The following is a 72089-nucleotide window of genomic DNA, read 5'->3' on the forward strand; positions in this document are numbered from 1 at the left end:
ATTCAGGCAGGATTCATGAGTTACGCATTCTGCCTCATTCTCTCCAGCTCCCCTCATGTACCACCAGCACCAGGAGCAAGCCAGGAGTGATTAATTACTGGTCTGGAAGATATAAATATGCCTTTCAGCCAGAGATGCTCTGAACGGGCCTTCAGGCCAGGCCCTTCACATCACAGTGGGGCGCTTTTCATTTCACCGCCCGTAAACTAATTCAAACAAGACCTCACCGCAGCAGGCCTGGACCAGAGTGCTCCTGAGAGAGAGAGAGAAAGAGAGGCTCTCATTTGGCTGCCATTCCTCCTAGATTCCTCACCCCCTCTATCATGTACACTGTAGGCTGATAGGGAATCTGTTCTGCAGTGTTGTGTGATAACTTCACCATTAAGAACCCAGGTTCAAAGACTTTTCTTCTTCTAACTAACAGTACCCAACAGTGAGCTAGAACACAGCCTTCTGAGTCAAGGGGCACACAGAACATATAACAGGCAACTACAAGCCAGAACCTTGGCTCGGTTTCCACTGCGTGTGTGTGCCTTTGTGTGTAACATGCTGATCCCATCATGCCTGCTGCCTCTCACACAAAGCAGGCCATGAAGAGCCAGCCGAGTTCTCCTCCACAGAGAGTGTTTGTGGTCAGGGCATGAGTGCTGCATGCCCACCCCAAAAACCGCAGGGCCTCCCAGATTGTTTGTAATGCCTTTACACACATATCAGTTTCATCTATGGGCACTGAACTAAAGATAGATGGCTGGCGTCCAACTCCATATGATGCTGGGGGGGGGGCTGGGGGGGCTCAAAAGGGACGGCCCGGTATCCAAGTGAACCACTAGAGACCTCTTCAGGGTCTAAGAATAACAGAGAATGTCTCCAGAAACCAGCGACAACCATGGCGTTTAGATGTCTAGCAGCCAAAACACCAAGCCTAGAAAATGTCACTGCTGAAAGGAAAACAGAAACAGGATCATGAGTTGAACATTTAACATCTTACATCTATGCAGAAGCAAAAAAAAGGAAAAAAAAACAGTTAAAAAGAGAAAGAGAGAAGGTCTGTTTCAAAAAGTGAAGAAATGCCAACGTAATTTCATGGCAAGGAGACAAACAATGGCTCTATGAGGTTTCTTTAACAACAGCAATGCATCACTCCTCCAATTATCCAGATTACATGCTCAATTAAGCCTTTAATATGCAGCGTAAGTGCCAAATATCCCTGAGCCACCCATCCGCACACAGACATATAATTAGCAACCAAAGCATTTCTACTAAAGGCATAAAACAGTATAGCTGTTTATGGAAAAGCATCTTAGCGTTTGGTGTTTCAGGAGCATAACGATTCTCCAAATCCACGATTCTGTTCAAACCTTGATTTTTGAGCCATGGGTTGATTCATACCAAATTTTATATAGTTAGTAGTGGACAGTATGGGCAAAAATTATGTCAGAATAATTAAGATTACTGATGATTTTGGCATATATCACAGCATAGTGTATTCATATGTGTGTGTGTATATATATATATATATATATATATATATATATTTTCACAAATAAAACCATTTCACATGCTTCAGTAAACTTTTTTGTAGATCAACAATGACATAATATTCTGGATGTCCCTTCACTTTTAAAAAGAACCATATTTAAGAACTGAAGTAAATCCAAAATATTTTTATTAGGTGAACAGTACCGACAGAAATGAACAATATATAGGTGAATATTGCTTTCTAACCCTAACGAGATTAAGGCGAGTGTATGTAGAGTCCACAGCGGCTTCCTCTAAGCACAGCAAAAATGAGACGAAGCTGAAATCAGCTTCTTATACACCAGCTTCTTGTTTGAATTTTCCCGTTCCACCTTATATGGTGCTGCAGTTACATTCACACTGTAAGTGCTGCACTAGGGATGCATCGAAACCGATACTGGTTTGGGTATCGGTCCAGTACCGTGCTCATGTATCGATACCAACATCCTATACCCGCCGTGACAAAAGCTGAGTGTACACTGCCACGCTAGTAAACAAACATGGTGTAGGAGGCTCTGTTTACACAGCGGATTGTTACCAACTCCATGACAGCTGGACACAGAGTCACTGGTCCTTTTGAACATTCTGCCTTGGTATATTTTAAGCACACACTCAAACGATGTGAGTCACCAAAGAACAAGATTTCTAAAATTGCTCAGTGTATGCCTGACTTTAGAGGACATTCAACTACAGATAAACAAGCCAAACAAAATATTCCCAACAAGACGTAAAACTCAAAACATGAGCTCATCAGACGTGATTGCTGTGGTCACTATGCTACAGAGACTGTTGCTGAAAGAGACAAATGGAGGATCAAAACTATGACTTGCTTACTTACAGCTGTACAGAAGCGCTTTTCTGCCCTCTCTTGTCCATTGCAGCGCTACTCGATCCAAGGTATGTAGCATTGCTAGTTAATGCACTTCATTAAAAATGTGCTAGATTTTGAATCATTGAACTGTTAAGGTACACTGCACTCACACTAACAACTACTAAGTGGGTTACTCAGTATGGTATCAGACTCAGTATCTGCGAGTACTAAAAATATGTACTCGTACCTGTATTCGGTGTGACGGGCCCTGTGCCATTACAGGTGGAGCTGTAGTGGGTGGGGCTGAAGGCCTCATCAAGCACACTACTTACACCTGTGTGGTGTGCTTGTGGCGGGAGCTTCTCTTTTGTTTGCTGCTTCTGTGTGGCAGTTTGGTTTTTGGGCAGGTTTTCTTTTGTTCTTTTGGGCATCATGCTTCAGTTTATCTGTTTATTTTGGCCCTACAGTTTTGTCCTTGAGATTTTTGCACCAGATCCTTAAGTTTATTTCTTATTAAAATCATTTTTTTCATTTATTCACTGTGTGCTTCCCTTTTATTTGTCATGATGTTGAGCCAGTCATGACATCGGTGTAAAAAAAACTGGTATTGACGCATCACTATGCTGCACCTTTTAAGCTGGAACAGGACAATTTGAAAAAGCTGGAGAACAGGAAGCCAAATACAGAAAAAAGTCAACTTTTCTTACCAAAGGTTGGATGTTGTTTTACGTCTGAAAGTCATTTGTCTCTTATTCGGGTCTCTTACACTCGAGCTTTAATCTACGACAGTCAAATACTAGTAAATTTAGTAAACATTACAAGCCCTTCACACTATCAGTTTTTGCGGATTGTAGGCCGAGACCACGGTGTTCCCTAACGCAGCTGGCTAAGGTGGGAGCGCTGCTCCAGGATAGCTGGCTAGTCTCCATGCTAGGCTAATGACTAAGCCCATTAGCCGAGCTAGTAGTTACTCCCCATTTTCCCCTTTGACTCACTAACTCATTACAATGTGATGTCTGCTCCTTCAACAATAAACTGGACTAACTTACCTCAGGATGCAACTCATTTACATGGGAGATGAGGGAATCAGCAGGTTTTACACCGTTTGTGCATCGCGTTATCTGCATTTATGTGCCTACTGGTAAAACAATAACAACAAAACCTTAAACCTTAAAAAGAATTTCCACCTGTATATCATCGCTCTACTAGTTACAGTCTTAACTGTAAAATTAAAAATGAGTTTTGTTACACTTGTAACGTAAGGAAACCTCAGCGACGGCAGCAGGTTGGGGGTATGGGCCGTATCAAGAAACAAGACCATGGACGTCTGTATCACAAATTCCGACCTGGTTTGAGAATCGTTTTACCCCTAATATAAGGTTATTTTATGGATGCCTAAATCATATTGTTATTGGCAGATATTTGCCTAACCCTCTACTGCACGGTGCTGCTATATGGCAACAATTACATTATCTAACTTTTACTAAAAAGCAGTAAAATAAAATCAGGCTCTTTTACTTTAAAAGAACAAATACCTTATGACACCACATGACCAGGAATTCTTATTATGACGTTGTTATTACCATACATTGCAAATAACAACTGAAAATGTATTAATTTCCAGGATTCGTAAATACTGGGTCGTACATTTTACTAAGTATAAGTTGGATTTATTTGGTCTTGTTTTCAATAAAATGATGTTTTTAGAGAAAAACTAGTTTTTATGTTTTTTGGGTTTTTTTTAGATTTTATGTTGCTGTGCTACAATCGCACACTGTTGCCATAATACCCCACTTTAAGAAATATTGATTTTTTTTTTCAGATCTAGACGTTCACATATCAGCAGCATCAGTATTGGTATCAAAAAAGTATTTACATGAGAAATACTGAATATCAGCATCAGTCCATGTATCCCTACTATTAACATATATTGTTATTATTATCATGACAACTGTAATAATTATTAGATTGTTATTTTTAGACGATCCTAAAGGTTAATGTAGTATTCCTAATGCGTGATGAGCCGACTGTGACATTAGAGATTTCTCTGTTTAGTTCCGAAATGCTCAGGAAGTATACAATGGTCCACTGTGGAATCCACTTTAAAAGAATGAAGAATCAAAAATTATGATACGCTCTGGCGTATTTCGGACATTGCATCACTTCTTGCAAGCCAAAGTTGTGGCGGCATCTCAAACACTACATAGTGATAGTGGCATCCTCTGCACTGCATACCAAACCTGATCACAGAGATTCCTTCTTCTGTGGAAAAAAAAAAAAAACCTTCATAAGCCACAAAAACTCCCTCTCTTCATTTAACTGTCCACCCCCTCCTTGCTCCATCATTGAGCATTCCCAAGGAGCCAGACGAGCGAGTAGGAATCTGGGCAGAGAAATGGCCGCCGGGTTCCCCTCCTACCTATTCTCCTCACTCGGCTCCGGATTTTTATTAATTTTATTTAATTATCCCGAGAAGCTCTTTTTACACTACGCCACTGCTGCCGGTGGCCCACTCCCACAGTGTGAGCTGTGTAATTTAATAAAACCCCATTTAAGAGGGAATTTGATTAAAAAATTAAGCTGCCATGATCACCCCCCCTCCACCCCTGCCCCCCCTCCAAGTCAGGACGGGATCCAATATTTCACATTATGAACATGTCGAGCAGAAATTATCACCGCAGGACAAATTAATACTTCCTATAGAAATCCTATGATGACATGAGTTGGTCTCTACGGAGAAGGATGTATAGTGAAGTTGTGAAAGAGGAAGTGTGAAGTGCATCCTCTCTTTCATCCTAGGTGTTCTGTTCTCCCCCCCACCCCAGCACTTCTACTGCCTTCCCATCTTACACCCAACACTCAAATTTCTATTCATAATTCACCATTTTCCACTTCCTCTTCTACCGTCGAACGACTGACTGGGTGCAAATCAAACAACTCTGATGGAAGTCGCTTTGCCTTCCACGTATTTAGCGCGCATGACGACACTGGCCTGCAATTTCGCATGGAGGTGTGCGAGGAAGATCCGAGCCCATGCTGCCTGCCTGCCGCTTGACTTTCGCTTTTGAAAATGGCCCCCATCGCCTAATTGTTTACACACAGAATAATGGCTCTTTGAAATGGCATCCTGTGTCTGTTATCCTGCCAGGACAAGCGTACCCGTGCACAAAACCCCGCTGATACAGAAAATCTGCAAGCTATCAATTCATATCGTGCATGAGAGACAGATAGAGGCAAAGAGCAAAAGGAGCAGCAAAGCTAAATGCAATATGTACGCTGAAGCTTAAATGCCTTTTCTGGCATCATAGTTTTGCAGGAGAAACATAATCCACACAATTAATGCCTGAAAATTATAGCCTGGATCTAGTGGTGGTTTTGAAGCATAAGTTATTGATTTGGAAATGAAAACCTGTACTCTTCAAGGTTAAATCCAGTCCACCCTCATTACGGCTTTGTCCTTGAGAGGCCCCGCATTAGGGGCCGTGGCGAGGAGCAGAGAGGGGCTGCTTTAATGAAGGTGAATTTAATGGGATTTAATGTAGCTAGGGGCAATGGAGCAGCAGAGATAGGGTTTTAACAAAGAGCCGGGGAGCAAGGGTACAGCCCGGAGAGCAGCCATTTTCCATTCTTTTTATTTATTTCACCATTCAGCCAGACGGGATGAAAGCATACCATGTCTTAGTTGTAAGTGGGTCCCGCGAGTCAGCACTTACACTCTGCGCCGGAGTCGGGCTGGAAAAAGACCCTGGCTTTTCCACCCCTGCCATCCACACCGTCTCTTGTACAGTCCAATATAACATGATATGATTTAGAGAAAGAATAAAAATCCATTCCACACACATAACCTTTCAACTTGTGCTGAGAACAATGCAAGGCAAAAGCTGCACTGCTGAAAAAAGCTGGCAAGATGGTTCAAAAGAAAATGTTTAACCAAAAAATGTCTTTATATGCTACACTAATAAGAATTGTATGCCTAATGAAGCACCGTGTAGTATTCAGTACTGTCTCAGCTCAGAAACAGCACAAGCACAGAAGTTTCCTTCAAGTTCAATCCCAGTTATCTTTTTCTGATGCAACATAACTGCGCAGTGTAGTAGCCAACTTCTCTCCGCAACATACTCCCTCTCTCTTTGAAGCGAAAGTGAATGACTTCCTCTTATTATACAGTATCTCTGCTATCTGACCACGGGGTGTGCTGGTGCCTCGAGCTCCCTCCCACAAAAAGAAGCCGAGGATGAGCGGCAATTCAAGGAGTTGTCGACTCTCAGACTTGCCTCCATCATTAATTGTGAGTAGCTTACACGAGAGGTGTAGGCCATTGGCTGAGCAGTAAGAAGAGCTGGTGCTGCGAGGTCACGTCTCTCTTCCAGCTGTGCCCTCGGCTTCTCGCGCACTTGATGCAAACAATGTGTGCTTTCTGCAAATAACATTAAACAGCCCGCTCCTACAGTAATGCCCCATAAATATGCCTAAATCTCGAAGAGCAAAAATAATTACTTTCATACCTTTTTCCGAACCCGTTGCACAGAATCATTTCTCTTCTCCCCCACCCGATGCCTGCCCCTTGCTCTTCGACTTTTCTTTTCTTCTCTTGCCTTTCTCTTTCCCCCACAAATCATCCCTTCTCTGTGTGCATGGAGTTAGGCGGCTGCAGAAGCACAAACAGCACATTAATTAGAACTGTCAATGCAGCGATGTAGCTCATAGTTATGGGTTACCTATAAAGGTTTCATAATAATCATAGCAGGCCTAAGACTTGCCCATTATAGAGCACCACTTTTTTTCTTTTTTTACCAGGCCTGAAAATGAATCACAGCTCATCTCCAACTTACTCCGCTCGTCTTACCCTGGAGGAAAGCACCTGAGAGGAGATTTCATTTTTTTTTCCCTGTTTCCGCTTATGCTGAATTATACCTCTCTGCATTTTAAGCAGCAAAACACGCTGTTGATGCATCGCTTTACGTGCATTTTATGAATCTCCGTGGGATTTTACCAAAGGAAAGAAAAAACAATGCCGCAACCGAGAGGTCAAACTCAGGGTACATAATTAAAGACATACATCTCGCATAGCGGCGCATATGTGAGTGGCCTAATTAATGTAGAACCATGCTCCTCGAACTCACTGATCTTCTGCCAAGTTCACCATGTGTGGATGCGGAGCTGCAGCTGAGGGCAATGGATAATGAAGGAGGGGGCAAAGGAATCCATGCACCTTCACCTCTGCCTTAAGAGATTTGGACAGCAATAGGGGAAGTCTGCACGACAGGGAAAACCTACGAGTCAAAGGTCAACCAACCACTCAGAATAGTCCGAGAAGGCCGAGCTAAAGAGAACCAAACAGCAACCATCTCTGAAAAACTAGGTAACCCTAGAAAACAGCTCTGTTCTTTACAGGTATGGATTAGAGCAATACTGTAAAGAGGCCAAGCAGATAAGCTGCTTCAGTGTATTTTAAAAGAGCTTAGAATTCATTCTGCGATCTTAAGGCCCTTTTAAACTGTCAGCCTGTTTGAAAACACCGCTTCTATGTAGTATGTTCCACAGCTGACCATCATAGGCAGTTTTGATCAGTGGTGGACAGTAGTGAAGTAAATGTAATTCGTTACTGTATTTAAGCACTTTTTTCGTGTATCTGTACTTTATTAAAGTTTTTCCATTTTTGGTGACTTTTTACTTTCACTCCACTACATTTCAAAGTCAAATATCTCACTTTTTACTCCACTACATTATGCAAAATCTGTCGTTCCTTTTGGTTTATGTGTGCATAAAAAAAGTAACGTCAAAACAAAAGAAGCATGAAGGAAACACACCAATCAGGGCACAGCGCGGACTTTGTTTTGAGCTTGATTTGAGCTGTTGGACACACCGACCCACTGCAAGCATACAGTTCAATGACAGCATAAAAGTTTGGGAGTGTCTATTCCAACATCTTTTTTCTGAATTTACACAAACACTTTCATTTTATAATAAACTCGTTTGGTTAGTTTATGTTTATGAACAGAGACCTAGAAATGCAGCATAGTAAAGGAAAACTCATTTGTGAACCTGAGTTTAAAGCAAGTTTAAAGCAAGTTGCAAATAAATCTTAAACTGAAACTTTGCTTGTTCGCAAAAAGTGATTTCAGAGCCACTCAGTTCTACCAAATGGAAACTGTTTGCCTTCAGTGTTTTGTGTTTTTGATCATTTTAATAGACATCAGCGTCACTAATTAATGACATTCTATTAAAATATTGGTGTATAAAGAGTGACACTAGAATATTTTCACCTAAAATGAGTTGATAAAGCAACAGTCTTGTTACAAAAATGATAATAGGACATTGGAGCCATAATTAATCTTTTAGTACTTTTACTTTTGATACCTTTACATTTAAAGGCAAATACTTTTGTACTTTTACTCAAGTGGAGGTCTAAAGGGAGGAACTTCTACTTTCACTGCAGTAATATTTTACCTTTGGTATCTCTACTTTAACTCAAGTACATGGTTTATGTACTTCGCCCACTCTGGTTTTGATAGAGGCACACATCATCTTCAATTAAAACAACAGACACTGAATTAAACTCTGAGCATGTAATTTTAACAAACTGCATGAATAATGGGAAGAAAATTTTGCCAACATTTTCCCCACAAAACGGAACTTCTGAACTCATGTCTCCCTCGTCCCAGATCTGAGAAACTCCATGAGCAAAACTTTTTTTTTAAAAGGTAAAAGTCAAAATTAATTGCAGAAGGAATTAGGAAACCTTGTCAAATTTGGTAAATATTTCGTAATTACTAATCGGCCGTGATCTCAATAAAACAAGCCGCACTGTTCGCACATCTGGGTTTTCAATTTAATCCTTGACTTTCATTGGAGCTGTCTGTAATCCCTCAAACATGACTAATGGGAAACATTAAGTACAAGTTTGGGGACAAGTGGTTTTAATTAAAAGCTGCTTTGCAGAGGGCCTTGAATCGAAAGGAGTTTATCATTTCTACGGAGGAGACTGCATGTGTTTTTCCTTTTATTAGCAGTTATGGATATACTCTGCCCTCAAAAAAAGGTGTTACACATTTTCTCCAGGAACTTAAAAGCCGAACACGAGCATCTGAAGCACATTTCTCTTCAACAACTCCTTTTAAGTGTTTGAAAGCGGGTAAACAGGGAAAGGAAGACGAGGGGTTGGGGTAAGAGCAACGGTGCACAAGGAATTAAAGATGGACCGCTTGAGTTCAAATGCCCATATTTAGAATGTAGAGCTTCCTGTGGGCACAGGGAAAGAAATGGTTTAAGCAGGCTGACTGGCATATAAAAGCGTCCTGTGAGGACTGCAGAAAGCCATATTTTACCACTTCCTACAGAGGAAATAGTCGGGGAACTCCGCTGGAATCTTCATGGGAAACGTTTGTGACCCCGTGCTGACAGCAGTCTGTTCCTCCCTCATGTAGTGAACTGAAGTTTATAAGAGTTAATGAACAGTACTGGCATACCAAATCTTTAGCATGAGTCTGTGACACTGTGACCCTTCAACTTAAAAGGAAAAGTTACACTTTACATATGGGTGTAATCAAATAATCCCTTCACATTCCAGGCTGAAGACTGTGCTCCTAAAGATCACATAGGCCTGAGAGAGCATGTGGTTGTAACTTTCAATTCCATTCAAGTTGTTCAAGGTTATTTCTTTTCTCTAGTGATGCCAAAAGGTTGACTCAGTGGGATTGACTTAGTGAGCAGATATAGACATTACTTCAAAAATTACATACATTTTTATACTTTTCACTATGTGTTGTTTGAGTTGTTAAATTGTTTTACATGTACATAGTGAGCATCTTAACCTCCTATTGACCAGGGTATATTTTGGCTCGTCCATCTGAATTTAAATGACCAAATCATAAGGCAAATTATTCAGTAACTGCATGAAATAAATGTACATTTTTGTAAAAGCTCCCCTCAAATTAACAGAACATATGTTTTATGATCAAACACATATTGCTATATGCTTACAATTTACTCCTGAAAGCCAAAAATCTTAGACACTCTTTGTATTATTTTATAAAAATAATTTTTACAGAGCAGATCACTGAAGAGACGCCATCTGTTTATAGTTTATAGCCCAGATTTGTGGAAAAATGGGTCGACTTTCAAAAAATTGTGAGTTCAGCTTCTTTTATTATAAGGGTTTAAAATTACATCACCCATCTATTTGACTGGAAAGAAGACAGTTACAGCTCTCATATGACCCCCACCTTTTGAATGTAGCTTATGAAATATGAAAGTTATGAAGAATATGACAAAGAGTGTTTTGGAGTCACCGGTGGTCTCAAGGAGTTGAAGAAGTTAAATAAATCTACCAGTCTGTTCTTAGTTCTAGTACTTCAGTGGTACTTTAAATATTAATATCTCTTCAATTTCAGGTCCTAAATCTGTATATGCAGAACACATTATAACTACATTACAATTTTATATTACTTAAGAAAAAACAAATAATTGGAATCATTATGATTGTTTTCTTTTTAGTTAGGTGTTATGCGATTTACAGCATTTTTACTATTAGATACACGCTTCTGTGCAAAAGTCAGAGGCCACCTCTATTTAATTTCCAAACAAACAGGCATTATGTACAAGTTAGTTGTTAATTTTTCAGAAGATATTTCTGAGCAGACTAGATTTAAGGATGGATTTATCATCCACTTGCTTAAGGAGGGAGAAAGTCAAAGGAAAATAAGTGAAAAAAGATTCCAAAATTGGAGGTTTTTTTTTTTTTAATAGAGAAAATGGGACTCCTAACAACCATGTAAGATCTTATAGACCACCAAAACTGTCGTTTAAAGTTTTCATGTTTGAGGACAAAATCAAGGTATTTCTTTATATCTAAATAAACAATCCACAGGTGTTTCTGTCCATCCCTCCTATGTGAGAAGTCAACTCAACACTGTGGGCCTGACAGGCCCCACCAGAGTTCAGACCTCAGCATCATTAAATGTGTTTTTGATTGCTCAGACTGTGAGAATCAGAAGCTCTAAGGCTGAACTTTGGAGGTGTGGAAAAAAATCCCTGCAGATTTCTTTCAAAGCTGAAAGCAAGTCTGCCAAAAAGAATAGAAGCTGTAACAAAGGCAAACAAAGAACCCATTAAATACTGGAAATATATATATATATATATTTAGTTGTTGAAGCTACTGTGTAATTTTCTGTGAAAACATATGTTTCCTGTTTTTTCCCCAGACACTGAAAAATGAATAACTTCTACTTAATGGCCTTGTTTGACCATAAATTAAATAAATAAATAAGGAGTGGTCTCTATCTTCTGCACAGTACTGCAGTTAATTCATGTTCAGATTTCTTTGTTGAAATTTAAGAGAGAGATTGTCATCATGCCGGTATCTCAGCAAGGTTTATATCTAGTTAACTCATTTTTATGGCCTTTGCCGCTCAAGGACAGTAAAGCAAGCGTAAACGTGAGGGTATTCATCAAACCGCTGCAAATTTCAGCTCCTCATAACTACCAGGCTTACACTACTACTTTGTCCATCTGTAATGCCAGTTTCCTTGATGACCACGCAGCATGGAGGACAGTTCGGAGTTCTCCCAGCATGCTCCTCTCCATGTGGGGATGTATGTTAAACCCATTGGTCTGAGCCAGTTTTGGGGGGCGATTTTCGAACCACCTCCCGGACTTGGCGGTGTCTGTGACAGGCCCCTCTCCTGGTGAGCCCGCTTCCATGATGAATGGCTACCTTTCCATTCTTTATTGCCCCACTAAATCATACGCCTGCCATGCTTTTATAACCAATCTTTGCTGCTTTTTTTTTCTTAATCCGCCGCCTCTTTTGGAATAAAACTACAAAGACTGTACTTTGCATTTTTTTTTTCTGATCGAGAACATGGAGGTCTCAGAGGAGGCCTTCTGTACGGAGTTATCAGACAACAGAATGCTTATCAATACAGACAAGATCCCCCCTCCACTAACATTTTAACTGCTTGCTCACGGTCATACAAAGAGCGCACTGTGGTTTGAAGACTAGGGCACTGTCCATAAGGCTACATGACACCTACATAAGCTTGTCATATCAACTGACAGAACCCTACATAAATGTTCATATATACTTATTCCAGTAGGCATAATTCGTTATAAAGGTGACATTAGCCAGTTTTGATCAAAGTTAGCTAAAGAAGTGTTTATGACAGATGACACCTACTGTAATAAGCATTTATAACTATTTATGTAGGGTTATGTCAGCTGTCAAGACAAGCTTATGTAGGTGTACTGTTTGATAATTAGTATATTTGCTAGATTGTGTTGTAAAAAATAGTAATAATACAGGATGTTATGTATATGTTATGTTACATTAGTCATGCTACAGGTTGTTATGTACAGTAATGTTATGTAGGGTTATGTCAGCTGTCAAGACAAGCTTATGTAGGTGTCATGTAGCCTCATGAACAGCACCCTACAGTAAAGTGTTACCAAACAAACACTGTAAATAAACCCTTCCTTGATCCTGTAGAAAGTTGCAGCCTGTGTACTTTCTGATAATTAGTATATTTGCTAGATTGTGTTGTAAGAAAAAATAGTAATGTTACAGGATCTTTGTCCTTGAATGCCACAAAAGCAATTCCTGTCCCGCCGCCCCGGGCCCTCTATTTTTATGCTCAGATTTATCCATTAGGGTACTACAGGAGTAATGATACAGTACATTATTTCAGTTATTGCTTTTCATGAAAATGCATTTTGTGGAGACTACATAAAGTGTACAGCATGGAGGTAATACAGTAGATGATACAGTACTTTCACCCCTCATATCCCTTCAATATAATGATACTATCTAGCACCTTATTACCTGTAACTATAGCGAGCCTTGCTGCAGGTGAAATAAGCAGTGCGCCTCTCCTCCATCTCCTGTGATTCATTTCATGCAGGCTCTCCTTCAGATTCTCATCCCCACACCGTCTCCCTCACAGAGCCGACCATCTGCCCAGTAAACCTGAAAGAAAGGACAGTTTTGAAGAAGAAATGAAAATAAGAAGAGAGATCATATCAGCATTTGAGCAATATTAAGAAAAAGAAAGCTGATTGAAATCATCAGATCTGAAGAAGACCAAAGAAAGTTCCAGTAATGGCAATATAATTTGTATTTGGCTTTTTCTGTGGCACAGCTTAAACCACACATCACCCTTTTCATCTGCCTTCACCCTGGACATTGGGAGCACTCTCCGGAGTTGTGTGCACGCTCACCCTACGTGTGAGTGCCCGGAACATTAGAGAGCGTGGGCCATCCAAGCAAATAATTCAGTTCAAACGCTAATTTCATTTGACTTCCCCTGACGAGGAAATTAGAAATGCACCGCTAAAAGTCTCAGGCCCGAACTTGCTAAGACGTGCCAGTGACATTATTTATTTATGTTTGGTTAATAGCCCAACGAGCATTACGGGCAAACGTGTGACGGCACTGAACGGTGGCCAAGACCGACTCTGCTGCGCTCCACACTTGGCCTTTTCAAACTGCCAAAGCCCTGGCTCTGAAATACGGCCGTCCATTCCTCATCAATCAGCCCATGCAGACAGACAGGTAGAGCTGCCTCCAGTGCACCTGTAAAGAGTAAATTTAGCCTCACTGACAGAAAGACTTTCACCTCATAGATGGCTATTCTCACCCACTCAGCTTTGAGCCAGGTGTTTCAGTCATTTGAACCCGGCCACTGTAGGACTAGTACAGAGTGCTGACTTTTCAAACATTTGTGTCCGTCAGTTTGCACGTTTTATAGAGTCCTTGTGAGGAAAGGTATGCAGATGTTGTCCGATTTGCTGTCCAGATGAAGGTCCATAAAAGTGGAAGAGAGGCACTCGCCTATACGCTGTACTTTGTCTCCTCCTAGTGGTCTTTTACAAAAACTAATCACCTGGGATATCTGAAGCAGAATAAAAGAAACCCAGTCTGTTCTTTGTTCTTTTGAATCGTTCTCTACAGCCCTAAAATACCTGAAAGCACAAAATCAGTCAACTGCATCACAAAGATAACATCCACCAATGACAAATAGTATTTAGAATATATACAGTTGAACTCTTTTCCCTAAAAATATTTTAATATCAGAATGGTACATATTTTAAAAGCTTTTTTCCAACCTGAGCCAGGTATAATTTGATGAGAGACTATGGAAAACTGCTCACGCTGTGCTGTGACGGACAGGTTTTTATGAGCCATCAATCACCTAAAGCGGAGCCCGCGTGCAAGCGTGTGCCGGGGGAGGTCTGACCCGCGGCCTAGCGTGACATTCAGGGAGGGAGTGCCGCTCACCCAGCAAAGCCCATTACTGCAAAGCATGATGGATATTGCTCCAAAAAAGCTGATATGTAGCCCGGTATATAATTTGTTATAATTTGTAAAAATGATATGGTCACCCTGTTTTCTTTCTACCTTCTATCCTTCTTTCCCTATTACATTTTCTCTTATATATATATATATATATATATATATATATATATATATATATATATATATATATGGCAATTAGCCTATACAGTATACTATTCTGATTACAGATACGAATGCATGTCTAACAGTATAATGGGAACAACTTATAAAGTAGGCCCACTTACACAGCATGTGAAAAGTAGCCTTGTTTGTTCTCCATAAGGACAGATATCTTAAGATCAGAAAAAAAATAGAAAAGAGTTGGCCTGCGTTCTCCGGCTTTCCCTTCTTTGACCCAGACAAATTTATAGATGTCTGGGAATTTATGCTCTTAAAAATGAAGGACATTAATAAGCCAGCTCTTCCTTTTTTGGACTCAACTGACCACCACACTGTTCAGAAGCCACTCTCATAACTCAGGGAACGCATCTCTAATAACTGTGACAGAGCCATTGAGGAATGCTGCATAGATCATGGAAGTTTATCTTCGCCTGAATTTATAGTCAGAGACATTTTTTAAAAGCTTGAACTGATAAATTTGACAATACATTATTCTGAATACGGGCAAACACCTAATGAAAGAGCCTGGTACTGAAAACAACCAACTCTATGCTACATTTGTGCTTACAGCTGTGTTCTCGATTGTGCAATCTATTTGAATGAAATGCAAGAGAAGGGACATCATGCAACGGCACGTTATCATTTTGCCTTTAATCAATACTTCCTGATAGCAAACACACTGCAGGGCAAAGGTGAACGGAAAGCTCTTGCTTCGTCACACAAAACAACAGGCAAACAGCCAGCAAAAACAAACCACCAATGGGACATAACACTGCCTCTAGTGGCCACAGCAAAAATCTTCATTTATGCGAAGGCACAGACGAAGAACAGGCAAATGCTATGCTGGCAGACCAAACACAGAGCGTACATCTAAATTTGAGGCCTAGATGCATCGAACCATCGCTGTGAAGCTGTAAAACACAACTGTGCTGTAAACTGTGACAATAGTGTTGTTTTCTATTGCTGAGTGAATCATGTTTACTTGCCTGAGCCCTCCCCTTTATGATTCCCTCCACACTGATAAGAGCACAGCAAACAGACTGATAGCACAGCAAATCTCAGCTTCTCTCGCTCCAACTTGACACAGAACAGTTTGAAGGATAGAGAACAGTTAAAAGAAGAATATGAGACAGTTTTAAGAAAGTCTGGAAGCCCCGGTTTGTGATCAGACGCGACAGATTATCAGCAGAGAGAGGAAAGAAAGCATTGATGTTCCAATCCAAAGGTCTTTTAGACATAAATACCAACGCAGCCTAAAGGATCTTGAGTCGCCTGAACTGAAAGCCTGGTGATTTTGAAGAATAATAGGAATGACCTGAGTGAGAAGGCCTTGGTGGACATTAGGTGGTGCTGTTTAGGCTGTCTCAGTGTCTCAACAAAGCAAAGAGCTAGGCCACATCCATCCAGCCTGGGTTAGGATCACGATACCATGAAGATCTCTGAAGGTGCACTGGATCTGGGCACAACTGACTATGCTGTGAGCTTGGACCCAAGCTACACCATGCTGGAGTTCGATAGTCTGAGAGTGCTGCCAGTGGTCACAGGTAGGTGTGATAATTTACGACAAGCAGTCCACCATGTCTCAATACTACGACAGTGTTTTAGGGCCACTGTTAATAAAAATAAAAATAGCAGACTTCGAGAATAAAGTTGTAATATTTCAAGAAAAAAGTCATAATATTTTGAGAAAAACGTTATACGGTATGATATTTCAAGAATAAAGTCGTAATATTTCGAGAAAAAAAGTCTTAATATTTCGAGAAAAAAATCTGTAATATTTAAAAAAAAAAAAAGTTGTAGAATTTCGACATTAAAGTGGCATTAATACCAGGAAAGAAAAGGCTTTGCAAAAGGAACGCAGCACCTCCTCATGTTAAATGAGGGGCGGTGAGTTGGTGGAGTTTTCATATCGATTCACCCATAAAGAAACACTCAGTCTTCCTGTCTCTCCTGCACATCAGCACCAGCCTGTTATTAGTATAAGAACCGGCTGAAACGGCTGAGCAGGAAACTGTGTTTATCTAGAATAAAGAGCCAGACGGACTCGGAGGAAACTGTCTGTCTGTTTTGTTGAAGGAGAATCTCAGGCAGGGTCGTCTACACGGCTATCGGGGCTCCATCTCCCCCCATTCAGAGAGGGCATGAAGTTTCACAGACAGTGAGAATGATGATCAAAATGATCGATCAACAAAGAGACAGGAGTGTGGAACGCCGGCACCAGTACAGCAGCCGAGACGTTAACGCGTTATGGAAGCGGCCTACAGTTAGCCCACTTTATCCTCCAAATAGTACGACTTTATTCTTGGAATATTACGACTATATTCTCGAAAACGTACAACTTTTTTCTCAAAATATTACAACTTTTTTCTTGAAATATTATGGCTTTATTCTTGGTTTAACATGCATAGAGATTTCCATCATATGCGTCCAATCAACCAAATACACCAAGCCAACATCACAAATCAAAGATCACAATGAACCTCTCAGATTCCTTTGATTTTACAGTTCAGGAGATGCATTACTGAAAGCAGCTTTGCAGTTCTCTCAGGGGGGCGGTTTCAATTGAGTGATATCACATATGAGTTAAACACACACACAAGACTGCAGACAAGCACTAAAGGTTTGTGTTTCAAGGCACTCTGACGGCCCACCGGTGGGGAGTTTGACGTCTTTGAGACCGTAGCCAAGACATGTGCTTAACTGCTCTTAAATTTAAAATTCTTTCACATTTGGGAAGAGTTTGGCCATTTTTGTCCTGATGCAGGTGATCAGAAATGAAGTTTCTTGCTCTGACTTTTAAAAAGGAGACCCAATCACTCCTCTGTGTTCATGCTCTCCTACTTAATCTCATTTTCTGTAATCATTAGGAGCCTGTTCTGCTGAATCAGGGGCACTCTGGCACTTTGGAAGATGCGTCCACCGGCAGCGCTCCTTTCATAGCACAGCGAGCTGGGTGGCAGATGCATTGTAATCTCTTAATTCAATACAACTGCCCTCTGAACCCAAAGCCTGCATTCAAGACACAAAAGTGTAACCCCTCGCTGCTAAATTTCCAAACTCTAAGTGTGTAATTTACATACATTAGGCCGTATAGCCATTGTCCCCACTGTGCCTGGCCTGCATGGAGAGTGGATTTGATGGTCACTGCCTTAGCAATGTGAAGCAATCCTGACGAGATCGAATACTGGAGGAGAGCAATTTAATACCCTACAACACATAAGGAGATTGAATTAAAACAGAGCTAGCAGCACAAAATTAGCCTGAAAATGGCTGCAGACCTCAGCTTTCCACTGACCTGTAACTGGTTTAATTAAATGGGGAGTTTCTTCTTTCTCCAAGTAATAACTAGCGGTGCCTCAGAGGCCTGGGTCTAGCAGCATGGCTGCCGGTGAAGGCTCTCTGAGCTGAACGCTGTTTTATTGCCAGCCCTCTCCGCAGAAAAGACAACTTGGTCAATAGATTTTTGTTTGACACTGTCGTGCGGCTTCACTGAAAGGGGGAGCAGACGCCTTCACTTATGTCTTCAGTTCATTCTTACTATCATTAATTATCAATACTATCAATAATGTCTGGCTGCAGAGCCACAGATTTACACCCACAGTTTCATGCCAGTGGAACGCATGCGCAGTATGAAAGCGCAATTGTGTCATGTAAAAGTCCTTATAGGAAAGTTACGACGGTGTTTTAGGGCCACTGTTAATAAAAATAAAAATAGTAGACTTTTAGAGATTAAAGTCGTAATATTGCGAGAAAAAAAGTCATAATATTTGGAGGATCAAGTGGGCTAACTGTAGAGGGGCTAACTGTAGGGGGGCTTCTATAACGCGTTGGGGTCTCGGTTGCTGTACTGGCGCCAGAGTTCCACTCACTCCTGTCTCTCTGTGGATCATTTTGATCATCATTCTCACTGTCTGTGAAACTTCATGCCCTCTTTGAATGGGGGGTAGATGCAGCCCCCGATAGCCGTGTAGACGACCCTGCCTGAGATTCTCCTTCAACAACACAGACAGACAGTTTCCTCCGAGTCCGTCTGGCTCTTTATTCTAGATAAACACAGTTTCCTGCTCAGCCGTTTCAGCCATTTCTTATACTAATAACAGGCTGGTGCTGATGTGCAGGAGAGACAGGGAGCCTGAGTGTTTCTTTATGGGTGAATCGATATGAAAGTAGAACTCCACCAACTCACCGCCCCTCATTTAACACGAGGAGGTGCTGCGTTCCTTTTGCAAAGCCTTTGACTACAATATTACAACATTTTTCTCGAAATAGTACAACACCATTCTCGAAGTCTACTATTTTTATTTTCATTATCAGTGGCCCTAAAACGCCGCTGTAGAAAGTTGAGTGTTCTCATTCATATTTCAGCCAGTGGCCGGTCTCCTCATTTATAACGTCTCTGATGTAAACAGTGACTGTTTGTGCTGGTTGTATATGTCGCCATGCATATTACCCTTCAGGAAGTTGTTCATATACGAATCAGCCATTGGAAACCGGTTAAACCATCAACCAAAACACTTTACAAAACCATCAGAAACCAGAAGAAACACTTTCAGCAAGGACACGTTAAAAAACTAAAGTTTGTTTTTTAGCGTAAAGCTTAACACTATGCTCAGTTTAAGCTGCTTAAGGTAGTTTTATTCCTGTGCATGTAATGTAAGTGTACACATAAAGCCCTTGTATTAAGGGTAAGTTAACTGAGCTGTATGTCTACATAACCCATTAGTTTACCCAGAGACACATCAGCTGTAGTTCATGTAGTATTTACCACATGAATCTCTATATGCGCTCAAACCAAAGTTAGTTTTAGTCTCAAGCTTAAAATATAACGTTAGCCCAATGCAAATTTATTGGAAACCCTCATAAAACGACTGTAATGTTGATTATCCTAAAATTCGCTAAGAAAAAAACACAAGGGTCGGCGCATGCGCTGAATGCCACTGGCTTGAACCTGCTGGAGTGAAACTGCGGCTCTGCAGTCAAACCATTCTGTAGTCCTCGTTATACCCATATTAGGAACTCCGGGTCTGAGCTCCATTTCTCTATGGCCAGAATGAATAGGGTTTTTGAAAAATCGCCTCTAGCGCCCCCTGTGTTAAACACAAATGTTCAGAACCCGATACGTTTTGTCCTGTGAACATTCTCCTCTCGAATAACACTGGATCCTCTGAATTATGAGGCCGTTAAAGACATTTTTCTCCCAAATACCAGTGGCCTTTCAACCCTCCATGAAGCTGAAGTCAGCTTCTTTTTAGCCGCCTGCTTGTTCGAATTTTCCCGTTCCACCTTAAATTCCACAGCAGTTCAGAATGTGACTGCTGCACCATTTAAGGTGGAACAGGAAAAGTCCAACAAAAAGCTGGCGAATGTCCTGAGAAAATGTCCTCAGAAAAATGTTACCAGCATTAAACTAATAATTAGGATATTCTGAGAGCTGAAATCAGTTTATCAGGGGGTGATAACCTGCTTAAGGGGGCTGTCAGTCTAATGACGTGAACTCAGCGCACAGTAGCTTTAGCTCACATGTAGCAGTATTCACATTTCAACTCTTTAACGACCTTGTAATTCAGAGGATCCAGTGTTATTCGAGAGAAAAATGTTTACAGGACAAAACGTACCGGGTTCTGAACATTTTTATTTAACACAGGGGGCGATAGAGGCGATTTTTCGGAAACCCTATTCATTCTGGCCATAGAGAAATGGAGCTTAGACCCAGAGTTCCTAATATGGGCATAACTACAAAATGAAGACACGACTACAGTGGTCTGTTCCGCGAGCTGCTTCTTCCCGCCATTTCCTGAGGGCGGTTGACTCTAAAACCCTGTTCGAGCTGGACAAGTTTTACCTCAGGAGGTGCTGTAATTTAATGATTACCAACAAGATTTGTGGTTTAAATCCAATACAAATCTCCCATGTCTGTCATTTTCACAAGTCTGCTAAGTAATAATTCTGGAGTGAATTACTTTCAGTAATTTCCCCAGTTTTGCGACAAGAAGACGAGGCTAACAGCTAAATGGAGCTTGTTTAGACCCAGTTCCTTAATCCTCAAGTTCACGACCAGACCACTGAAAACCACAACATATCTGGTGATGTCTGAAAAACGAAGAAAACGAAAATAAAACATCTTTAAGGTACCTCTCGGAAGGCAGCGCGTTTTCTGTGTTGTTCTGCGGCATTTCTGAGTTTCACTTTCACAGCATTTCGACTAACATCAGTCGTCAAAACTGTACGCCACGATTCTGCACCATCATTTCGAACCGTTCAGTGACGCGTTTTATTTTTGGCGGCAAATGCTGACGTAAACGTCCGCGCGACGATGTTCGTGTTGCCTTCATAGGTATACACACCTAGATGCCGCGTTGGGTCCAGCCAGGCACGTCAACGGCGCCGCCATTTTGGGGCGGTCAACATCGCTGCTGGACTGCATTCTGTACCATTACATAGCGGCAGTTTAAGAGAGATACTGTCCAAAATTACACTATTTCAAGAATATTACACTCAGAAAGTGGGATAGGATTATATAACTGAGGGAACACAGCGATCCACACTCATGTGTGTGTGATGCGTATTGTTTGTGTGATGTTTATGTTGATATGGCCGTGTTGTTGGTGAGGCACAGAGAACCTGTTGATGTGATTGTTTTTCCTCTGGTTTTCTACTAAGCTTATTTCATTTAATTGTCTATTTAGATGATCTTAACTTTATGTATATTTATTTACAATGATGGTTAATTCTTGTAGTTATAGCATTCCTTAACCCGTTCCACCTTAAACAGTGCAGCTTCAGGCACCAGAAAGTGACTGCGGCACCATTTAAGGTGGAACGGGAAAACTCGAACACGAAGCTGGCGAATAGGACGCCAACTTTAGCTCCGTACTCCTGAGTATGAAGATTAGAAGTGATTCACACAAGTGTTTTTACAGGAGCTCGCGCTAAACTCACGTCAGGTTCAGACTGAATACTTTCCTGCTGGTCCGGGTGGCTAATTAGCACGATCAGTTATTAAAGAAATAAAAGCTACCGAGAGCAGATCCGGGCAACCTAGATTAATCTGTATCTGAGGATTATAACGAAACAAATTTTAGTGAAAATCGGTTGAGTAATAAGGAAGTTGTGGCCGATTTAATCCTGAGACTCATCGTCTCTCAGTAGAAGTGAATTCGTTCACAGCGGATCTTGACCGCTCCAACATGGCGGACGCACAAACATATCGCCTCAACACAGCATCTAGGTTTGGATATCTATGCTTAAACTGCTAATGGTGGGCTAGCTAATTAGAGCCTGTAGTCCCTAGCCTACCATAAGCTAAAAGATAATTTAAACGAAGTCTGTCAAATAGACTTAACATATAAAAGTTTTTGGTTTGCGTTTATGTCACAGAAATCGCTGGCATGCTGTAAATGTGTCACAGAATCTGCTCCACGTTAGCCAGCTGGTGCCAGCAGCTCTTGAAAGCTAGGTTAGCTTCCTTCTTTGGGAATACAGCTACAGTTAGCAATGGCTTCTCGCGTAGCTAGCTACATCTAAACAAGGTCTACCATATTCATACTACATATAAAAGTATAAAAGAGCCCTGGGTTTCCGAGTTGGGAGAGCGTCAGCAAAAAACCAATAGACAACTATAGTCCTGTGGTCATTTTGTAGTCGGCGCCATGCTTTTAAACCCATATTAGGGACTCCGGGTCTAAGCTCCATTTCGCTATGGCCAGAATGAATAGGGTTTCTGAAAAATCGCCTCTAGCGCCCCCTGTGTTAAATAAAAATGTTCAGAACCCGATACATTTTGTCCTGTGAGCATTCGCCTCTCAAATAACACTGGATCCTCTGAATTACAAGGTCGTTAAAGAGTTGAAATATGAATACTGCTACATGTGAGCTAAAGCTACTGTGCACTGAGTTCACGTCATTAGACTGACAGCCCCCTTAAGCAGGTTATCACCCCCTGATAAACTGATTTCAGCTCTCAGAATATCCTAATTATTAGTTTAATGCTGGTAAGATTTTTCTGTGGACATCTTCTCAGGACATTCGCCAGCTTTTTTTGTTCGACTTTTCCCCGTTCCACCTTAAATGGTGCAACAGTCACGTTCTGAACTGCTGTGCCATACAGGGAAATTCGAACAAGCAGCCGACTAAAAAGAAGCTGAGTTCAGCTTCATGGAGGGCTGAAAGGCCTGATATGAGGAGGTTTCTCTATTTCCACTTAACTGAGTAACATTAACTTATTTTTGCTGTTTCACAGAACCGACAGGTCAGTATTTTGTCTCGTTTGCTAATGTTTGTGATAGCTAGTCACAGCTGCTGCACAATTTAAGGTGGGACAGGAACATTCAAACAGGAAACTGCGAAAAAAAAGCTAATTCAGCCTCGTAGTTTTAACACAGGTAGTACTTTTGATAAGGAGTTTTAGCCTATGAAAATATTCTACCCACAGGTGTTATTTACTGGCATACCCGTAAATATACATGACAGTAGAACATTTCGATAAGGTAGCACAGCTCGTCAGAGCAGCGCCACAGCCCGCCTTAGTTTTGTGTAGCTTAGTGACATCAAATTGATGCGCAGTAGCTTTAGCTCACATGTAGCAATATTAGTATTATAGCTCTTTAACGACCTCGTAATTCAGAGGATCCAGTGGTGTTCAGGAGAAAAATGTTCACAGGACAAAACGTGAACATTTTTATTTAACACAGGGGGCGATAGAGGCGATTTTTCGAAAACCCTATTCATTCTGGCCATAGAGAAATGGAGCTCAGACCCAGAGTCCTTAATATGGGCATAACGAGGACTACAGAATGACGCACGACCACAGTGGTCTATGGCCAGAATGAATAGGGTTTTCAAAAAATCACCTCTATCGCTCCAGTGTTAAATAAAAATGTTCAGAACCCGATACGTTTTGTCCTGTGAACATTTTTCTCTTGAATATCATGGGATCCCCTGAGTTACAAGGTCGTTAAAGAGTTCAAATATAAATTTTTGATTTTTGAAGCAGTTCTTTGGATAACATCAACCTTTCACTCAATCTCAATCACAAACGAGACTCCTAGCTAACTTGTATCTTAGCATTGCGGTTATGCTCTGACATTTTGATTTCCATTTTCTTATACAGCCAGCTAGTTGTTTGTGATCTGGGAAGAGCCACGTAACATCTCCGCCATAATGTGCCAGCTAACGTTAGCTGTTTGTACCAAGCTGATCATGTAAGAATTACTTCATTGACGGTTTATTGCCTGCATTGGCTTTTTAAAGATGAGTACAAAATTAACTGGTGATTTAGAAAGCTGCTTTATGTTAGCCGGGTAATCTAGTTTGGAATAATATGTACTGTTAGCAATAGCCAATAGCTGGCTTCTAGCCAGCGTAGCTAGATTATATGAGTCCATCAGGTTCATGCTACCTATAACAATTCTTCTTTCTTTTAAAAACAGAAATATTACAGAAATCGCTGGCATGTTGTACAAAGACACAGAGACTGCTTGATGTGAGGCAGCTGCAGCAGACTGCAGTAAAAACAAGGGCGATCCAACATATACAGCATTTTAGCTCTGTTTAAAGTTAAATCAGGGCTTCGATCCACTTCTTATTCTCACAAAGACTAACATATCTTGCCTGTTGTAGCTCATTATTTGAGCATTATAGTACACTACTATATCATTTTGACATCGCTTCTGCAGTAGTTGTATGAAGCGGAAGTTAGTTTTACCCTGCTTAATGCTTAAACCCTAAGTAATCATGACTCTTTGTGAAAAGGGCCCAGTGAGTTTCCCACTAGTAAATACGACATTGTGGCAGAGAACTTGTAGAGAGGAGAACTACCACTATGCAATGTCTTCTGGGTTTCTCAAACACTAGAGGGCGCTCCCAAGCAAGTCCAAAATGAATGGGTTGATATGGAGCATTTGAGCAACATTTTAGTGTAAAAGAATACATTCATTTTCTGAACACAGAACAGCATAAAACATTTTAGCACTGCTGTTATATTTTTTAAGAGCTTTTAAACTTGAGTTGTAGGAAAAAAAAAAGAAAAAAAAACAATCATTAACTGCAAAAGAGAAATATTAAAAACAGAATGTATAGAAATAAATGATGTTATAGAAAAAAAAATCCAAGAGTTACCAATAGGCCCAAGGTTGATGTCTAGTGCTAATTTTAGCTCTGCTGAACCAAAGAAAACGCCCACTAGACACCGTCCAGCATTCACCAAAGATATGTAAATAAAACAACAAAGCTAGTTAGTGTATATAACAAACGCTGCATAGGAACGCTGGTGGCTATCAAGCTCAGCACATCTCACACTGGCCTTTTTTCACCACATTGCAGAACCACTGCTGTCTGAGTCTTCACCTGCAGGGGACGGCCGGACTGCAGCAGGCCAGCGGCGCTCTCTGCTCCATCTGCGCCGATAAGGCCACCGGGAAACACTACGGCGCAAACAGCTGCGATGGGTGCAAAGGCTTCTTCAGGCGGAGCGTCCGCAAGAACCACGCTTATACATGCAGGTGAGAACAGGGCAGGAATGGGATTCTAGTGTGTGTATGTATATATATATATATATATATATATATATATATATATATATATATATATACATACATTCTAAAGATCAAAATAATTTGAGTAGTAATCAGAGTAAATAGTTGGGCAGAATACTTTAAAACAGTAGTGATTAGCCCCTCCCACTTAGTTTTGTGCGTTCACGTCTAGGGGCAGGGTGTCCCAATTCTTGTTGAGATAGAGGGGTAGGGCGAAGTGTTAGGGCTACATGACCCTCCAAATGGAGGTTTTTCAGAGTCACAGTCCAAGCAGAGTGTTAGGAAAACAACATAGAGATGGCTGCACAAGTGATAAGAGAAACCCAAAAATGTGAGAATTTTCTCCATTAAAAATTACGATTACTATTGTATTATCTTAGTTTAATGACGTTTCAATGTATTATGGCCCATTTCTTCATAACAAGCATTAAAATCACTAGTAGTATGCTGATGTCTCGGTAGCTAGCTAGATAAATTACCCGTTCCACCTTAAATAGTCCAGCAGTTCTGACGCCTGAAGCGCCAGAATGTAATTGCTGCTTCATTTAAGGTGGAACTGGAAAATTCGAACAAGAATCTGGTGAATATCTGACTTCACCTTCATATCACTGAAGAATTAGGGATGGGTGATAATAAATAATTGCCCCCCTCTTTGAAAGCATATGATGCCCTAAATGTAACTAAAGCCCAGCAGTGAGGAGCTGAACTTTACCCTCCTCTGCTGTCACTGCAGACTGGCAGGGTCGCCTACAGAGCCTAGGTAGCTGTTAATGCAGTAATGTTGTTTTTTTATTTGAGGGTTGTTCCATTTCATAGAGGAAGATTTTAACTACTACCCCTTATAACTCTGTTCCAAGGTGCAAGGTGACACTCAAAAACAAGGGCTAGGGGTGAAAATAGGAAACGGGATTGGGCCTAAATGTATTTAATAATGTATTCTATTACAACACATAAAAAAGTATCATTCAGGAGCCTTTAGAGTACACTTTGATAGTGCACATGCGAAAAACTCTGCTGTTGTAATTTTTATTTAATTAACACTGTTTCTCATTGTTACTGGTTGGCAGTTTTCTTCATGTAGTTCTTCTGTTAATTCATTTATTTAAATTAAGTTGCAAAATACTCAACATTATTTTGGCTCTTATGGTCTGCTGCTCCCATAATCCAACTTAGAAATTAGGCAAACAATTTGTCATATTCCTGTAACAAAATTTACTTACAAATTTGGCCATTGAGTAGGCAGTTATGTGAAATACGTGCACAAGTCTAGTAAAATACCAAAGCTAAGTTTATCACTTGCGCCCACTACCGAGGGAACATCATCCCTGAGAGGAGTTTAGTAACACTGAGTTTAATGGCTGGCTCGTTGCATTGATTTATCAGTGTACACAGACTTTAGTGGCAACTTCAGTGTGTGTAAATAAGCCCTTTGAGTTCTTCTTTACAGTATGTCTTTACATGCTGTGAGCTTATGTAAAAACAATTTATAAATAAACAGTGATGGTGTTTTTTTTTAAAGATTGTTTTTATATATTTTTAGGGGATAAATATTCTAAAAGTATTCCTTTAATCAATTAAAAAGTAACTGTATTCTGAATACTGCCTTTAAAAAGGTCACTTGGACTGAATACAGATTCTGATTACATATTCGCAACACTTGTATTCTGTTATGTTCCAACCCTACTTACATTTCGCTGTTGTTGGAAAAAAAACTTGTATCTCCAAAATGGTAACTTTACAGAAGAAGGAAAAAACCTACTTTACTTTAAATGTAAGTCTATGGAACCAGACTTTTTTCTGAGTAATTTTGGCCCATTTCTTTTGGTCCATTCATCATGAAATTCACATACAATGTAAAGGGTAACAGGTATTCTTCAACTATGTCAAGAACTGAAAAACATCAAAAATGAAGATATAAGGTTTTGTTCCGGTTTATTGAGTACAGGTACTTGCTTGAGCAGGCCTACTTTTGTGATGAATTGACTCTACTATTTTACTCCCTTACATTGTGTTCCTAATTGCTTTTGGATATTTTCTGTCTTAATAAGTCTTAGATAAGTCTTAGTGTTTTATTTTATTAAGGGAAATTTCAATGTTTTTTTTTTTTCATAATCTCATTATAATTTAAAGGTTGAAATTTAAACAATCATTCAGAGTGGTTCTATGTGAAATGGTGCAGAGAAAGTTAGAGACTCAGATTTCTTTACAGTGGTGGTGATAGGAACCAGGTGACATTCTTTTACTATTTATATGTAATGTTGATACATTGGTACAACAGTAAAATTATGGTAAACCTGAGACTATCTAGGAACTGTTTTGCCTTACAACACCCTGCATGTACCTTTCTGCCATGAATGTATTACGTGAAATGCATTTCAGGCCAAAAGATTTTCTCGAGACTGTCCAAAAAGCAATGTCTCAGAAATCAGGGAGCGTATTTGTAACCATTTCATGTAATATTTTTTTGTGATGTAGCTTTAAGAGGCATTAAACACTTCAAATGTCTAGTTGCTATCACCAGTACTGTGAACAATTCTGACTTGATAAGTTTCCCTAGAACAGAGCATTTCACACTAAACCGCTCTCAATGACTGTATATTAACTACGATTGCACAATTTACTGATTTATTATCTTGATTTAGGCCGGTCTATGTTGGTGTGCCAGGTAACTGCATACCTCTACCAAAATGTTATAGCAAAAATATGTATGACTCATTGTGCTAAATAGTCATGTACCTCTTACTTGAAAAGTAGGACTTTATTTGTTTTATTTAAATAGAGAACTGATTTTTCGTTTACAAATTTAAAATTCCACTTTGGCCCAGTAAAGAACAAAGAACTTTCATACTTGGACTTTGGCTGATAGAAAGCACTAAACATGTGCTAGTATGTTATATATGCTCATTTTGCACACACATTTTGAGCTGCAGGTAATTAAAATAAGTAAGTAAGTAAGTAAATAAATAATAACAATCTAATTATGCAGACATTTAGAAAAAAAATCTGCTTTAAATAACCCAAACAAAGAAGAATATCACCTAACAAACTTTGATTCCTGTGCAAACTAAAGCTGGATGTACACTCTTGAAAATAAATGTGAATGAATCTCAAAAAGCTGGTCAGAGTAATGCCATAGAGAAACAATGTTACCTCCCTCAGGAACTTGGGTGTGAAAATGGGTGATTTTTTTTTAAGAATTATTTTTGAGAGTGAGATGTGTGGGTGAAGAACCTCTTCAAAGTTTAAAGAACCTCCACCTGTAAATGTTCTATATCGATTAGAAGTAACTCCTAGAATTAGTTAATGGAAGTAACAGTGCTTTCCTGTGAGTGTGGTTTACTACATACACTCTCAGAAATAAAGGGACTAAACTGTCACTTGGACAGTGCCCCTCTTGTCACTGGGTTGGTTCCTTTAGTACCTTTAGTCAGGGAATATAACTGCACCATAATCCACTGAAATGATATGTTCTAAGCTGTACTGACTCCTCACACCCCGTCTCGTCTCCAGCCTTTTTTATTGTTCTGTTTTAAAACATTCGGTTATGAAAAGGTACAAATACGAACTTTTACATGGGGAAAAACTTACTTAAGCAGCACAGCTGGACCTTAAAACCACTGTTGTACCTTTGAGAGAACGTTTACATTGTTTGTACCTTAATGAGCGAAAAATGTACCTGAACAGAACCGTTATTTCTAACAGTGTGCTTCTGAATGTGGTGAACAGAAAGAGATGTGCAGCCATCCAAGTTGGGTTAAAGTTAAATGATAAGACTTGTTCTAGTAGCCCTACGTCGTTCAGTATCATGTAGATGAGGATCATGTCAAATAAACAATCATTACGATAATAGATCAGGACTTGTCCAGGCACACAAGCCAGCAATGAGTGAGTGTCAGAGAGGGTTGATTTCACAGTTCGACTATGAGAGGAAATGTCATTTTCTAGTTGTTCAGGGGTGGCTAGAGGACATGCCACAACACAACCGTGTCCTATTTTCAGAGTGTGACATATGAAGTGTTTCATCAGGTCGACTCTGTATGGCTGTATAGCTCTGCACATGTGAGAATTATAGCGTGTCTCTGTATGTGTGTAGGTTCAGCAGGCAGTGTGTGGTGGACAAAGACAAAAGGAATCAGTGTCGATACTGCAGGCTGAGAAAGTGCTTCAGAGCTGGAATGAGGAAAGAAGGTGAGATTTTTTATTTTTTACCTTGAAGTCTTTATTTATTTTGAAGTGATGCCTGTTGCCCTTTACATTGTATGTAAATTCCAAAAGAAATGGAATAAAATGAAAATAGTCTGGTTCCGTTGACTTACATTACAAATAAAGAAGGTTTTTTCCTTCCTCTGTAAAGTTATTATTTTGGAGATTTTGTTTCGACACCTTGTCACTTTGTAGTTCTACAGTTACAGACTGTAGTGCATCTGTTTCTCTGCATACTTTGTTAGATACTGAGGTGTTTAAAAACTCTAGCAGCACTGCTGTGTCTGATCCACTCATACCAGCACAACACACACTAACACACCACCACCACATCAGTGTTACTGCAGTGCTGAGAATGATCCACCACCCAAATAGTACCTGCTCTGTGAGGGTCCATGGGGGTCCTGACCACTGAAGAACAGGGTAAAAGGGGGCTAACAAAGTATGCAGAGAAACAGATGGACTACAGTCTGTAACTGTAGAACTTCAAAGTGCACCTATATAGTAAGTGGAGCTGATAAAATGGACAATGATGGTAGAAAAAAGGAGGTGGTCATAATGTTATGCCTGCATATATATATATATATATATATATATATATATATATATATATATGGCAATCAGGTTGCAATAAATAAATATTTAGAACACATTCATTTTCAAAAACATTTAAATGTCTCACTAAACCAGAGATGGCAGACACCATGCTTTTCTTTTCCAATACCAATACTGAAACCTTGAGTATCGTCCAGTAATGATTCAGTATTCTATAAGAACAACTAAGCTGTAAATTTGTAATGTCAGTTGTGTTTCGGACCCCTTCCCCGAGTGGCTGAATCTGACGATTGCGAGAATCTTGAAAAAGTATTCAAAGAGAACTTAGTCAAGACTTGGTGAATGACATCTTCCAAGAATATAAGTGAGTTATCTACTGTTGTCTCCATATCTTAACCCTCTATTGCATGATGTTGCCTCAGGGCAACATACTCATTTTCCTCACTTTACAGTAACATACATATTTAAAGACAATGATAGGGTTAACAATAAAGAGAAGAGTTTGAGTAAGTCAATAAAAAGCATGTGCTCGGTCATACAATCTCCTAGTGGACGCATTTAAACGTTTTTTAACGTTCTTTTCTATTCGATCCTTTTCTATTGTTAGGAGATTTTGCAGAAATGTGTTTCTTGCCTAGAAGCAACACTGTACAACAGTGGAATGGATTTAGCCAGTCACAAGCCAGGTCTCACCACTTCAGGGAACACAGCTCTTTATCATTTCTTCTCATTGTCACACAATGTTGCCTCAAGGCAACATACTCTAAAAGGACCCCTGCACACATTATTTATTTTATGTTTTTGTATTTAATAATCAGGGTTCGAAAAACATAAATCAAGGATGATTTTATGCAAGAAAAGTGAATTGAATATTTTTTAAATGTATCTCATAATGCGTGTAGTAGAAGGGTTAAATCAGCATAGTGTTAATTTTGCACACATTATTTATTTATTTATTTATTTATTTATTTTAATGTTTTTGTATTTAATAATCAGGCTCGAAAAAAATAAATCATGGATCGTTTTTTGCAAGAAAAGTGGATTGAATATTTTTTAATTTATCTCATAATGCATGCAGTAGAGGGTTAAATCAGCATAATGTTAATTTTGCACTCGTTATTTTTATTTTTTTTTTTTTAATGTTTTGTATTTAATAATCGGGTTTGAAAAAAATAAATCACGGATCGTTCTATGCAAGAAAAGTGGATTGAATATTTTTTTAATTTATCTCATAATGCGTGCAGTAGAGGGTTAAATCAGCATAATTTTAATTTCGCATTTGAGACCTAAACATTGAGCCAGACTTTCTTCTTAAGCCTGCGCGTGTGACGTTAATCCATATTATTTGGAGATAATTATCAAGTATCTGGAAATGTCGAGTCCATGACGTCCATTCCCCTGCCATCCTCTTAAGTTCAGCACGATCCCTAACAGGTTCCAAATCATAATATTTACCCACATTATGTAATGCAGCTGGACTTAGAAGAAGAGCCAAGTGAGTTTGAGCCAGGGTTAGAGGGAGGTGGGCACAACTCATTACCATGTCTCTCTTCAGCAGGCGTCTTGAGCTGCGTGAGTGAGTGGCTGTGTGGAAGCCAGGTTTTTATCTCCCTCGGCTGCTGTTGATAACCGAGGGGGAGGAAAAAAACAGGACAAGGAGTGCCATGAATGGCCTTTTTTCATATCAATAATTAACATGCCTGAGTATGGTCAAATATTTACTGAGGTTTATTTGAGGGGAACACATGCATCAGACCGCTCAGTCTGAGAGAATGTTATGCAACCTTAGCTAGTGCTGTTGAAAGCTGAGCTTGACGGCTAGTAATATAGCCAACAGACTTGCACTATTTTTTTATGTTTACAAATTAAATGTTGTAACTCCATAAAGTGTTTCTCAATTCATCTTATTCACCTACAGAATTATGACTCACTGCGATGCTTACTGTCTACAGATACTTATAGTATCAGCTCCAGCTGTGTCCCCAGTACTAAACAAACTACACTGATCAGGCATAACACCTCCTTGTTTCTACGCCCGTTGTCCATTTTATCAGCTCCACTTACTATATAGGTGCACTTTGTAGTTCTACAGTTACAGACTGTAGTCCATCTGTTGTGGTGGTGGCGTGTTGTGCTGGTCTGAGTGGATCAGACACAGCAGTGCTGCTGGAGTTTTTAAACACCTCAGTGTCCACTCACTGTCCACTCTATTAGACACTCCTACCTTGTCAGTCCACCTTGTAGATGTAAAGTCAGAGACGATAGCTCATCTGCTGCTGCACAGTTTGTGTTGTTCATCCTCTAGTCTTTCATCAGTGGTCACAGGACGCTGCCCACAGGACGCTGTTGGCTGGATATTTTGGTTGGTGGACTATTCTCAGTCCAGCAGTGACACTGAGGTGTTTAAATACTCCAGCAGCACTGCTGTGTCTGATCCACTCAGACCTGCACAACACACACTAACACACCACCACCATGTCAGTGTTACTGCAGTGCTGAGAATGATCCACCACCCAAATAGTACCTGCTCTGTGAGGGTCCATGGGGGTCCTGACCACTGAAGAACAGGGTAAAAGGGGGCTAACAAAGTAGCAGAGAAACAGATGGACTACAGTCTGTAACTGTAGAACTACAAAGTGCACCTATGTAGTAAGTGGAGCTGATAAAATGGACAATGAGCGTAGAAACAAGGAGGTGGTCATAATGTTATGCCTGATCGGTGTATAAGCACCATAGCAGATTCCAAAGATGCACACATAGGTCAAGGAATTTTACACTAGACTTTACTGAGAAAAAACCGACAAGGACTGTAGAAACCATCATTATAAGTCACATCATAAGTCAGCCTTTGTTACAGATTTGGCAGTGCAGTATTGCAATTATTAAGTTATTTTCACAGCCTTCCAAAAAACCGTTATAGTCTAGGTCGAAACAGTATTCTTGACACCAAAAATGCCCCCAAAGAGTAATCCTCTCTTTCTCTTTCTGTCTGTCTCTTTGGAGTAGTAGAAACCTGACTGGATGATGAAAGAACAGTTCTTATGACTAATTGCTCTCAGACAAGTCCTTGTTGGTTGAATTTGTGGGGACTGAAAAGAACAACACTGGACTAATTTGTATCACACAACTAATAATAATAAAGCAGGGCCAAAAATCTTCATTAGAACAAAAAAATTTCGCTCCATCTCAACAATGCAGCCATTCTCCCCAGGTTGCTTTGGTAGGAGGCTATAATAACTAAGATTTAACCCCTTAGACGTCACAATAGCAAAACCACAAAAGCATGTTGTACTGTTTCTCACTCATAGCTAATAGAAACAAGTGGATAATTCAGTTTGAGGTCTGGCTTCTAAATGTAATCATACTACTTTATTCTTTTATTTTAGACTTAGATCCGCATTGAAATCACAATGTTAAATGGGGCTCAGACTTGAAAGACCGTCAAATAATTAGTTGGATCACAGAGGCTCCCAAAAGAATAGCATCTTTTATCTATGCCAAGTTTATGTCACACGTATCTGTAAATATTTCTGGGTAAAAGGAACGGGATAGAGTTATGGAACAGAGGGGAAGCCAGGTAAACTGGGAAACGGCTTGGGCTAATGTTTTTAGGGCGTCACATAACCCCAATCATCAATTCGCCCATCTAAAAATATGCCACAGGCCTTATCTGACACCCAGGGTAAGACACTTGATAGGGCTTAAGCCCTCTCCCCTTGTGTACTTTCTGTCAACATGGCACTCTGGGGAACTTTTATACACATTATGTGGGACTGCCCAAAAGTTTATGCTTTTTGGGAGGAGGTTGTTGATCCCATCTCTTCTCTGACCAAGACACACTTCCCCATGGACCCTGAACTTAATTTACTTAATTCCCCATTATGGAAAGTTCCTGGAAAATATGGATGGATGGCTTATTGGCAGCAAAAATGTATCGTCCAGCATTGGATACCCCCTGTCCATATGGCACTGGCTGAATATATTATATCTGGAACTGTCATCTGCAAGAATTAGCAATGCTGCCCCTAGATCTCTTGATACATGGATTCACATGATTATCTAAAGTCAGGACCCTTGTGCTCGCTTAACTATATGATGTGTTTAAGTTGTGAATGATGTAACTCGATTTTCATGCGTCGTGTGTTGTATCTATGAGCAGTTTTTGTGAGTCTTGTGAGTTTGGGCTCAGGAGGGGTGTTTGTCTGTGTTTTTAATCACAAAAATAAATAAATGAATAAATAAATAAATAGTCAGTATTATATTAGGATTCCAGTTTGATTACAAGTTATTGTTGTGCATACAGTCTTGTACAAAGAAAGCCACTTTCTGTTTTTGCCATTGTTTGACATCAACACTGAAGAAAAATGACTCAAATTTGTCAATACAGAATGCAAATTGAATGGGAATTTAATAATTATGTAACTAGCTGCATAATTCATTGTGTAATCAACATAATCACACTGAATAGTACACCAAAAAAGGACAAATCAAAACTGTAGATGTCTGAGATTTAAAATGAAGTATAAAGTCTTTTGCCACGTATTCATTGTGTCTGTGAACTTTTTTTGAAAAACATATCTTCATCCACAGATGTGTGAAATTTTCAAGATGTGGCATTAATGTGGCTCTTGTTTATTGGTTTGCCACAGCTGTGCAAAATGAACGAGACCGAATTAGCTGCCGTAGAGAAAGCCAAGGAGTTGGAACTCTGACCATCAGCATCCTTCTGAAAGCAGAGGCCAGCACACATCAGGTAGGCCCAGGCTCTGTGAGTGAAAACCACAAAAGAGAATCGGTGACTAGGCTCTCCTTTTACTAAAACGCAAGAAAAGTCGCTGTTGAAGCGATCTGGGAAAGACTAGAATATGCTTTAAGAGCTTGAAGAGAAGCAGCCATTAAGGCAATCCTTAGAGACAACAAGATCAGTCCTTTGCCTTTGGTTACCTCTGTGAATGGTGGAATTGCCTCAGGACTCAATTTGATCACAGCCTATTTAATTGAAGTGCATGAGCTTGGAACTGGTGCCAGAATTCAGAGAGTCCCCCCTCCCAAAGCGTGATAACAACGACGCATCCACATGGCATGCCAAAGGAGCACACAGAGAACTAATTGGATGATTGACTAATGAGGCACAAAATGAACCTGGGATGTTTTCCGTTGGGGTCTAATCCACATGCTTGCCTTTCATGTGAGCAGCACACAGCAAGGTCTGATCTAAGTCTAACAGATTTTGTTAGAGAGACCATAGAGGACCATGAGATGGCCTGTCCATAGTTATTTCTCATCTACAAATCACTCAGACTTGTTCCTAATCTAGCGTCGTTGTGCATCTCCATTAAAGAGACATTTTTAATTTTTTTTTTGCGTAATTCAACGGCTAAGATGTAAACAAAGACATTCAGAGTGGTTTGATGTGAAATAGTGTGTTGTAGAGAAACTGACCAACTCAGATTTCTTTACAGTGGTGGTGCTGGGAACCAGGGGTGGTGATGTCTGCATCAAATATTGCCATATTATTTGCTATCGAAAACAAGCAGTGAACCCACTCTTAACATAATCCTTTTCTTACACAAAAATATATACTGTAAAAAGTACATTTGAGTGGCAGAATCTTACCTGAACCTTACTTAAAACAGTGTCTCATGCATCATGTAATGTATTTGTTACCGTTTCATTTAAAGGGTCCCTATCCTACATTATACTTTTTGTCTTTTAATTTTTTTTGTTCCCTAAGTTCCACTTAACCCTTGTGTGGTGTTGATGTGTTTATTACTCAGTGGTCTGGTGGACCCACTGCATTATTGTTTTTAAATCAATACAGCCATAATAATTTATGTAAAAATACCAGTCGTTTAAAATATCAGAAGTGTCCAGTGCAGAGTTCTCCTTTAGCAGCTGTAGCCAGTCAGCAGCCTGTCCATGTTGTCCACCCTCACACAAACACACACACATATATATACAAACACACACACACACACACACACACACACACACACTAACAGCAGGCCATGTAGGAGGAGAACAGAGTGAAGGACACAGCACCTCCACATTTTACTCCCCACGGGTTCAGCCCAACACCACATGTGTAATATAAATGTGTGGGGGGTGAACAGAGTGAAGACACTGAAAATGGGTTATTTTATATGTTCTTCACAGAAAATGAGCAAAGGCCAAAAATCTGAGGCTAAAATAATAATAAATCACATCATTTTTTTCTTTTGGTAAACATTGAAAATGGGTCCCACAGACCTGAACACCACACAAGGGTTGAGAGGATTGTGTGGTTTTATGTGCCAAAAAAAGTTTTACATGACCATTTTCCTCTCTTTATCGCTTAGAATAAAACTGGCTGTTTTTGTTGCTTTGCTTTTAAGACTGATGTATGTAAATGAGCTGCTCTGGTTGATTCTGTATAGTGCGTCTTGTTCCAAAAGGAGCCCAGGCTGAAACGGTCCTTATAACTTCACTGTGTTCATCACTGATGCACATTTGCATGAATAATTTGCATCTGAAGTAGAACTAAAAAGTCTTAAGTAAATCTCTACCTTTTTATTTGCTAACACTAAAAAGACCAAGACCAGGAATTTCACTATTATGAACAGCAGAGCTAAAATTATCGATAGATCTCACAATTAGTTTTGCTCCTAATACATCATTTTTAAGTGACAACATACTGCACCTTGTGGATCTGCACTACAGTCACCTTTTTTGTAAACGTGTACTCATTATATCTGCATAGTTGACGAATATTTTACATTAATTCTTCTGAAGTTGACAACGTTTGGGTTTTTGTTGGTGTATCTTTAAGACCAGTATATGTGAACGAGCTCTTTTCTGATTGGCTGCCATGTATTGTGTCTCATTTAAATTGCAATCCAGTGCAGGTTGAAACACTTTTTATAACTTCAGCGTGAACTACTGTAGGCTGAATAGGTGTGTATATGTAAATGTGACAGTTTGCGTGACATCACAAAAATGAATGAAGTGAATTCAAAACTTGTTTTTGTAGCTTAGTTTCCATAGATGGGCTGTATGGACTGGGGAGTAAGTGCTCTGTTTATATGCCATGTCAAACTGTTTTATTTCAAAACAGTGAGGAAAATCCAGTTTTCTATGATGTGAGCCCTTTGATTACTTTCTGTGAGGTAGCTTTTAGAGATGTTCAATGCTTCAAACATCTGGCTCCTATCATCATCGCTGTGAACAATTCTGACTTGTTTATCTAGGATGGAGTTTTTTCACATCAAACCACTCTGAATATGTACAACTTAATAGTTTAACTATGCAATTTTGAAAAATCGGTGGCATTCCCCTATAACGCACTGCAATCGTTTAAACTGCCTGTCTGAGACCACATCGCTGTGCTGCTCAGCCACAGTAGCATTCATCCCACTGTCTCTGGCCTAAATCTGCAGTACACCTCCTTGACTCCCCCGATGTGTGACATTAGCACCAAGAAGATAGCTCGCCCAGGCGACGTGTGCGAATCCATGAAGCAGCAGCTCCTCCTCCTGGTGGAATGGGCAAAACGCATCCCCGAGTTCTGTGATCTGCCAGTGGACGACAGGGTAAGCCGTGTTTTTGCTTATTTGACCACATGCTGAGTCTTTTCACTTGGGTCCGCAAGGCTCAACATTTAATGATGAGCAGTTTTATAATCAGTCTCCTGTGATTTGGCTGTTCGGCTACACGTGACAGGCACCTAGAGCTTGACTCTGTATACATATCTGAATGTGTGCACTGTCTGTGCTGCGTCTGCGTGCAGGTAAGCCTGTTACGAGCTCACTCTGCCGAGCATCTCATCCTAGGAGGGGCTCGTCGCTCGCTGCCCTACAGTGACATCATTTTGCTGGGTAAGCACGGTTTCCTGTTTATCTTGAAAGCATGTCACATTGTGGGCAGGGATTACAGCTATAATTTATCCTCTCAGGAAATGATTTCATTATCCCTGTGAGTGGCCCAGAGCGAGAGATGTCCAAGCTGGCGGCACGTGTACTGGACGAGCTGGTCAGGCCTCTGAAAGAGCTGGACATCACCGACGCAGAATTCGCCTGTCTCAAGGCCATCATCTTCTTTTCACCAGGTCAGTCAAGGGTCAGTACCGTGTGCCCATTACTTCACCTTCCTGCTTTTCCAAAGAAATGGCTTTGCCAGAAGCTTTGGTCTTTGTTCTTGGCACATGTAAGCTAGTCTGAACACCCTGGTTTCACTGTGTTCTGTGGAAAACTATTAATATCTGGGAAGGTCCTGGCAAGGATAGGCGAGTTCTGAGCTTTATTGCCTTTTGGCAAGAGAGGCTGATTATAATAGCAGAGCCAGGTCAGCTAAGAAAGTCCAGCCAAACTGGTTGAGGACTGTCAAGTTCTGACCGAAAGAACAGCTTTAGCAAACACACACTGAGGCCGGGCGTTATCCTCCACCACCCATTTTAGGCCCTAAACGTTTAACACACAAATTCAGTCATGGTCAGTCTTTCAGATAACGCTTAGCATTGGTTCCTCTGCATGTTTTTGCAGCACCTGTCCCTCGAACTATTTAAAGCTATTGTATTTTGGGTTCCACCAGACTGCCCTGGGCTGGAGAGCTCTCAGATGGTGCGCAGGCTACGCTTCCAGGCCCAGGTCCTGCTGGATGAGGCGACCTGTGAGCAACGGGGCCGCTTCGGGGAGCTGCTGCTGCTGCTGCCTCCTTTACAGAGCATGGCCTGGCAGATGGTGGAACAGCTCCAGCTGGCCCGACTGTTAGGAGAGGCCAATGTGGACAGCCTGCTGCAGGAGATGATACTGGGAGAGGGCGCAGCAAGGAGAAGCGAGTCAGAGTCAGCTACAGCCTCTGCAGGTACCAGATGTTCGTGCATATGTTTAGCATCTGCCGTTGTTCCAAGGTCAGTTTAGACCTTTGTGACCATTTAGGACCAGTGTGAACAGTCTTCAAATATGCAGTTAAAACAAAAATAAGCAGTTTCAAAGCCCTGCCATTGACCTTTCCAAAACACTGAAAGAGGGCTTTGGAAACGTGTGGTATTCCTAAAATTCGCAGGTAAGTCCGAATGGAAGGAGCGGTAAATGCTAAGAACCATATTTCTAAAATAAATCGAATGGTGATTAAATGCTAAAGTAAATAGATGAGATTCGAATTTTGTTAACCTAAGAAACTGATGTTTCTTGATTTGAAACATCAGACATTTATTGATTTAATAAAATAAAAGCATCACAGTATAGAGGCATATCAATAGCAAAATTAAAATTAAAATGTAATGTGTAAAATGCCGATGTATTAGACTTTAAATTTCCTGCTCATATATGCAGTATTGAGGCTCAAAATGACAATTCAAATTTAGTTTTACCATTTTAATTTGCCATCTGGTATACTACAGGGAGATTCCCTCAAAAGAGGCCCGAATATTCTGGTGTAACTCCCGTTAGGATGAAGCAGTGTGAACCAAAAAATACAAAATATGCTACATTTCTTGATGTTTGTGTAATCAATTGCATTACATGCGATGCTGGAAGTGATCTCCGTTTTCTGCAAGACACATGAAGAGGTAGGGGGGGTCTGCACCCAGAAGGTTGCAAACGGATGTTAAACGTTATGACGGCTGTCCGGCGCCTACCTCATCGCTCCGACACAGGGGCATCCCAGCTTGTTCAAAGCTCCATATACTGAAGAGCTCATTGCACATTGTTTCGGTCAGACTGCTTTGTCCTAGCGAGAGTTATTACAGAATATTCGGGGCCTCTTTCAAGTGAATCTGCCTGTAGTGTTGACATTCCTTTTACACAGAGATTTAGACAGTTAATAGTGGTTTTATTTAAACTAGAATTGCAGTCATACTTCATGTGAATATGAAAAATTTGTGTCAAAATGGTAATTAAAATGTCATTTATCTTATGTGCATTTGTGTTCCCTAATAAGACATTTCACATTGCATGATCAGAGCAAACACCAAGCTAAAAAGATGGCTAAATTTAATTGTACAAAGGGAAACAGCACCTTTGCAATTACATATTCTTAGCCTACAGCACTTGTCCTGTACCAAAATAGTTTTAAAAAAATGCACTCTAAGCCGATAGTATTTTCATTTCACAAATTTACACCTGTTAGTCGATCCATCTGGTCGGGACTACAGCTAAGCTATAAACTCTAAGGGTTTATAGCTTGACTTACATTAGCAGATGAGGTAAAGTAGAGCAATACATCCATTTGTAATGCTCACTGTGTCATCATAAATGACCCAAGCAGAATGTTTAATCCAACGAATCGAATGATTTCCTGTCTCCTCAGGCTGGGAAATTTAAATTCAACTATAGTAGTACATTGCCATTTTACATATTACATTTTCATTTTCATTTTGCTACTGATATGTTTGCATATTCAAGCAGAATGTGCCATTTGGTAAGCCAAAACTACTTTATCAAACCCTGATTTTGCCTTTTAGGGGTACAAAGTTTAACCTAAATTTCATTTCATTTCTCTCACGTCTGCTGTATTGGACTCCTAGTCCAGATATTCTCTCTGTGACTCTCAGTGCACAGTCAGACTCTGTCTCTATAAGCACACTGGTTTAAGTTAATTCTTCAGAGCCAGAGTTCATCCACTGAGGGAGTTGAGTGGCTGGCTGAATATGAAGATGTAGAGGATGGATGGTAAATCTGGACTTGTCTTTTCCCCTGTCTGATCCACCACAGGGTCAAATTCGGAAGTGCTAATTTTTAGCCCACCTGCAGACCCAGCCCTGCCCAGGAACCTCCAACCGGACCACATCTCATTACCTAACTTCACATCAGTTATCCTCCCTGTACCATCCTGTGAGTAGTCAATATAAGGAACGGTTCAAACTGAAATGTACAAAATGTTCAAGAGGGATATTTAAGGGCTACTAATACAGTTTGTTTTCACTGCCTGGAATACTAGAACACTGCACACGCTAGGGCTTGACTGATATGAACATTTCGTGGCTGATACTGTTTTTTAGGGGGATAAAAATTTTTAATAAACAATATGAGTCAGTATAATTAGTATTTTTTATTTTTATTTAATGTTTTAATTTTAAACTAATAACAGTAACAAAGAAAGTAGTCAGTCTCGCTAGTGTTCGACAGGTTTAGTTGCTAATGTGGTTGTCTACACTGTATCGAACACATCTCCTCTCATCTTATTTTTCTTATTTTTCTCAACAGTTTCCTTCATAGTAAAATTATGTATAGTATTTTTGACATTATCCTCATGCCAGGTTTGAATGCAAGTAACATGTTTTGTTATTTTAACCATGATAGTGTTTTGTGTTTAGATTTACTGTAATACAACTGATCTAATGGTCACTGTCACTTCAGAAGCCTATATATATCTATTTATAAGCGGAGTCACTAATTACTGATGCTTGAAGGCATAATTGGATACCAGTAACTGGTGAGATGTGAGATGTCAGTATGTGACAGTATATCAGTCGGGCCCTAGTACACATACACACAACATAGGCTTGTTTTTTACAATCTCAGGACACATCCCGAACATATGTAACTACCTAACCTTAACCTCAGTAACCAAAAAGTGCCCTTTAAGTTTTACTAAATGGACCCTATAAAAAGCACTTTATGAGGTCAGGACCAATTTGCTGGTCCAGACAAAACAAGTCAACCCTGTTTTTTATTTTCCTGCAAAGGCAGGACATGTACAGCTTAATCTCCAGTTGAAATGGCCGTTAAGTAAGTTGTCAGGAAAAGAGCAGAAAACATACAATCAGTTCCGTAAGTATTTGGCCAGTGACCTAATTTTTGTAATTTTGCCTCTGTACACCACCACAATGGATTTGAAATGAAGCAGTCAAGATGTGATTGAAATGTAGATTTTCAGCTTTAATTCAAGGGTAATGCAAAAATATTGCATTAACCGTTTAGGAATTGTGAGCTCCCAACTGCTCCCTGGGCGCTGCGGAGAGGGCTGCCCACCACTCCGGGCAAGTGTGCTCACTGCCCCCTAGTGTGTGTCTTCACTAGTGTGTATGTGGTGTTTCACTGCATGGATGGGTTAGATTGCGGAGGTGAAATTTCCCCATTGTGGGACTAATAAGGGTCACTTAATCTAATCTTAATCTTAGTTAAAGCCATTTCTGATTTTTTTCAGATCTAAAGCAAGAGTGGAGCTCGATTTTTTCTTCTCAAAGACGAAAGCTTTAGGTATTTATCTCATAGTGAGATTTGGTGGTCTATGAGGTCTCGCACAGTTGCCAAGAGTCTCATTTCCTTTATCATCTTTAATAATTGTTTAAAGAAGTTTCGGAAACTCCCTTTTTTCACTTAGTTTCTTTGACATGCCCCTTCCTTATGCAAGTGGGTTATCTTATGTCTCTAATCTCCTCAGAAATATTTTCTGAACTCAACGACCATTTTGACTGGATACTGTAGAAAGGACTGGGAATTAAATGAAGGGTGGTCTCTGATCTTTGCACAGCACTGCATGTCCTGAAAGTTTGTGAAAACAAACCTACACACACATAAACACAGAGACAAGCTGACCAGGGCAGAATGTTGATGTCTGTCTTCCATCATTAGAGTTTGCACCACTCTGAGCAATATTATTGTTGTCTCCTTTTTTCCCCTGATTGTCCTCTCAAGATTTTGAGCATTAGCCCTTGTGAGGAGTGTCAGGCTTATTTATGTAATGCCAAACTCACGTTCCTCTCTCTCTCCCTCCAGTAGCTCTGCCTGGTGTTCCCCTACTCTCCACACAGACAGGCACCCAGCTCTACACACATGGGCAGGCTGCAGACATGTCAACAGAGATGACCAGTGGCCTCTCCATGCCAGCTGTCCACACGTGCCTCTGAGCAGATGAGAAGACAAAAACGTTTACTCTTGTACTCACAGAAGCACACAGCCTTTACGGTTCTCATTTATCTACAGGTGAATGATACGATGCGTAGCTGCATATCTAGGTTCTCTATATTCCATCAAAGAGATGCACTCATAATTAACAGTGGTTGAATAAAGAGTAAAAGACATGGATGGAATCCCTGCCAACTAAAGCAGTGTAATTAATATAGTGTGTAAACATTTAACTATTCAAAACTTCCCAGGCCATACATAAAAAACTAAGCTTCATAACAACCCATTTTAAAAGTATAGTTTTTCTGATGTCACAAAAACTCATTTACATATATCCAGCTATTGAGCCTACAGCAGTTTCGCTCCGCCCTTTCATGCTGAAGTTATAAAGAGTGTTTCAGCGCCAGACTGCTTTTTTGTTGAGGCGTAACACATGGGCACCAATCAGAACAGAGGCCATTTACATGCATCAGTCTTAGGCTGCGCTTGCACTTCCAGGCTGGCAAAAACCCAGTTTTTCTGCCTTAATGTGACACACATCTAATGATTTCTGAGCTGTGTGGACACACGAATCAGGTGATTTCCAACCAGATCTGAGCCAGTTTTATATGCAGTCCTTTATCAGAAACATGACCTTAATGAGAGCGGTCAGTTTGTGTTATTATAAAATGTGTTATTTTTTGAATGTGCGTGCACCATCATTCACTGTTGATGTGGCAGCAGCACCAAATGTGAAGTTAGTGCCAGTAAACGCTGCAAATGTAATGCGTCTGACCCTAGTTAGTTTTATTGTTGTTCATGACGCACGTGGTTCATTCCTGTGACATTATTGATCAGGACGAGTGCATTTGGGTCGTTTCAGGACAAATTTGAGATTTACATTTACACAAATGTGAACCGTCAAGATTGGATCTCAGCAAAAAAATCAGAATTGAGCAATGACATTTTTACATAGCCTCAGTAATAAAACCAGCCTGACTAATGGAAAATGGTCATGTAAAAATGAGTCATGACTGGACTTGGTACATAAAAACGGTAAAATATAAAATACAAGAAAGATGTAGGATAGGGAGCCCTTTGTTGGCCAGAAGACCGTTTTTAAATGTGACAGATCTTGAATGCATCACTTGTTGCATGCCAGAAAGGGTGTGAGAGGAGCAAAAGGAATCATTGATTACAATAAAATATGATTGTTTGTGAAATATTAACAGATGATAACAAAGACTCACTTATTCTCTGAGGAGATAAGTTCTGTGGAATCATAGGTAAATTATTGTACTGTTTATTGCACTGTTGATGTGGCAGGAACAAGGATATGAGTGGAACAGTGCGTGTTGAGAACATGGTCTGTTTTTTTTCTCTGACATAGCATGTTCTTATTAGAGATAGAAATGCTTTCTTATAGAAAATGATATCAAAATATTGACTGTATCCTTATGTCTTTAATCACAGTCCACTGACTTTGAGTGAAAAGCAAACAATAGCTTATCACATGTTCTGTCATACTGCATTTTGAAGAGAGGAAATACTGTTTTTGAGCCATAACATTAGTGCACATATTACAAAACAATGCTGGGAACATGTACATGTAACACAATGATGTCAGCACCTGTACTGAGTAAATGAATTGAATTATATGAAAGCAAGACAAGGTGTGGTTCTTTACATAATTAAACTATGATGTCAAAATATTTCTGTCCTAATTAGAGTAACCTGCTCCAATTCAAATGAAAAAAGCAGTGCAACCTTATTTGCAGGGTCACTCAATGTACTCAGCAGTTACAATACTGTACGATACGAATACGATAAAAACAATTTTGTGGCAGATATGTGTATAAAATGATTATAATGCAATGCTAATATTCTGTAGGATAAACACAGCTGTAGATTCTAAAACTATTCATTGATAAATAATTGAGAAAGCTGTACAGCATCAGATAAAATTAACATCCTGAAGCCTTATGTACAAAAAGCAGTGACCAGATCTCGCTGATCATATACACTATATGGCCAAAATTATGTGAACACTCCTCCTGTCAACTGTAAGTGACAAACTACAAGAGACAGATGCCTTCTGGATGAACTGTAAGTGCTGTTATTATGAAATAGAAGCATCTAGAAGCAACAACAGCTCAGCCCAAAGCAGTGGACACAAACTCACAGAGACAGGCCAACAAGTGCTGAAGTGTGCAGCGCATGAAAATCGCATATTCTCTGTTGCATCACTGACTCTAAAGTTCTAAACTTCCTCTGGAAGCAACATCAGTTCAGTATGCGCAATGCCAAGCGTTGGGGGGCATATTAATGCTCACGGTCTTGGAATGGCTTGTCCCAGTAAGCTCATATAGGTGTGAGGGTCAGGTGTCCACATACTATTGGCCATATAGTGTAGCTCAGTAATTTTGTGACAAGATATTATAATTTATATTTCTAATAACGTTTATTTATCTATTTATACATATCATGTCATAACTTTGCATTCTTTCCAAAATCATTTACATTGTGAATAAACCATTGGTTCACATTTTGCTGTCTAGTTAATAGCACATCAGTCTAATTTTGTCACTGAATGACAATTATTAACATGACAAGTGATTTGAAGCTTTTGGACATTACTGTACTTGTAAGTGGATTTTTTGAAGAAGAAACTGGATATGTTTGCTAAATATTCAGCAGAGGGCGCCATTTACTTACCAAGACCCAGTAAGTAGGGGCCCTTGACAAGGACGGCATGTACCACAATAGACAAGATAGATAATCCTTTAAATAAGATAATCCTTTAAATTACAATACATTATTGTTAGCAGTAGGGCTTTTGACCGATGTTCTATGTTGATTTATAAAGTAAATAAATGATAACTATTGTCTCAGTTTGCAGGGAGACCAACTATCATCAAATGTAAGCTTAAAGTCTCAGCTAAAACAATACACATGGAATGCCATAACATTTGCTGCCTAATTAAAGTGACTTTCAAGCACAGAGAAAATAAATCATTTAAATGAAATGCACAAAAAATATTCAGTGGTATATTCTCCCCAATTTTAACCATATAACATTTAAAAAAACTACTTTAAAGTGTCTCAGTTACTCTCACTCAGCAGCTCTCCAACAACAGCTTGTATAGAAAAGCACTGCCAATAGAATGAGATGCTCTGGTGCAGCCGTACATGAGCCTGTCACCATGTCCAATGCCAAGCATCGACAAGAGGGACATAAAACTCTCCAGCGTTGGACTGTTGAGCATTAATGCATCACCACTGAATACTTTGGGATGAAGCCCTCATAGCAATTTTCAGACACCTCATGTAATGCCTTCCCATAAGAGCAGAGAAATTAAGTGCTGTTGACGTCAGAAGAAATGTTGGAAAAGCAAGTATCTACAGTGTTTTGGACATATAGTGTACTTTTGAATTTTTTTATAATCACTATGGGTTTTTTTTCCCTCTGACTTAAAAAATGTAAAAATGAAACTCATCACTAATTATGATAGTGTATAGGTGTGTATAGCCAAAAGGTTACCTATGCTAAAGACATTCAAATGCGATTTTTCCAGAACTCCACACATTTCCGTTTACCATATATTTGCTGTGCTAAATAAGGGGATAGTAAGTCCATAATATACTATATTTCCAAAAGAGGTAATTTCAAAATAAAAGCTTAGAGACAGATTTATTTCAGATTTTATTCACTATATCAGATTTTCACTGGGTCAGAAGTTGAGTTTGTTAGTATTTGGTGGCATTGCCCTTTAATTGCTTAACTTGAATCAAAACACTTCGGGTTGCCTTTGATGAGCTTCTCGCAATCATTTTTGACAATTTCTGCCCATTTCCTCCTGACGGACCTGGAGTAATTAAATGGGTTTGTGGGCCTCCTTGCTCAACTCATGCTTTTTCTATACAAACACAAGGCCTGCTGGCCAGATCAGGTCTGCGACACAATCCTATCCGGCCCACAAAAGTATTTTAATGTTCTATTAATATTAGCCCTTTTCACAATGTGCTGCACTACAGTCCCCAGCATGCATTGCAACGTAATGTGCTCTGACTCTCCTTCACCAACAACAGTCTATGGGACAGCAGTTACACCTCAATTCTACACAATTCCACACCATTCATATCACAAAAATGCATTTCAGCTGCAGTTTAACCAACAAAAACACCGAACGTCAGCTCAGCAGCTCAGAAAGTGAGCCCAAGTCTTAATAAACCTGCAGCAAAGAAAGGATGCCAGGTGTCTAGTTCAAGCAGATAGGTAGGTTTAAAAGACTGCGAATATTGGGAATATTTCAAGTATTCATGTAATATTTCAAGGTCTACTACAAGTGTCTGTATTTTACTGTTGAACTTTTTGCATGTTTTGAATAATCAATGGCCAGTTTGGGTTACAACACAACATTCATTAAAGATTTGATGAGATTTTTTAATGTGGCCCTTTCATTGGTTGAGTTTGACACCGCTGTTCTAAGGGACTCACGTCAGCCATTTAAGTACTTTCACCTTTTGTTTTTTTTTTTTGGTCCATTTTGTGACATTTGGACGAATGCTTAGGATTACTGTCCTGATGGAAGGCCTAGTTGTGACCACGCTTTAACTTTCTGGCTGATGTCTTGAGGTGTTGTTTCAGATTCTCTAGATAATCCTACTTCCTCATGATGCCATCTGTTTTCTGAAGTGCACCAGTCCCTTTTCAAGCAAAACCCCCACAACTTATGTCACAGTTGGGAGAGTGTTCCTTGCATTAAAAGGCTTCCCCCTTTTTCCTCTATACAAAAAGCTGATTGTTGTGGCAAAACAGTTACATTTTTGTTTCATCTGACTGGAGAAGAACCCAAAAGGCTGGGTCTTTGTCCTAGTGATCACCTGCAAACTTCAGTCTGGCTTTTCTTATGCCAGTCTTGGACTAAGGGCTTCATCCCCCTGTGACAGCCATTCAGGTCACAACAAAGTAAGACTCTCTTAATGATGAGCTCATTTTTGTGCCAGCTCACCAGTTTCATTTGTTGATGGGGTTCAGTTGAACATTTCAGACCACAGTTCATTCAGTCCTAAAAGTTCATTTGTACCTCCTTTTTGAATGATGCAGTGTGTGTTCAAATGATTCTGATGAGTAGATCAAATCGTCTCACAGAGCAGGTACTATTTGAGTGGTGGATCATTCTCAGCACTGCAGTAACACTAGTTACTAGTGTTAGTGTGTGTTGTGCTAATCTGAGTGGATCAGACACAGCAGTGCTGCTGGAGTTTTTAAACACTGTGTCCACTCACTGTCCACTCTATTAGACACTCCTACCTTGTCAGTCCACCTTGTAGATGTAAAGTCAGAGACGATAGCTCATCTGCTGCTGCACAGTTTGTGTTGGTCATCCTCTAGTCCTTCATCAGTGGTCACAGGACGCTGCCCACAGGACGCTGTTGGCTGGATATTTCTGGTTGGTGGACTATTCTCAGTCCAGCAGTGACACTGAGGTGTTTATAAACTCCAGCAGCACTGCTGTGTCTGATCCACTCAGACCAGCGCAACACACACTAACACACCACAACCACATCAGTGTTACTGCAGTGCTGAGAATGATCCACCACCCAAACAGTACCTGCTCTGTGAGGGTCCATGGGGGTCCTGACCACTGAAGAACAGGGTAAAAGGGGGCTAACAAAGTATCAGAGAAACAGATGGACTACAGTCTGTAACTGTAGAACTACAAAGTGCACCTATATAGTAAGTGGAGCTGATAAAATGGACAATGAGCGTAGAAACAAGGAGGTGGTCACAATGTTATGCCTGATCAGTGTATGTATATAATGTTAAAACTTCGTGACGATGCCTGCTCCTCTCTCTAGAATTAACACTAAGCCAAGCATCCCCGCTCTTCATAGACTACATTTTAATGAAATTCAGCTTGGGCACTGCACTGTCCCTCATTTCTGTGGTTTTCTCTGGAGATTGCACATGTTCCCTCTTTTTCTCTAAGCAGAACGACACAGACTGGTTAAACTTAATGAGCGTGATGGCCCTGGTCAACGTGCTGAAAGAAGGTTCCAGAAGGGATAGTCTGACTCATCATGAAACGGGGCAGTTCAGGGGGTGGGTTGTACCCTGATGAAAGCCCCCACCTTGACTACCACTTGTGTTTATTTTCAAACCTGAACTAATAAATCAATAGAAGAGAAGAGTAAGAAATATTCAGCTCGTGGCAACAGTTACCACAACAGTAGCATTTACCTATGCTGTGGATCATTTACTGGCTGTTTGGAACTTTTGGATTTTTTTCCATTCACACACACACACACACACACACACACACACACACACACACACACACACACACACATCCACCTGCTAAGCCATGACTTTAACCAGTCAGATGAGTAATATCTGACCAGTGTCAGTGCTGACAAACCTCAGTTTAGTCCAGATTCTCCCCCGGACATCCCTATCTTACAGTGCTGACACTGGGTTATTTATAAAACCCAGAGACATAAAGTGATATAATAGCAGCTTCTTGTGTTCGTGCACACAGTGGAACTCTAGGCTTATATTTCAGTGAAAGAATCCATGTTCCATGTGGAGTGTCTGCAGTTTTGTCAGCCTGAAGCTATATGATTTATCGGAATAATAAACCATTAGATTGTTGCCTTATTAGTCATCGGGGAAAGGGGCCTTCTCACTGCACAGGCAAATACATACAGGAGAGGTTCAGTTAGGGTAGAAGGCCTGCATGAATTCTTTAGGGAGGCTCACTAATATGGTGTGCTCCTTATTAATCGCGTCTTGATACCATCAAACGTATTTCTTTATGAACTGTTTTTGTTTTATATATCATGACTTGGAAAATAATGGATAAAGATTATTTCAACTATCACACACAGTACTGTGAAAAAGTCAGATCGTCCTTATTTATTAAATTTTACAGTCAAAAAACAGACGTTTTTCATTTTTCAGGATATTTCTGAGGAGATTAGATGTAAGATAATATCACACTTGCATAAGAAATTGAAAAAGTTTCTGAAACTAGAGTTTAAACATTATTAAAAATTGTAGAGAAAACGGGGCTCCTATCAACCATGACCAGACAAGGCCTGGTAGACCACCAAAACTGCCGCCATCAGATAAACTTTCAGTACTTTAAGCTTTTATCTTTAAGAAACAGAGGAAAATCAAGCTCCACTCTTGCTTCAGATCATAAAAAAAGAATAAAAAAAGATGTTTCTGTCTATCCTTCCACTGTGAGAAGACAACCCAACAAAAGGATGTGTAGCTGTCATTAAGCTTTTACTGAGAAAAGGAAACAGAAGAACATTTGCAAACAAAGAATCCGCTGGTGTTCTCAGAACAATAGACTGACCACCCCAGAGTCCAGACCTCAGCATCACTGAATGTGTTTGGGATTGTTTGGACCATGACAGGCAGAAAATGCAACCAACTTTTAAGACAGAACTTTGGAGGTGTGAATCTGAAAGCAGAGAAAAAAGAATGGAAGCTGTAAAAAAGGTGGCCTTCATGTTTAGTTACTGCATAATTTTCTGTTAAACAAGTTTTCTGCTTATAATGAATAGAATGTATAGTGAATAACTTGTACAACCCCAATTCCAAAAAAGTTGGGACAGTAAGTGAAATGATAATAAAACAGAAAGCAGTGATTAGTAAATTCTGTTTGACCAGTATTAAATTGAAAACAGCACAAAAACACAAGATTTTATGTTTTACCATATGAACATGTTACAAAAAATTGGGACAGGAGCACGTTTACCACGGTGTTACATCAACCTTCCTTCTAACAACATTTAAAAATCACTTGAGGACTAAAGACACCAACTACTCCAGTTTTGAAAGCAGTTTTTGTTATACAGGTCTTTAGCCTCACATCCATACAGGACCTTTGTCATATTTTGAGCTTAATAAGACACACATTTTCAGTAAGAAACGGTGAGCAACCGTGTGCAAGTTACCCACTAACACCCCCCCATGCCTTGACAGACGGCTGGTTTTGAACTTTATGATGCTGGTAACAATCTGGATGTTCCTTTATTTCTCTGGCCCGGCAATTACGGTCAGAAAGGCTGACTCGTCAGACCACAATACACGTTTCCAGTGTGCATCGATCCATTTCTAGCCCAGAGAAGTCGGCAGTGCTTCTGGACACTGATGACATGTGAATTTTCAAAGCATTCCCAAGCCTGTGCGGTGATATCCATCACAGAAACATGCCTTCAAATGCAGTGCTGTCTGAGGGGTCAAAGGGCATGGGCATTCATTTGGGATTTTCAGCCTTTTCTTTTATGCATCAAGATTTCTTCAGATTGAAACTGAACGTTCAATGTTCCTGGTCTTAAATTGCTCCTGCGCTAACTTTTTTGGAACATACTGCAGGCATTATTTTCACAATGAGCGTATATATTTATAAAAACAATGAAGTTGATAAGCTTCCCAGAGAAAAGTCCTGTTTGAAATCAAAGTGAGACTTAAGCCATTTTCTCCTGTTTCTGAAATTCGTTTCAATAAAAAATAAAACTCAAATTTTCTCTCTTGGATCAAAATGTTGTCATACATGATTAACTCTTCAGCGTCTGACTCGTCTCAGCCCAGTCTGAGCTGAATAGTATGTCCATAAGAAGAATGTAAGATCTCATTGTTTTCTTATACAGCTCTGTTCTAAATCACAGACCTCTCTGAGCAGTCGGTCAGTGTAGGAGGAGAACTCACGTTTTTCTCATTAATTACCAGAACTTCTCTCAGTGAAATGCTGATGTTAATCTCCTCTTTTCTCCTAAGGGGGGTTTAGTAGAAACTATTCAGAAATCAGTGATCCTTCATTAGTGCATTATGGAGATCTGCTTTATTTCTCTGAGACAATCTTAAGAAAGATTTTTTTCCCTCTGGGGCATTATATGTTTTAACTTTTAATTGTACTGTTTTTGTTCAAATACAGGTCAACGTAGATTCATAAATCACTGCTTTCTGTTTTGTTTGCACAATACTTACTATCCCAGCTTTTTTGGAATTGGTTTGTACCATAATTAAATAATTGAAGGGTTTCCTCTGACATTTGTCCAGTACTATAGGTCCCTTAAGGAGCAAGTTGAGCCCCCCTACCCCCACTTTTATAGTGGGGAACAAACATATGCTTTTGCTCTCCAGTCTACTTTCAGGGTACATAATTATCTGAGCACATTTTCATGTAATTCTATCAACCTACCATAAAACAAAATTGTAATTTGCAGACAGCATATAAAGGTAAATTAAATTTAGTGCATTTGTGAGCGTTGGCGAAAGTTATAAACAGCAGCTTTAAGTATCTTATAATTGTAAGCAAATCGCAAACAGCTATAACCTTCTTTATGTTAGCTACCTGACGCAGAGTAGCTTTTGGCTAATGTTAGCAGGTGACTAGCTCGTGCCAAGTAATTTTTCCTAGGAATGTTTTAGGATTATTGAAGCGAAGTCATCATACAAACCAGCAGCCGTCAGTAATTAATAGTGAAGCTTCCCAGTAACGCACAAAATCTGATCCCCATTCTATGATATGAGTTATTCTTTAAACTCCAACCCTTTTGTAACTACAACTGGGCACCTCATTTTTACAGTATGCCACAATGTTTTGGGTGGGGTAGCTGTAAATCAGATACCCGAAAAACCCAAGAGATGTAGGATCTTGATTATACAGTGTGGGCCACTTTGTTGGCTAGCTTAGCTAACATAGCAAGACCTAGAGCAGCATAAACAGTGTTTCTTTGTTCCTTAGTCTATTTAAACCCACTGACAATGGACGTTGCTCTTTTCACTTTCAGAAATCTAATGAGTGTTATAGTTTTTTTTTAATTAACGCATGAAAAAGTACAAAAGTTATGAAAGAGTTTATGAAAGGGAGAGTACAGATATAAGGACACAAAAAGTTGAACCTGTTTAGATCAGTGGTAGAACATGCAAAAAATAACAGAAAAAGTTTGGCTCAAGTGGGTAAAAATACATTTAAACATACATTAAGCTTCTCTGAAGTGCAGAAAAAATACTACTCTTATTTCCATCTCATATACATTGCTAGGATTGCTAAGCTATTTAAGGAAGCTGGGCTGTGATCTGTAGTGTTTAGTCTCCGTCTTTATCCTATTAGCGCTATTAAGCTGCTATGGGGTCAGGATGTAAGTAGGAGACGTTTTGCCTACTCCTCTTTTAAATTTGGAGTTAATTGGTCCAGAAATATTGAGAGTTAAGGCTACACAGTGGTTGACACAGTACCCAGTACAATTAGCATGCTATTTGCTAGCAAACTCAGGTCAAGCCCATATCAGGTCTTTATGTTGACGATTAACTTTCCCCATAAACATGAGATGTGAGAGGCAGAAAGTGGTGTAACAAATAAATAAATAAATAAATAAATAGATAGATAAACAGGTGTTATATTGCCAAGAAGGACCTACAGTCTTCACAAGGAGCACTATGGGCTTTAGTAATGAATTCATGAGCCTTTTGGTCACACAAAACCCAAATGAGACTCTGCAGTACTTCTGTTCCATGGTTGTTAGGAGTCCACTCTGATCATCAAGGTTAGAACTAACAGCAGATAACTTTTTTTTTTCCATTGAAAAGATTTATTTAATGTTTTACTAAGAAGCAGCCTCAGTACTCATTCAAGGAAATGGCCATCTATTCCATCATGGATGAACAGGGCCCCTGACTTGGGGTGAAAAGCCTTTTTTCAACATTCTGGGAAAGGATCAGGAGCTCCGCATGTTTCCAGCTGTCTGCCTCTCGCCAGCTCTTTCTCCTCCGCTCCGTCTCCGTTCTCTGAGTGCTACAGTACAGCTGGGCTTTTCCATGCTGTTCCAGTCTTGTCCTCAAACTCGCACACTTTGGCGAAGGGGTGGGGGCAAAAGGAATAAACGGCAAACCACATGGCCCGCATCACACAGACTAGGCCTTTCAGCCTGCACATCGCCCTCGCTGACCCAAAGCCTCACTTAGCCTCTCCAGAACCTGCCTTCTTTTCTCAGATACCAAAACGTTGGCGGTGCCTTGGAGCTTCGGGTGAAATGATTTGCGCTGACCTGGTTTCGTCCTCTGAAGGCAGCGTCAAGGGGTGAAGTCAAGGCAACGTGACAGACAGCGAGAGCTGCCGAGTGGAAAGAATGCACATCAGGTATTACGTTCACAAACAAGCGCTGATTTCCACTGTCATGCACACAACCATAGAGACTCATCTTTCAGTCTGGCTTTGCCCAGCCTGCTCATCATTTTCAGCCCTAGTTTTGTTTCTGTGGTAAAGACTATGTTAGTAGGTCACCTCATTCTCACTAATTCTAATGAAAGGTTTAGGCAGTTTTCCAAAAGTGTAATATTGGCATGATTTTATGTGATAAGAGGTGGGATTCATCTTATCATCTGTCTTATGTCTTTGTATTACAGCATTAGTGTCAAACCCACCCAGACCATGACGTAGTAACACTGGTAAGTGTCAGATGTGATGGTTGTTGCGGTATTTAGGAGTAATGATTGTTGTTTGGTTTTAGACACTTTGTACTCTTGTAGAGTTAGTCATTTGTCTGTGTTTATCATTTTGTACTGATGATAAAGCACTTTATTACTCCCTAGAGTTGAATGATACAACCCAGGACAGTGACTGTTCTACTGGAAGCTTTCCTTATGAGCAAAAGCTGAGTGTTTTAGTTTTCTTATTCCCAGCTTACACTGAACAGGCATAACATTATGACCACCTCCTTGTTTCTATGCTCATTGTCCATTTTATCAGCTCCACTTACTATATAGGTGCACTTTGTAGTTCTCTGTTCTCAGTTTCTCTGCACACTTTGTTAGCCCCCTTTTACCCTGTTCTTCAGTGGTCAGGACCCCCATGGTCCCTCACAGAGCAGGTACTGTTTGGGTGGTGGATCATTCTCAGCACTGCAGTAACACTGACGTGGTTGTGGTGTGTTAGTGTGTGTTGTGCTGGTCTGAGTGGATCAGACACAGCAGTGCTGCTGGAGTTTTTAAACACCTCAGTGTCACTGCTGGACTGAGAATAGTCCACCAACCAGAAATATCCAGCCAACAACGTCCTGTGGGCAGCGTCCTGTGACCACTGATGAAGGACTAGAGGATGACCAACACAAACTGTACAGCAGCAGATGAGCTATCATCTCTGACTTTACATCTACAAGGTGGACTGACAAGGTAGGAGTGTTTAATAGAGTGGACAGTGAGTGGACACAGTGTTTAAAAACTCCAGCAGCACTGCTGTGTCTGATCCACTCAGACCAGCACAACACACACTAACACACCACCACCACGTCAGTGTTACTGCAGTGCTGAGAATGATCCACCACCCAAATAGTACCTGCTCTGTGAGGGTCCATGGGGGTCCTGACCACTGAAGAACAGGGTAAAAGGGGGCTAACAACATATGCAGAGAAACAGATGGACTACAGTCTGTAACTGTAGAACTACAAAGTGCACCTATATAGTAAGTGGAGCTGATAAAATGGACAATGAGCGTAGAAACAAGGAGGTGGTCAGAATGTTATGCCTGATCGGTGTATGTCTCCAGTGAAATGTCACTATTCACCATTTGTTTCTCTTTTATTTGGTGGGTACACATTCATCTGAACCTTTTACTTAGTGGTATGTCTTTTCATGTCATTTGTGGTCATGAGCACGGACGTCATCTAATGGCATGCTTACATTTCAGCAAAGAATACTGTTGGAGATTGAGTCCATGTAAGTGAATGAACATTGTCATTATAGCTGGCAAAATGAGGAACACGTATCTCCAATTCAGCTTGGCCAAGGCATGAGTTTATAACAGTTCTTCAAAAATAAAGATCAAACCATACTGACGCATGGTCAACCATCTCAAACCATCCTGGTTCCACTTGGAGACAGTCTTCTATGTAAATTGGGTGAATGACGATGGAGAAAAAAAAAGTCTATGGAAACATTCCCTTACTCCAGCTGCATCCTCACAACAACTCACAACAGCTGTCATATTTGTCTGGACTCAGTCAGCTGCCTGCTGGATTATATAACAGAACAGTGGTGTCCTAAGGTGAGGGAGTCATGTTTATGAACACTGCCGTTAAAATTCAATACATTAATAGTTATCTAAATGCATTTTAAACTACTTCAGTGAGGTGGTATGTGATAGATTGGACTAAGTGATGACAGTCTGTTGAACATTATTTGTCCTCGAAGCTCACTGAAAAAAAAACACGAGTAAGAATGATTTTAGCCATCACTGTTTTCTGTAACACAGTGGGGAACCTTCAGGGCCTTCAGAGAAGGTCTAATGATTTCTGTGAATAAAATAAAGTCAGTATTTTTTAGTTAATTTTTATTTAATCATTATGCTTATTGTATTTCAATTCTACAAGAATTGTAGTAAAACTCTTGTTCCATTAGCTGGGTTTCCACTTCACAAATATTATGTGCATTTATGAAATTTCAGCAGAAAAAAATGCAAATTTAGTCATGTTTCTAGCCACGCCAGTTATGTTAAGATGCTTTAGATGACATAGGCTTCCGTGATTAGGGGCTACATTGGTTTTAACTTGGTTTTTGCTTTGAGTAGAATTATCTTTACAGCCATTTACCACGCTGGGCAGGACGAGCACTGGCCTACCTGATGAGGGCTGAAGTCTGAAGTGCCACCCCGACTATGTCCATCTTGGAACTGGGAACACATACTCACCAGACAATTCTGGGAGCCCATTGGTCAGAGCCATTTTTCAAACGAGCTTTGGTTAGGCATTTCAGAATGTCGAAAAAAACAACCTTACACCTTACACACTTCGGCTTTCGGCTTAATTTCTAATTTTCCCAGCTCATCTTAGTGTAAAACTCCTTTTGTGATAATTGAATGTTTTCATAAATTTTGGGCTTTTCTGTTCAGGTTTTTTTTTTGCTTTTTTCAAAATTTGCAAATAATTGGAGGATAGAAAACCCGCTATTGGTAAAGTTTAGTTGAAGGCCAAAGGACTCAATTTTTAAAACACCCAAATAAAATTATCCGATCAGAATTTTTTTCTCCCTTGTGGTATCTAGGCAGATACAGCCAAGCAAGTGCTCCTACTGGCTAAGACATCAGGAGGTAAACTGAAGGCCTAACGTGTCAGAGAAACCACTAATATAATTAGGAACTGACAGTGGAATCAACCAATCACATTTTGATTTCCAATAAATGGAACCAAATATGTCAATCTAGGCCTTCTGGAAGTCCTAAATACATCACTGCCTGAATACAAGCCATAGTCCACCCAGGATTCAGTCAGTTGTTAGAAATGGAAAACAGTGGCAGCTCTATGCCAGGGCTCTTTACTGTAGGAGCCACTGTAAAACTGCTACATACAAGGTTAAATGTATGTAAATGTCTGTTACAAGCTTCAAATAAAACATAGAATGTCTTACAAGCTTGTCTGATATGTCTGATATTAATCTAGAAGAGCCAAAATGTTTGTGTCAATCATCATTAGTGTAGTTTGTTATCATAGAGGTGTTTTCCACTTGTTTTTGACCAAGTTTTGGCATTAATGGCACAAACCGAAGGCCGTGCTATTTTAGTCACAGGTCACCACTGCTGAAACATGACTTCATAAGTGGAGTCCATATCCAAAGATCACTTTAGAAAAACAATTTGTGTGAGAGGCAACACTGAAACGTAACATGTTGATGAACTTGTCAACATTCATCCCAAGACAAGACCAAGGTTCCAGTTACAGGCTGGAAAAGTGTGTCAAGAGGCCACATTTGATCATAATGTGGACCATAAAGCCCCAACCCAATATAGAACATAAACACAACAATCTGGCTTTCATTTGCAAGTCCCAAAGTGGGCGTTGGCGTCGCACCGAACGCTATGCACACATATTTAAAAATAGCATGCGAGGACTCAACAGAGTGGGCAAGCAGACTGTTAATTTGAAGTGTCTCTTTTCTAATTCTTTAATCAAAGAAAAGTGGATGGTATAGGTCCTTACATCCCACAATAACAGAGCAGTAAAGTCTCAAACACTGCTAAGACGTCACAGTGATGAGTGGAGTGTAACCCAATCTGGGAGGAGGCGAGAGTTTACCAAGCAGAGAATGAAAGAGAACAGAAGAGGTGGTATGAGCCAGGGGACGCAAAACCCTCAGAAACCATGATGGGATGGGTCCCTATCTGGGTGCCTCTCTGGCGCCAAGCACAGGCAGGGACGAGAGCACATAAACTAAAGAGTTTAAAGATGCTTCAGCAGCCAGGCCTGATTCTCATTAAACCCTGATGATCCAGGTCATAAACAGCTCAGCTTTAAAAAAAATCCTGCTTTTTCCTTTCCAGTGACATTCTCCCTACAACAGCCACTCACTGAATGGCAGTCCATCAGAAATATCTCTGTTGCGATGCAAAGGATCCAGCTGCAAGTCTGAATAAAGCAAGTTGAAAGCAGTAAACACTTCCATTGAGTTTAGTAAATGAATAATCTTTCATATTCAGCAGTGCACTGTGTAGAATTCAGATGTTTACATCGCTTCCACATGAATAAACATAACGTCTTGTTTAAATAAAGTAAGTTGTGCAGACATATTTTATTCATGAGCAAATAAATTCAATGCATCGCTTTTTTCTGTGTGTAACATCAACCTGGTGAAGTTAAATAAGGCAAAAGACTTTGGCTCGGACGGTGCGGTGAGTTCTCCAGACACTTCTACTGCTCTCTCAGGTAGCTATAACCGACAGGACTCTCTACTGTGTAATGGATTTATGACAGGAAACCAGGCTGCTTAAATATAGCCATAGGGAGAGTTTCTTCTTCCGCAACCTGAATTTCAATCAGCGCTCTTTAACACGGGAAGCCTACGGGTTAATCCCATATTAAACACACCAAAAGCATGAATACGGGTCTACAAAGAGGAACCCTAACACTTTATTGAAACTCTTAGAAGCCTAGAACAGGAGGAATTCCATCAATGTTTCACAATTCAATGGCTGAGATGTAAATAAAAGCTCAGATGTCTTTACAGTGGTGATGAGAGGAACCAGGAGTCACAATACCTACAATGCAAATATAGCCATTTTATCTACTATACAAAATGAACCTAAACGTCCTTTGAGTTTTATATGTAATGTTGATGATAGTACAACTGGAGTACATCTGAAATAATATATTTTCTACTGGGGGTCAGTTCGCCTCACACCCTTCATGCATGTTTCCACCATGAATGAATTTTTAAAAATATGTTCTGGGCCAAAACTAAATCTAAAAAACTACTATAAAACAGTGTCTCAGACATCAGGCCCTGTATTTGTAACCATTCCAGGGAATAACGTTCTGCGAGGGAGCTTTTAGAGGCAATTAATGCTCTGAACATCACCGATGTGAGCAGCTTTGTTTACATCTTAGTGATTTAATTATGCAGACATTTTGATGATCTGGTGGAATTCCCCTTCTTCATACAACATCTGCTCAGCCGGCTGACACTAATATTGTGACATCACGTTGAAGCTCTGCACACCTGCAGCCTTTTAATGAATTTTAATTGCTTATTGTTAATGAACTATTGTTTCTCGGTGATAAGGGCCGAAAATGACTAACGATGACAATAGACATTCATAACTGCAGTTGATGTCACAGGCTTTCAGGTTCAGATAAAGCCCATTGTTTGCCAGCCTTCTAATCATCGTAGAAGGACGTGGTTCGATGGGCTCAGCCATCTGTTTTTTATTCAAATACGCACTGACTGAGACCAGGGGCTTTGATGTCATTTCTGGCAGAGCTTTTAATAAGAGACTCAATAAAACAATGCCTTTTCATCAGTCCATCTCCAAGTGAGTGTGGTTTTAATTTATTACGAGCCAAAGATTGAAAGGTTTTGTTATTAACTTACTGTCAGGAATAAAACGCTGGTGATGCTCACTGTTTATCATTTTAATTAAAACTCTATGTCAAGGCAGCAGCTAGGTCAGCACGTTGGCCCATTCTGTTTGACAACGGGACTGGTTTCAGGCCTAATGCGAAGGGTGAAGTACCAGCAGGGGTGGTCTTTGTCAGATCATTTCAATCTGAGGTGCGATTCACACCCTCCTTTTCTCTCTTCCACCCAGGAAATGGAACGGGTGGAGTTTCTAATGAAATCTCCATGCTGGACTTCCACAAGTCATGGGCAGCTATTGCAGGCTGCTCAGAGGGCATCAAGTGCACTCCTGGTATGTTTGCTCTCAAAGCAGATATGCCAGTCACATCGCAGGACTTCCTCTTTGTGCATGTCCAAGAATGACTCTCAGAATCTGCATGTTGTCCTGCTGCTGGTGTTTGTCCAGAGGACTTCTGGGCCGAGGCACACAATAAATCCCAAACAGAGGAGGGTTATGCGAGGACACGGGGGCAGCTGTGTTTGAAGTGACATGGCAGGAATGTGTGTCCACCCTTTTCCTTATTTACTGTCCACCTAATGCACAACGCCAAGGTTTATTTCTGCATTTATCCTGCTTATAAAGACATCGCTTCAAAAAAATAACGCACATTACAGATTAATGAACCACTTTCACAGCTCTGCATTCCACTTCTCTTGAGATGCTAACATTTCATGTTAGGTTGCTACCTCAGCTGCAATTCCTAATATGGCCAGAAGTGGCCAGTCAAGTCCAGGAGATATTAACAATAACACAACACTTACATACACAGATCATTTCTAATCATAAATAAACAAAACAACAGTCTATTTTTATTTCTTCAGACAGGCCAACAGGGCTCCATATGTGGACTTTTTGTAGCATTTTCAGCTTAATGTAGTTATGTTATTACTGAAGTTTGGGGGGAGGAGCATGGCTGAAACCCCTCCTTCTTCCAATCTAATGCCCTATAAATTTACATCTCACTTTCTGTTCCCGTGATGAAGCGTTCGCAATCCTCACCGCCGCCCCATCTCTTCCCTGTTCCTCAGTCCTACATCAGCCCTACTACAGCTGTGAGGGGGTCCGGCCTTCTAGATACAGGCAGAAGCCGCCCAGAACTCCAACCCAAGTTCTCTTTACATGATTAAAAGGTTCTTTGCATGGTGAAGTGGTTCTTGAGATTGATAGAGAATGTGTTATATATGATTCTATATAGAACCTTTTTGAAAAGGGTTCTATATAGCACCAAAAGGGGTTCTTCTATTGTTACAAGTTTGATATTGTTGCAATAGCATAAACCTTTTTGGTGCTAGCTAGAACCATTTTCAAAAAGGTTCTATATAAAACCATATACAATAAATTTTCTATGAATCTGAAGAACGCTTTCATGATGCAAAAGATCCCTTTAATTATACAGATGGTTCTTTGAGTGTTCATGGTTTTATATAGAACCATTTTCTTTACTAAATAACCCTTAAAGAAACTTCTTTTTAAGAGGGTAGAATTACCAGCTGGTTTCATGTTTCTGGTTTCATGCGCCTTCTCTGTGCAGATCAGAGACATCGAAGTACAACCCATAACCAGAAAAAGTAGGGATGGTATGGAAAACGCGAATAAAAAAGAAGGCAGTGATTTCTAAAATTTACTTTGACTTGTATTTCACTTGCAGACAGTATGAACACAAGATATTTCATGTTTTGTCTGGTCAACTTCATTTCATTTGTAAATATACATCCATTCCTGCCATTCAGGCCTGCAGCACATTTCAAAAAAACGTTCAGAAGGGGGAAATTTAGGGCTAGAAATTAGGTAAAATAATGAAATAATTATGTGATTTAAAACAGGTGATGCCAACAGGTGATTGTAATCATGATTTGGCACAAAAGCATCATCCAAGAAAGGCCCAGTCATTTAGGAGCAAACGATGGGCCTAGAATCGGCGGTCTGCCAGCATATGTGTAAGAAAATTATTGAGATAGATCGATAGATAGATAGTACACAGACAGACAGACAGACAGACAGACAGACAGATAGATAGATCTTTATTGATCCCAAAGGGAAATTGCAGTGTTTCAGTAGCAAGACATATAATTGCACATAAACTTACATAAACTATGCAGAAAAATAGAAATAAATTGAGACATAAGTTAAAGTACAAGAGAAATAAAATAAACGTCTATCTATTTGCATATTTCCATGGCGTATGAGACAGATTTGTTGTACTTACATGACAGCGGGCATGGAGTGGTATGAGGTAAACTAAAAACACAGATTATAGACAAAACTAACTCGGAGTTGCATCAATATTACAAAGTGCATAGCGAAAGTGTCATTACAGTAGTAGTTCTGATATATTGCACAGTGTGTATTATTAGGAGAGGAGAAATGTTTAAAAGCATTATTACTCAAAGAAAGGGTTTGGATATTTCACCCTTAATGATGCATAATTTAATTAAAATTTTCAAGGGATCTGGAGGAGTTTCAGTGCGGGGGGCAGCGGTGCAAACATGCTTTAAAATGCGAAATATGCCTTGAATTTCTTGTCTGTATTCAAATACTGTTTAGTGGCACATACTTGCATTACTCACATGAACTATGTGCTTTTAAAATTAGTTGTGTGCTTTTGCGTCTGGTCTGAGATGCACAATAGACTGTTCCACAAGCAAAGTTTAACTTTTAGTTTTTTTTGTTAAGTATTTATCAAGTCTTTTTGATGCAGAAAAATGCCTTTTTTTCAGGGTCAAAACCGTGAAAATTACAAGGAAAGATATACAATTTTTATAATACATAGTCAAGTTTTTTAAAAAAACATTGTAAAATTGCATTTTTATTAAAAATATTTTGTGATTAATAGTTTTGTCACTTGTGTCATCATAACATTTTAATATGTTTTTAAATGTACTTTGAATTTAAATTTTTTTGGGGTCACAAGTTGGGTGGAGAAGTATCATTTCGGATCTCTCTGTGTGTCACTGGTTTTAAAAATCCCATTTTGTGATATTTATTCAAAATAATTTCATAATTAAACATTTTTAGGCTTTTAATTGATTTAGCAATTTTAAGCAAAGCTGCATGTGTCAGCCTTTCTGCCATTGGTGTCAGACTCTTTGTCTATATCTATTTTTTGGTACAAGGATGATTAACCGAACAATTAATCAGTCACTATACATATTTTATTCAGTGTATACATATGAAAAATTTCAATAACAGACATTTCATTTTTGAGAAAATCACTTTCAGTGATTTCATACTTGCTGAAATCTTGATTTGCTTTCAAAAACATCTAAAAAATACAGTGCACATTCAGCTCTGTTTTCATTAAAAGTGTCAACAGACAAAATTGGAAAATAAGATATTTATTTTTATTTAAATTGTTTTTTTTTCCACTCCAAATGCCACCCTGTTCAGGGAAAGACCTGCTGGCGCATGCCTACCTGTACAGTACGGTTCAGGTAAGCACAGCAGGGAGCTTTACAAGTTTCTGTATACACCTCAGTTCTCTGCTCACTTTTTCCAGCTGTTTTAAGTCTGAGGTTAAGCAGCTAAGCAGAGGCGAAGCTGCACTCCTGAACACCATGTACGCTCACCCACCTGTGAGCCGGCTCCAAGGGCTGAGAGATGGATGGGGGTGAAGGAATAAGGCTGTGGGTGAACAGGGGAACGGGCCTTGGCAGCAGCGGGACTGTGGCATGAGCCTCCAACACACCTGATCACATACACAGACCCTAGAGAGGCAAAGCCACACAAAACTAAGCAGCGCTTCTCACGTCACACCTGAGGCCGCAAACAGGAGAGTACTTTTCCACTCAGGAGTACTTTTAAAGGGGCAGGTTGTCAAAAAGCATTAATGAATAGATTCGTTTAAGTCATATGTGAGTATTACACGTTTATACATTTCATATATGAAGGTCTGTAGCCCTGTATCTCCGCTTATAGTCGTAGCATTCTTCCAAACAAGGTTCAGAATTGGCAAAGAACTTCTTCTTTATTCTGTCCTTGGCTTTTGTCTTGGTCTGCCTGGAGTTTAGTGTTCAAAGTTTCCTCTTAAAATGATGGCTCAGAATTTTCCTTTTAACATAATGTAATGAGCCGAGACACGTTTGGTGCCTGAAGAGAGTCATGAAACCAATATTTACCAGTATTTAAAAAGTAGTGGAAGCTTATACCTCACCAGTTAACATCAAGCAAACTGCAAGTCACATTTGCTTCAAACTGTGTTGAACTGTTTGTGTCATCTGAACCGATGGCTGTAAACTTTCATTATTTGTTGGCTATATTGTATTTGGAACAATGCTGGAGGATTTGTGTGAATTCCCAGCAGGCCAGCACTGTTTTGGGTCGGCTCCTGTGAGCTGATGTATACTCATATACACCGATCAGGCACAACATTCTGACCACCTCCTTGTTTCTGCACTCATTATCCATTTTATCAGCTCCACTTACTATATAGGTGCACTTTGTAGTTCTACAGTTACAGACTGTAGTCCATCTGTTTCTCTGCATACTTTGTTAGCCCCCTTTTACCCTGTTCTTCAGTGGTCAGGACCCCCATGGACCCTCACAGAGCAGGTACTATTTGGGTGGTGGATCATTCTCAGCACTGCAGTAACACTGACGTGGTGGTGGTGTGTTAGTGTGTGTTGTGCTGGTCTGAGTGGATCAGACACAGCAGTGATGCTGGAGTTTTTAAACACCTCAGTGTCACTGCTGGATTGAGAATAGTCCACCAGCCACACACTCCCCACTTCAAGTGGTACAGCCCCACGTTGCTGATTGTAATGACATAAATATATAGAGATTTCAAGAAAACAACATTTGTCACAACAATCGTCATGATTATGAAATAAATATTCCGAGATGCCAAGCAGACAAATGAAAATAACTCCCTATCTAAAAATATGTGAATCCAGGACTTCCTTACAGAACAGAAGTTAATTTAAATTGTTGTTGCATTTAAATTAATTAATTAATTAATTATGTGAGATGAATAAAACCAGTTTAATTTAACAACATAAAGGTTTTTTCTAAGTTAAACTGACAAACCATTTTTTACAGAGCAAGCTGGAACAGACAGAACATCCACCCCCCTAAAACTCAAAACTCGAGTGCATTGATTTTTATTCAATGTTCAGCATACTGTATTGAACTTAATCCAAATAAGCTCTCTGTGTAATGAAACATGCATTTGGTCGGTGTTCTTTGAGTGCTGATGATATTCATGATATACTCAGAAAACCATATTTTGACATATTGTGACATAATTTATCACAAAGGGATAAAATATTTTAACATTGCCCACCCCCTGGACATTAACCATAATTGTAAGATATCATTATTCTGTTATGTAATAAAAGGCCAGAGGAATCCAGAGCAGGCAAAAAAGCCACAGTTTCCACATTTATCCAAAATCATGTAATAATTTCCTATTACTTAAATGTTCCACAGACATTTAAATGAAAATGTAAAATGTTTTTTGTTGCAAACCGAAGCCCCCATAATTTGACACGGGATAACCCTTGAGTAATAACAAGGCCAAAGTCAACCGAAGGGCAGCAAACCTTAGAAACCCTTTGGAATGTACTGGCACGCAGGTATGCTGCAGTCTGCGTTCAGGCACTGCCACATGGGACATCTCATGTTTTATTTCCATATGATGCAATAAAAGCTGCAAAAGTCACCCAAAATGTAAATATTGAGCTATAAAGTCTTTTGAGATCCTGACATCTCACCTCAGGTGAGACTTAAAAACACATGACGGTAACCTCAGACCTGCTACATGGTTATTTCAGACATAAACACAACCATCAGTTCTTTACCATGTTCTGGCGAAAAGACCCACAAACCAGACATAGGCGGGGTCTTGTAAGCTGTGGCTTAGCTAAGGGTCTGCCCGGTGTCTTTCAGATGGCCTTGGTGCCAAGGCAGCATGTGTGATGAGAAAGCAATCCAAAAAGAGCAGCAGGTAAAACGCTGTCAAAGGTTACAATTCGAATGGTCATTTCAAAAGACAACTTCAAACGATATGTTGTTCATAAACTGCAACCATAGCTATATTGATCACTGTGCTTTTCGCAAATAAGAGCTGCAAATATTTTCTGCATTTGGTGGCACATCCTACCAAATGGAAGCTTTTCAAAAGTGGAAAACTGGCCTTTTCTTTTTACAAGCCAGAGGTACTAGTCAGGCTTAAAGATCACGCCAGCTGCACAGAGCAGATGATACCTCTTTACAACTGCCCCAATTCTTTTGTTGACAATTAATTTTACGTGGACTACACAAAGTGGAGCCAAAGGGGACACTAAAAGTATCACAGCTTTCAAAGGACCAGGGTGGAACATCCAGATCTTGACGCAAAATAAGTAGGAGGTTAAATACTAGCAAAACTTCAGAGCCTCTAAGACGCCCTCAAGCTCGTTCAAATCATCTGTCACTTCATAAACTGCAGTGATGGCTTTTCTGATTACTGTACCTGTTTAACATTTAAAGTGCTTTGTATGCAGTCTTGCGTTTTCACCGAATAGAAGCTTTTTAAAAGTTCCTTTCTCCAAGGCCAAAAGTAAGTACACACCCCTGCTAATTATTGAGTTTTCAGCCACGCTCATTGCTAACAGGTGTAGAAAATCAAGTACATAGCCATGCAGTCTCCACAGACATACACTGACATTAGAATGGATCATACTGAAGAGCTCAGTAACTTTAAACATGGCACAGTCATAGGATGCCACCTTGCACACAAGTCTGAGATCACTGTGCCATACCAAGCGTCGGCTGGAGTGGTGTCAAAGCATGCAGCCACTGGACTCACTGGGCACAGTGGAAACATGTTCTCTGGAGTGATGAAACATGCTTCACCATCTGGCAGTCTGATGGACAAATCTCAGTTTGGTGGACACCTGGAGAACACTACCTAACAGAATGCATAGTGCCAAAGGGACTAAACAGTAAAGTTGTGGAGGAGGGATGATGGTCTGGGTCTGATAATACTAAGACATTTTAGACAAGTATATATTTCTAGCTTTGTGGCAACAGTTTGAGCCCTCAACTCCACTCAACACATTTAGGATGAATTGGAACATAGATTGCGAGCCAGGCCTTCTAGTCCAACATCTGTGCCTGACCTCACAGATAAACTTTCGACTGAATGAGCACTAATTCCCACAGACACACCACAAAATCTTGTGGAAAGAGTTCCTAAAAGAGTGGCATGTCCACATAGTTTTGGCCTATAGTGTAGGTATTAGAAAAGGTACCAATCATACTTACAGACCACACAAGTTGCATAGAGCACAAGTACTCAGTACATCCGTCCCAGTTCTTCTGACGACAGTAACCATACGTGCACAGCTTTGTATGACAGCTTTGAGCGGAACAGGTTAGAACATGTGGATTAGATCCAGGACTGGAACATCTTCTGAAAGCTGCTTCATTGTCCCTTCCAGACAGTAAATAACTACTAGAGACTATGAGGAGGAAACTAAATAGGCCAGAGGATTATGTAGATTTCCAAGAAAGAGAGCAGTAAGGGTTATATGCAGAGGTGGAGAGTAACAAATTACGTCTACACTCATTACAGCTCGAGCACAATTTTTTAAAGTTCCCCTGAAATGAAAGTCACAGTACTTTTATTTTAACATTACTACTTTAATTTTCAGTAACTGTTACAGAGTAAAAACAATTAGACGCATTTATGGCATTTGCTCTCATCCAGAGCAGCTTGGTCATTTTACACGGGTAGGCGAGGATAGTGTTAGGAGTCTTGCCCAAGGACTCTCATTGGTGTAGTGTCAGATGCTTACCCAGGTGGATATTGAACCCCAGTCTATAGCATAGAAGGCAGAGGTGTTACTCTTTACACTAAACCAACCACAGAGCAAGATACAGAGCAAACCAATCAGAAGAAGCCCAATTAAATGTAAAAGGTTCAGTTCTGAAAGCCACAGTGGGGGACAAAGTACACAAACCATGTACTTGAGTTAAAGTAGAGATACCCAAGGTAAAATATTACTGCAGTAAAAGTAGAAGTTCCTCCCTTTAGACCTCTACTTGAGTAAAAGTACAAAAGTATTTGACTTCAAATGTACTTAAGTATCGAGAGTGAAAGTACGAAAAGAGTAATTATGACTCTGATGTCCTATTATAATTTTTATAACGACTCTTGCTTTATCAGCTCATTTTAGGTGAAAATACTCCAGTGTCACTCTTTATACACAAACATTTTAATAGTGTCATTAATTAGTGTCGCTGATGTCTATTAAAATTATCATAAGCACAAAACACTGAAGGCAAACAGTTTCCATTAGGTAGAACTGAGTGGCTCTGAAATCACTTTTGTGAACAAGCAAAGTTTCAGTTTAAGATTTATTTGCAACTTTATTACAAGCTTAAGTTTAATAAAAACTTGCTTTAAACTCAGATTCACAAATGAGTTTTCCTTTACTAAACTGCATCTGTAGGTCTCTGATCATAAACATAAACTAGCAAAAACAAATTTACTATAAAATGAAAGTGTTTGTATAAATTCAGAAAAATGACACATCAGTCACAACTGCATATGTGTACATATTTCTATATTGTGGTCTGTTTACCCACAAAGTCGAGAGCAATATGTTATATCTGCTCACTAATTCTTAGATGTGTGATTGTCAGTAAGTGTTCGCATTAACCCCATCCTGCTTTACCTGCTAAAGTGACCTAAGCATAGTGTGGACATGCTTGCACTGGGTCGGTATGTCCAACAGGTCAAAACAAGCTCAAAACTAAGTGTGCGCTGTGCCCTGATTGGTGTTCTTGTTTTGCGCTTCTTTTGTTTTGACATGTCACATTTTTTCGAACACAAAGCCAAAAGGAACGACAGATTTCTCATAATGTAGAGGAGTAAAAAGTGAGATATTTGATTTGAAATGTAGTGGAGTGAAAGTAAAAAGTCACCCAAAATGGAAAAACTTCAGTAAAGTACAGATACACAAAAACTACTTAAGTACAGTAACGAATTACATTTACTTTGTTACTGTCCACCACTGGAAAGCCAATCAAAGCAAAGCAGTACGCAGCTACAAAAACACTATAGTTCAGCTCTGATGTGTTCAGAGCCATAAAGTATGACTGTTTGATTCCAGAAATGCTGGTGTTCACTCTGTCAGGTTTTCAGGTGAGTAGATGTTTTGGCGCAGGCAATGCTGTTTGACTAAGCCAGTTTCCTTTGTACTTGTGGAAGGATGTATGTTTCAGACAGGCTGTCTGCACAGCATCAGCTGAATATCTAACAGTCCGTGAGCACGCAGGTGCAGACAAACATGAACATCACTGTGTGAAATAGAGTTCAACGTTTTGGAGTCGACTCTCGATTCCCGAATGCCTGGAATTGAGGAAGGGATTCTCTCTGGGATCGACTCCCAGCACTACTGTCAAGTTTAGTGGAGACAGGGAGAAAGAGGATATCGGCAAACATGAGGAACATAATTCGCCCAGTTTGTTATATTCATTCATTTTCAAATGAGTGAATGAAAACAATAATATCGTGAGCTGCCAGATTTGCCTCACAAAACCTTTGGAAATTTCTGCTTTTCACAATTTCCACCCTGAGGAAGCATACAAGCAGTTAGCTGGCTGGCTAACTGATCTTAGCTCACAGGTCTTGTGTTCTTTTACTATATTATTCTAAATTTGTTATTTTACAATAATTAGTATGATATCTTTTTAACGTAAAAGTGTGTGTGTTTGTTGTGAGTGCCTGTTAGCTAGCTTAAGGTGATCTAACTGGCAGTAGGGCTGCCAGTAAAAACAAACATATTATTATCGGGTAACCTACTTATTATTTTGATTCTTAATCAAATCTGATTTTTTAAGGCCAAGCCACACAATGCAGCTATGCAAACTGTGTAAAGCCTTTCCAAACTACATAGTTAGAAACACATGAACTAGAAAGCCTTATAATATCATAAAACAATCCCTAAATGATCACCAAACACTACTATATGCTTTAATTATTAAATGCTTATGTGTTTGATAAAGAAACAGTGTTGTTGACTGGATTACCACACAATTTGTTTTTCTTTTGAAAGCTTTGAAAGTGACCTGGTTCACTGAACATCAAATAGTAAGTTAAAAGAACCCTTTAAAAATCTTTTTTACAGTGCACTGCTTTGACAGTAGTTGTTAAATCACATTCTTTTATGTTTAGCATACTCAAGCTGTCATGCTGTTTACTTCATGTACACACAACTGAACAGTGAACATGCATGCATCCCGCTGGCGTGGGTTTCCTCTACATCAGTGATGCACACAAACACGATTTGAATGCTAATAACTGATCTTCAATTCACGCAATTTGAATATTAAATCATAATACCTTCATAATCATTACCAACTAATCATATCATTGCCAGCTAAACATCATATCGTATATTTTTAATTGATGACACAAATTAAGTATAAATGGGCAGCCTGGTTAAACTAAGTTTATTTAAATTACACAGACAGATGTGCAAATAATGTACACTACCAGAACGTACTGTGATCAGAACCTAAAACTTTCTGAGGACACTGCCAAGCCAACTGAGAGATGTTTTCAGATTTTGATATGGATCATTCTATCAAATTGGTTCAGTGATCAAAACACGTTTCAGACAGTAAACCAATCAGAAGAAAGCCCAGTTAAATTTGAAAGATTCAGTTCTGAAAGCCAATCAAACCACAGCAGAGCCCAGAAAAACACTACAGTTCTGCCCTGATGTGTTCTGAGCCGTCAAGTGGGACCATTCGATTGCAGAAATGATAGAGTTCACTCTGATTCCAATTGAGGGGAACCAATGGAATCAATTCCACACAAAAACCTTCCAGGACATGAAGAACAACATCTGGCAAAAATAATCACAGAACTCATTTCAGACTTATAATTGACTTGGACTTTAGACTGAAACCTTTTTGCTTGGAGTAATATTGTAACTTAATAATGTTTATTTTATCAAAACAAATGACTGAACGTTCCATTTTTTAACTACCAAAACAATCATAACACCACTGAACCTTTACTAAATGTTTCAGTAGTGACAATAACTTAAGAATACTTGCCAGTACATGACCACAAAGCACAGTTTTGTTCACAGAAGTCAAAAAGATCTTTTAAAAACAACATTTTTGGGTTTAGTTAGAGTTTTGGATACACACCTCCCAGTATAAAAATACGATTTTGTATTTATTTAGCTCATTTAACTCTCAACCTGTGCTTTGGGCTTAAGTTACTCATAACATAATTCTGATAAAACATCTTAAGTCTGAAAACTTAATTTTTTTTTGATATTTTTTAGTCTGTAGTTTTGAACTAATTTGGTAAAATGGTCCACATACAAAACAGTAACTGTGTTTATGATTCTCATTTTTGGGGACACAGAAGTTTCCGTTGATGTGTCATTAGAGACTTGAATGTCAGAACAGTACAAGCAGAAACCCCATTCGAGCCGGAACAAGACTTTCTGATATTGACACGTTCACCGTGATCTCTCCACTGTGACCAACCAAGCTAGTAAGTGTGTTTTGTAAAATGTTATTTTTTTTCCTAGGTTATAAAAAAGGAACAGTCTGCACTGCTCTTTCCTGTGAGGCTCTGCATTTACAGCTCCTCTTGCTAGGTGTCCTAACTCTGTTCCATGCAACTGAAGCCATCGGTTCCAGGAACAGGTTTTTGGCAGTGACCGGACAGCCTGGCTGGTCCCGCCTCTGGCCACGTACGTCAGTGATGGCTCAGCACTCATGTCAGATGACTGCTTCTCTCTTAGGGAAATAAAAAATGTATCAACAGCGGTTTGCCACTACAACCCCTCAGCCTCAAAGAGCCAGCAGTCACCACAGTCAACAAGTGAACCCAGACGTCAAGAGAAACCACCAGCCAGGAGTCTAATTTATGGGTATTAAAGTTAGTGTTTTTTTATTTCCAGCAGGCTCCACTTTTACTTTGTCCCATTTTCTTCTGTCTTTCATTTACACATTTGCATAAATACATTCAATTAGGTGTCCACATCATCAGAATTTCATGTGGCCAGCAGAGAAACAACAATAAAATCCTGAGATGTATGTCTTGGAGCCATAAACAGGGTCTTAAATCAGCAGCGCAGTGGTGAAAATTTTATTCAAAACATCATGGGGAAAACTTTCCACAACATGGAATTAAGTGAAACTGAGACAGCAGCAGACAGTTCCATACCTCAAGTCTAAAAAGTAACACGCTGTGACGCTTGTGACATTTCAGCTGCTGAGTGGAAACAGTGCCTTGGAGGCAGGTGGCCTGTTTGGCTCTCCAGCATCGCTAAAAATCCACTGCTATTGGCGTCCAAAAAC

The 72089-nt window shown here is 39.8% G+C and overlaps 1 protein-coding gene across 1 annotated transcript; it reads left to right on the top strand.

Moving 5' to 3' along the window:
- Positions 1–15804: 15804 nt before the first annotated feature.
- Positions 15805–44531, top strand: hnf4b (hepatic nuclear factor 4, beta). The gene is made up of 11 exons (XM_036587417.1): positions 15805–16324; positions 22056–22077; positions 25136–25279; positions 29406–29500; positions 34720–34823; positions 37486–37638; positions 37836–37923; positions 38001–38153; positions 38636–38908; positions 40759–40878; positions 42769–44531. The coding sequence occupies exons 1-11, from the start codon at positions 16210–16212 to the stop codon at positions 42894–42896; spliced, it is 1395 nt and encodes a 464-aa protein (XP_036443310.1). The 5' UTR covers positions 15805–16209; the 3' UTR covers positions 42897–44531.
- Positions 44532–72089: the final 27558 nt, after the last annotated feature.

Source organism: Colossoma macropomum, unplaced genomic scaffold (genome assembly GCF_904425465.1).
Source record: "Colossoma macropomum unplaced genomic scaffold, Colossoma_macropomum, whole genome shotgun sequence".
NCBI lineage: Eukaryota > Metazoa > Chordata > Actinopteri > Characiformes > Serrasalmidae > Colossoma > Colossoma macropomum.

Coding starts and splice junctions, on each gene's coding strand:
- hnf4b (XM_036587417.1), top strand. CDS start 16,210: ATGAAGATCTCTGAAGGTGCACTGGATCTGGGCACAACTGACTATGCT. Junction 38,154..38,635: donor CATCATCTTCTTTTCACCAG/GTCAGTCAAGGG, acceptor GGGTTCCACCAG/ACTGCCCTGGGCTGGAGAGC. Junction 40,879..42,768: donor TATCCTCCCTGTACCATCCT/GTGAGTAGTCAA, acceptor TCCCTCCAGTAG/CTCTGCCTGGTGTTCCCCTA.